Source organism: Haliotis cracherodii, unplaced genomic scaffold (assembly GCF_022045235.1).
Source record: "Haliotis cracherodii isolate W230 unplaced genomic scaffold, xgHalCrac1.p SCAF_11, whole genome shotgun sequence".
NCBI lineage: Eukaryota > Metazoa > Mollusca > Gastropoda > Lepetellida > Haliotidae > Haliotis > Haliotis cracherodii.
This window is the reverse complement of record NW_027266266.1, coordinates 14,378,784-14,450,872: the sequence shown is the minus strand read 5'-3', so window position 1 is coordinate 14,450,872 and position 72,089 is coordinate 14,378,784. Positions and strand designations below refer to the sequence as shown.

Below are 72,089 nucleotides of genomic sequence, written 5' to 3'. Positions count from 1 at the left end.
AATCATGGTGGGGTTCGAGTTTCTACTGATGTTATTCAATCACATCCTGAAGTAAGGTCTCTGGATTGTCACATGCTGATTGTGCTTTCTGCAAATGCTTATTCCAATGCAGATCAAGGGATGTACACGTTATTGTTCCGAAAATGCTGCCATTGTTAGTTGAAGGTCCCTATGAAATTATTTCGAATAAAATGGTAAAAACACAAAATCAATGAGAAGCCTTATTTGAGGGCACACCCTCTAGATTTTTAAATGCTGATTTCACTTTCTGCAATTGCTTATACCAATTCAGATCAAGGGGTGTACACATTGTTGTTCTCGAGAAGATACTGGGCGTTGAGAGTCCTCATGGAATTGTTCTGAAGAAAATGGTTACACAACAAGATGAAGGAGAACACCTTACTAAGAATACCAAACAACTCTGATTCACCACGTTAGCCTCTTTTTGGAAATGCAAGTAGTTTAGTATGCAGCAACGTTCCAGAAAACATCGGATTGTTCTTCACATTGATATCACATCCTTCACCATTGATGTGTTCATCACAGGAGAATCCAGTACAGTTGACCCGTTGACACTCGAGTGCACACTCCAGACATGGCATACGCATCGCCTTCGCTGTTCGCCCAGTGTGTCTGGTGTAGTAAGACCAACGGAAGATGCCTTTTGTGAAGAAAAATTAATCAAGTCATTATCAATGAAGCATTATGTGAGCTCTTTACTATCCTGTCCACCTTTGGAGGGAGGGGTGACTTAGAATGAACTACAGTGAGCAATAACCCAGCTGTATCATGGATGTCTGCACATAACCTGCCCGGGTCAAGCAAACCAGTGACATTAAGCATGGGCAACGGTTTTGGTTTGGTTTGGTTTGTTGTTTAACGCCGCACTCAGCAATATTCCAGTTATATGACGGCGGTCTGTAAATAATCGAGTCTGGACCAGACAATCCAGTGATTAATATCATGAGCATCGATCAACGCAATTGGGATCGATGACATGCATCAACCAAGTCAGCGAGACTGACCACCCGATCCCGTTCGTCGCCTTTTACGACAAGCATATAGTCACCTTTTACGGCACGCATTGGTTGCTGAAGACCTATTCTACCCCGGATCTTCACGGGTCAGACATATACATAGTTCCGCTATATCATGGCCGTTTTTGAAAATGCAGCCTGGGTCACAAAGGGTAAGCACCTGATTGCCATTCAAACCATTCACCTGATTGCCATTCCCGGGTAAAACATGTTCAAAGTACCAAGAGCTAAGCGCCTTTTTAATGGTTTGTTGGTTTGTTGTTTTACGCCACACTCAGCAATATTCCAGCAATATGACGACAGGGGGCACGGGTGGCCCAGTCGTCTAAGGCGCCGCGATTCGCTGTGCAGAGTTGCGTCCCCTGGACACGCCAGAAACCTATGATTGTGGGTTCGAATCCCGGTTCGCCCCGATTATGTTTCTAGGTTTATCAGCACCATAACCGTGCTCGTGGGTTTCACCGAAGTGGTAAACGTCTGAGACCTGCATCACTTCGGGCTTTCCTCCCACATTAAGCTGACATGCCCCGATATAACTGGAATACTGTTAAAAGCGGCGTTAAACCCAACTCACTCACTCACTCACTCAATCCTATGTTGTCAGTTGTCTGGTCCAGAAGCGATTATTTACAGATCGCTCCACCAACAATGACTGTATCATCGAATGACGGATCATTCCATTGCCATGTTGTGTAAGGAAACACAAATACGCTACCGCGGAGTGCATGAACCTTCCTGCATTCCGTCTGTCATCAGCGGGCATCACAGTCGTTGTCTGTGTGGTTGTCGTTGAGGTAGCCATTGACGTCGCCTCCGCTTTATTAACAATTCAAGGATTCGACGTGAAAGTGAAACTTTCGTTAAAGACATTGATATCAATTCGCACGATTTGACAGTATTTTTAGTAAAAGCTGCTTATCCTGAAAAAAATGAAATAATACACATGTTGGTAGTGTCTTCTTGATCCTCGCAGTTTGCATTGAACTGTAATTCATAACTGTGGAAATTTAAGGTTGGTTGGTTGGTTGGTTGGTTTGTTGTTTAACGCCGCACTCAGCAATATTCCAGCTATATGACGGCGGTCTTTATATAATCGAGTCTGGACCAGACAATCCAGTGATTAATATCATGAGCATCGATCCACGCAACTGGGATCGATGACATGCATCAACCAAGTCAGCGAGCCTGACCACCCGATCCCGTTAGTCGCATCTTACGACAAGCATAGTCGCCTTTTACGGCAAGCAGGGGTTGCTGTAGACCTATTCAACCCCGAATCTTCACGGGTCGTATATGAAAAAAGGGAGACAGAAAGGTCACGTGAAATAAGCACAGTTGGCCACCACATAGCAAAGGCTGACACAGTCCTCTTCGTATACGTTCTTAATTCTATAGCCACCAGCCATACCCACGTCTTTACGTTTCTTCATACACATACCTGAACAATAAAAGGTAGTTTGGATTACATTTCCCTTCATCTATTCATTCATATGATCCATAATAATGCACACAGCAATAAGAATTCCTATATATAACACAGTATGGTCAAAGCGTTGACAACACACAAAACAAAACAGCAACCCATGCTTGCCGTAAAAGGCGACTGTGCTTGTCTTAAGTGGCGACTAACGGGATCGGATGGTCAGGCTCGCTGACTTGGTTGATGCATGTCATCGTATCCCAATTGCGTTGATCGATGCTCATGATGTCAATCACTGGATTGTCTGGTCCAGACCGATTATTTACAGACTGCTGACATATTGTTGAGTGTGCCGTTAATCAACAAACAACAAAACTTACACATTGACAGGAAGCATGACGGCGATGTTTTCATCGTCGATGCAGTCGTTGAGAGGCGCCTGATTGACCATATCAGTTTGGTGTTGTAGGTAGAGGCATGACATAACCTAGGGAAAGGTCAACGCCCTATGTGCAGGTACATACATGGATGTAAGATCCAGCGACGAGTTGAGGTGTCAACTCACTCACTCACTCACTCACTATAGATAACGCTGGGGATAATGGGTCCTGCTCGGTTGGTTTGTTTGTTGTTTAACGCCGCACTCAGCAATATTCCAGCTATATGACGGCGGTCTTTATATAATCGAGTCTGGACCAGACAATCCAGTGATTAATATCATGAGCATCGATCCACGCAATTGGGATCGATGACATGCATCAACCAAGTCAGCGAGCCTGACCACGCGAGCCCATTCGTCACCTTTTACAATAAGCATAGTCGCCTTTTACGGCAAGCATGGGTTGCTGAAGACCTATTCTATCTCGGAATCTTCACGGGTCCTGCTCGGAGGGGGTCTTATGATTAGAGGAGACGCCGAGCGTTTGCTGTGTACATTGAACGAAGGGGACAGGAATTCCGTGCACGTTAGAAACATATTGAAACAATTAGGAACTTTAGATAAATGAAGTTTGAAATAAAAGTATTGAAATGGTTTGCACTATAACAATATCATCAACTTACTTCGTCTTGTCATTTTGCAATGGTTGTGTTTCAGCAGATGTAATATTTTAACGTCATTATATCTATCGGATTCGTCAAATCTACTTCTGTGAGACCAACATGAATTTTCATCAAAGTTCCAGTCCACTTTCGCCACTTGTGTTGTGTTCAGGCTTTCCTTTATACACATGCCGATGGTTCTGATGGATTCCTCCTTCTTGCCGTTGGTGGCAAAGGCAACAGCGGTCAACGTTGTGCAACGACCTTAAACGAAAATGCATACGATATAGTTTGTTTGTTGTTTAACGCCGCACTCAGCAATATTCCAGCTATATGACCGCGGTCTGTAAATAATCGAGTCTGGACCAGGCAATCCAGTGATTGACATCATGAGCACGATCCACGCACTTGGGATACGATGATGGCATTAATCAACCAAGTCAGCGAGTCTGACCACCCGATCCCGTAAGTCGCCTCTTACAACAAACATAGTCGCCTTTTATGGCAAGCATGGGTTGCTGAAGAAAAGGGCACAGCAACTTGACCGTGATGTCATGAACAATACATTAAGTTAACTTCAATGCAGCTGAAAAACATCCCCTGTGGAAAGGCCGCGTCGCGAACAATAAAACATAGAGACGAGAACAGGCCAATATAATCTGAACCATATGGAAACACATCAGTGCCAAAATATATCTTTCATATACGCATATGATATATGAAAATGTATTACTCACCTGTGAACTCGCCCGTTTCATAAAAACACACAACTTTATTATATATTGTGTAATAACATCATGTGCAGACCGGACATTTTGATCATCAGCTGGTCATTCGAATGGGGGTGTCGTTGGCATTGCACAACTGTAGTCTGCAACGTCTACTCTACCCTACTATAGACACTGCTTTTGTTTAAGCTATGCGTGTATCTCAAAACTGTATTGTTGGCATATTGTACCTCATCTTCCCGAGGCAAGAGAGTTAACTGACTTTAAAAGTCCAGTTTCCACCCTTACTGAACTAGGCTGGAATTCCTGGGCTCGATGTAAGCGCCATCAGTGGCTGTTACCAGTTATGTCCCTTCTAAACCTCTCTTATGGGCCAATCAGATTCCACCTCTCGTATCACTTGCGTTTGCTTCACACAAAATGGTGGCCCACGGTCAGGACGATCTGATCGATAATCAAGTTCTATATCGTGATAAAACGGGTCTTACATCGCGAAATGCATCAAATCGCGTGAGCACCTTGATTTAAAACATGAAAAGATTTGGAAAATACCTGCTGACAACGAGTTGGCGATGTACATGCTTTGCAAATCCTGCAATCGACCGAAATCTGCACGACAGTTTACGAACCGGATTTCGATTTCGGTGCGCGATTTTGATTGGACTATGCATAGACTCGTTAGTCCAGCCAAAATGTAACTCCATAATACCAGCTTAGTTTGGCAAGGGTGGAAACTGGACTTTTAAAGTCAGTTAACTCTCTTGCCTCGGGAAGATGATTGTACCTCAGACAAGTCAAGAGTCTGTGATCTATCGAAGAACAAATAGCCTACGTTTGAAATAGAATATATAGAGAGTACTCTCACTTTTGCATCGTGGCATTATATAAGTTCAGAGAATAACTAGTAAACACACACAAAGTATTGTGTCGAAAACATTCATCTCCGCGTCTACGTACGACCTTGAACTTCGCGTTGTAAATAGGAGTAGCGCCCCTTGGACCAAGTTGAAATGTCGTCCTCGTGTCAACCGTCAATTTGGTGTCCTAAATCGTTCTTGATCGTACGTGTAGGTTATCGGTAATTACAACAATTTCATAAATCATCTCCTGACTCGTATGAAATCACATTACGAACATGACATGACTCGACTCGCAGGCTCCACTCGTATACAGGGAACCGAGTTAGAAGCTAGAACTTCCGCTGCATGCAAATATTTCTAAGTTTGTGGTGTTTGTGTGTATATATGGGATGATGAATATGATTTTAGACCTGACATCACGCCGTTTCTTATATTAATAAACGTAGACCTACGTATCATCTACGGAGATGTGAGTTAATTGTACATAGATCAAAGTAGCATCTACCAAGATGATATGTCTATTCAAATTGTGGCACTAATATGCTTTCATAAAATCAAAATCATTTAATTTCGATAAAACTAACAAAAACAGAATATATGTTTATTCATAAGAAGACTTGGGCAGAGTAAGACAAGGTATTGAGTATGGAGACTGAACACAGTTTTAATGCATATTTCCCTTTATTAACTAAGCAATGTACATAGTTTAAGTGTAAAGTTTTAGTTTCACTTTAGTAGGCGAAACAATTTGGCTTCCCTTGGAGTAATATGTACTACTGTACTTAATTCTGTTAAAGCTGTATTTAGGACACATTCATCTTCGATTTCTTTTATATTTTGTTGCTGACAGTAATAACAATATCTACAATTTCTTTCAATTTTATTGTAACGACCTTAGTCAATTGTTAGCTTATGACAAGAAATCGTAATTATTGCTAAATATTTCTTTATATTTTGAGGTAAATTATATAAATGCCTTTCAAGGTAATTTCATATATCATTTCATGAGTGATGTATCTAAATGTAACGTACCTGTAGGGCATTCACTCAATTTCCTTGCTTGCGTGTCTCCCGTTTGAAGTGGTTGTCCAGACTGCCGTGTCGCACGGTGAATCTTGCATCTTGATGTTCTCGCAAACCATGTATAAGCCCGACATTTTTCCATAAACATACACAGTGTTTTGCATTCGTCTTCTTGGGTCAGACCAGTCACCTCGCCGTAGCCTTCAAACACATTACCATGGGTAGCTTCAAAGCACACCGAGTCTGTAAATGAAAGCCACACAACCCTTTTCATAATCACAAGAAATTTCGGCTTAAAGCAAAAGTCAATTGTACGATTCCGACCATATCACAAACGTGTGTTCATGAATCACTATCAAATAGTGATGGTACCAGATGTTTCCGCGAAGATGGCCTCAGAAGAAGGTATTCTTCACAAAAACATGCAAAGGCAAGTCAATTGTTCACTTGAACAAACACGTTGAACATGTGGTTCATTGCTTTCAAAATGTCCACCACATGCCTACCGTAAAACTGTTTGAAGCTTCTTGAATGTTGTAACCCTGATCAAACACTTCTGAACAAGACTCAAGACTCAAGACTTCAGCAGTAGATAATTTGCAGAGCAATTCTTTCATAAATCTAAAACAGCTTTAACTAATTGAAACATAACTGGTTCAGTAAATGGTGAAAGTGGGAGGAAGCTGTATTATCACCAAAACATTTAAGCACCTGTTCATCACCGTGACGCACAGTTTCCGTTGAACGTTAACCTTTACCGTTTATTAGCTTACTTGAATAGTGCATTGTTACGACGTAAATTGTAATAAAAAGGTAAATTGTAATACTTGCAGCAAATTGTAATAATTTTGACGTAAATTGTAATAACAACGTAAATTGTAATAATATTTGACGTAAATTGTAATACGCAAATTGAAATAAAAACGGACGTAAATTGTAATAATCTCTACTTGCGGTAAAATGTAATAAATTCTGACGTAAATTGTAATAACCTTACTACCGTAGTGTCCAAGACGCCAATTGACTAGAAATGATCTTTGTCAGTTGAGCTTGCGTTTCACATGTACAATTCGAGAAATGATGACAAACGTACAAAACTGTTAAGTTAGGGATGGTTGGTGTAGGCTTTATCGTACAATCGTTATTAAAGGGTGGTGTCAACATCGATAAATTTAAATGACTGAAAGATCCATCCTCGGGTTCAAAATGATGGGTTACACAACCGTATATTCGACAAATAACTTAATTGTGACATATTGTTCAATACTCTTATTAGTGAGTGAGTGAGTATGGTTTTACGCCGCTTTTAGCGATATTCCAGCAATATCACGGCGGGGGACACCAGAAATGGGCTTCACACATTTTACCCATGTCGGGAATCGAACCCGGGTCTTCGGCGTGACGAGCGAACGCTTTAACCACTCGGCTACCCGACCGCCCCTACTCTTATAAGGCTATTCAAGATGTTTTTGCATGACTTGCTTCAACAGTACTTTGACCAGTCCGACACGACTGAACGAGTGATGACGAAGGGTACAAACACAGGCTGGTCAACCAGTGTGTCGATTTGCAGTGGAAACGCTATACGAGTTGATGAGGAGTGCATGATCCTTTTCTTGAAACAAACGAGGCAACTTAATCATATATATATACAATTCATTTTATTTTGACGAAGAATTCAAATACAACAAATGAGTTGACAGATCCAGTACATTCAAAAATAACATCGGTATCTTCGGATATCTCTTGTACAGTTTCAAAGAGTAAACGAATTATCAAAAATTTCTTGCTATCAACTGCTGAAATATATCCGCTTGTATCCAAATAGAAAGGAATTGAAAATTTATAATAAAAATATGTTTGTCACTAAAGTAAATTTTTTCTTTGACCTTGAAACGTACTTGAAGATCATTAAACTCGACAATCGTTATGCTTTCAGGGGATCATTGTCCGTCTCAAATTAGTGATAAAAAATTAAAAACGTATTATCTACGAAGAATTTATTTATGTCTTCGCTGGACATACTTTTATCTAAGTAGAAGATACGTTTATCTAATGTATTTGCTACATTCTAATTCGTATATCTACAGGTTTGTGTTTTTATTTTATCATTTAAAATAGCTTACTTTGTTCATTTATTACATTTTGTATAACCTTTAATTGCTCATATATAGAGGTCGTATTTACTGGCATGCATACATACATACATACATACATACATACATACATACATACATACATACATACATACATACATACATGCATTAACACACACATACATACATACCTATGTGTGTATGTGTTTGTATGTATGTGTGTGTGTTTGTGTGTATATGTGTGTTTGTGTGTATGTACATGTACATGTATGTGTGTGTATACTGACGAGGGCATAGTATCGGAGATAAATACAATTTGGTTTCTTAGTTTGTCACTATTAGTGATAACTTATGAAAAACGTAATTAACTGTTTCGAAAATTATGTACCGCATTATACGTGAGGTACCAAATTTGGTATCAAGGTTGCTTGGCGCAATCCACCAACGATTGCCGAGTTTAATGATCTTAGAATACTCTTCGTACAAGGTCAAAGAGAATATTTATGGTAGTTACAAAATCCTTTCAATTTTGATCAAAACAGATATATTTCAGCAATAATTGATTGCAACAAATTTATTATACATTCTGATGCTCTTTGAAACTGAACAAGACATGCCCGAAGATACCGGATATAATTTGTGTATACTTTGAATTATGATTTTGTACCGTTATCATGAAGAATTCTGTTTTTGTTGTTGGGGCAAGGAGTTATTATCCAAGCAAAAGTTGTCAGTAAGTTGTTGTTAGTACTTCATGACATATGAGTGAGTGAGTATGGTTTTACGCCGCTTTTAGCAATATCCCAGCAATATCACGGCGGGGGACACCAGAAATGGGCTTCACACATTGTACCCATGTCGGGAATCGAACCCGGGTCTTTGGCGTGACGAGCGAACGCTTTAACCACTAGGCTACCCGACCGTCCCTTCATGACATACAGACAGACAGTTACATTTATTAATTTATTTCATTTAATATACTTCTTCCTATGAAAGGAAATAGTTTATGTTATATTAATTATCCATATGTTAATCATACATTTCTACAAATATTGCATACGTTAACATGGTTTGCATTTATTATTATTATTTCTTTTTCTGTGAGGGGGCACGGGTGGCCCAGTCGTATAAGGCGCCGCGATTCTCTGTGCAGAGTTGCGTCCCCTGGACACGCCAGAAACCTATGATTGTGGGTTCGAATCCCGGTTCGGCCCGATTATGTTTCTAGGTTTGTCAGCACCATACCTGTGCTCGTGGGTTTCACCGAAGTGGTAAACGTCTGAGACCTGCATAACTTCGGGCTTTCCTCACACATTAAGCTGACACGCCGTGATATACCTGGAATACTGTTAAAAGCGGCGTTAAACCCAACTGACTCACTCACTCTTTATCTGTGAGATAAATAAATAAGAAAACTAAGTTCATTCTAGTATTTAATCCTCTTCTGGACAACCATAGAAATGAAATTCCAATGCGTTTATATATACATACAATTATACACCAATATACGATAACGACCTCAATCCTTCCCCCACACCCATACTTTAATGACGATTGTACGATAAACCCTGTACCAACCCTGACAAGGATAGGTTCTAGTCATTTAACGCCTTAGACACTAAACTTATAAGGTTATTACAATTTACGTAAAAAGTTATTACATTTTACTGCAAGTAGAGATTATTACAATTTACGTCCGTTTTTATTACAATTTGCGTATTACAATTTACGTCAAATTTCATTACAATTTACGTTGTTATTACAATTTACGTCAAAATTATTACAATTTGCTGCAAGTATTACAATTTACCTTTTTATTACAATTTACGTCGTAACATGCATCATCCATTAAGGTCTAGTCAACTTCAAGTAGTCTCTTTTAGTGTTCAGTATTTTAAAGATTCAAAGCGCTTTGTATGTCGTTTACCCACAGCCATTTTTCATCTGGCCAAATCGAGTAAGAAGTCCTAATCCAAAATATCCCTGATCATGTTTCGAGGTTTGACAGCTCCCCAACACCACACCCCTCCACTGCACCAGAAGTGTAGACTATCCGAAATTGCCACTTGTAAAACAGATCCGTGACGATCCGGGCTAGAAATAAGTCTTCAGCAACCTATGCTTGCTGTTAATGGCGACTGTGCTTGTCGCAAGAGGCGACTAACGGCATCGGGTGGTCAGGCTGTCTGACTTTATTCATGCATGTCATCGTATCCCAATTGCGTGGCTCGATGCGCATGATGGAAATCACTGGATTGTCTGATCCAGACTCGATTATTTACACCGCCGTCATATAGCTGGAATATTGCCGAATGTGGCGTTAAACAACAAACAAACTTGTAAACCAATACTATATCTGTCATAAGTATGCTCAAACGGTCATAGATTTACCGTAGATTTGGTTGCACGGCATTTTCCTTATTGTGATACAGTCTCCGATCCTGGAGAGAGGTCGAGAGCTAGTGTCCAAAATACAATCTTTTGTTTTAACATTCCACTGTAAGTACGAGCATATGTTGGAGTTGTGAGCCAAGCATTGATCCATGCATCCCAGAACTGACTCGGTAGTGGCTAAGGCTGCTACATATGGCGTGCACTGTTTGGCATCGTGTAATACCTCCATGCACTGACAAGCTGGAACAAAGTTTGTCATGCAGTCAGTGGGTAAATATGTTTTAAACAAGAACAGAAAATCATCAGTCAAGGTGTACAACGTGAGATGAGGTAAAAAGGGCTTTAACGTCATGTTCAACATTATTGCCACCATACAGTGACGTACATATGCATGTGTGTGTCCGCTTGTACTAGTCCAGAATAATGTCGGTTTAATAATGCTAACCCATTGCATACCATGCCGCAGTTCAACATGGATAACCCTCTCATACAAAATATGCTGACTCCCAGTCGACCATTTTTGTGTTTTATCCCCTTCATGCCGAAACCCAGGCTGGACAACAACAAGTACCATCTTTTAAGGTATTTTGGTATGACGCGACAAGGACATCAAACCAACAACATCTGTCCTCTACACCACGTAGGCGGTACAGTCAAACTATCTCAAGTGCCACTGATGGTTATTTACATTTCCTGTCGTTATGCGCATGCGTAAAACAGAAACTTCTAGTTCCAGAAGAGTGATCTCACAAAAGATATCGATCAAAACACCGAGCAGGAGAAAGCGATCCGAAGAATGTCATCGGACATCACCTTCTGAAAGAGACCATTTCATATTCAGTGTGTTTTTTATCTTAAATTTGTTCCCCTCTGAAACCCCTCTGTTGCATACAACACGAAAAACTAGAAGGTAAATAGAAGCTACAAAAAACATGCCCATAATCATAAGAAATATCTACTGAAGCTGAGTCCATTGCAGGATTCCGACTGTATCATGAGAATGTGTTTCTGTATCAAACAGTGGCGACTTTTCGCGAAAAGGTGAGCGTATCCAGACCCACAAGTGGCAACCGTAGCAAACACATGTTTTTTCCCTTTCACTTACACATGATCCCACACAGAACAAAAATATTCTGAGGCGTAATAACCTGACATGCGCACTATTTTAGTCAGTGTTAACCAAAATGTGATTTTTTCGAGGATTTGTTTGTTTGTTTGGTTGTTGTTTAAATATTGAATTTCGTTTCTACGATTTCCCATTCAGCTTTATTCTTTTAAATTGTATTTTTAGTTGTAGCATTTTATATTGTTTTTACAAAACAGAAGACAGTGACTTTCCTGTTACAAAAAAATGTGGATGGCATGATGACCAATATTTATGGAATCTGTCTAAATTCACATTCATAAGAGCTTCAGTTCATTCTGGAAGATCTGGAACGATGGAATATGCTTTGTGGAATTTACTTGAGAAAATCATGATTTTGCTAAGAAAAATTATAAGATTTAATGGGTCATTACTTCTGAATTGGTATCCAAGAAAAACATGTCATTGGTGATATTAGATTTGATTGGAGCGCTGGTATTGAGCCAAAGTTCCAGTGCTGTACATGTCCAGGGGTAGCCTTATGGTTAAAGCTCTAGCTCGTCACGCTTAAAGACCGGTTTCGATTCCCAACATGGGTACCATGTGCGAATCCCACTTCTGGTGTCCCCATCATGATCTTGCTGGAATAGTGCTAAAAGCGGCGTATAGAACATATCGATGTCAATATGGGACAAGTATCAAAGAATCAAAATAACTTACCTGTGAGGGGCGGTCGGGTAACCTAGTGGTTAAAGCGTTCGCTCGTCACGCCGAAGACCCGGGTTCGATTCCCGACATGGGTACAATGTGTGAAGCCCATTTCTGGTGTCCCCCACCGTGATATTGCTGGAATATTGCTAAAAGCGGCGTGAAACCATATTCACTCACTCACTCACTCACTCACTCTTACCTGTGACGGGGAAACAGAGAATGACAATGGCTTGGTTTTGGTTGGTTTGTTGTTTAACGCCGCAATCAGCAATAGTCCAGCTATATGACGGCAGTCTGAAAGTAATCGAGTCTGGATCAGACAATCCAGTGATTGATATCATGAGCATCGACCCACGCAATTGGGATTGATGACATGCTTCAACCAAGTCAGCGAGACTGACCACCCGATCCCGTTAGTCGCCTTTTAGGGCACGCATGGGTTGCTGAAGACCTATTCTACCCCGGATCTTCTCGGGTCGATGGCAACTGTGATACTTTATATGAAAAAATATCACACATCTTACCTGTGACAGGCACGTAGAACACGACGATGCCAATAAGTATAAGCATTGCTTTATGCTGTTGTTCTAACTACTTCGGAACAGAGAGTGTGCTTCTCATTTAGTTAATTTCAGATGATGAATGTTTTCCATCAAGATCAAATCTTGACATGTTCGAAACAACTGCTATTCACTTGGGGCGTTCTGTCGGTGACGATCATGATAAACAATATAAATCTTTGGCAAACCTACCCAGGGGAATTAATATCCCGAGACGGCAGATTCGAAAATTATATTTGGAAAAAAGCATATTTCATGATCTGTAGAGCAATCACTTTGACAGAAATAACAAATGATATGTAACTGACATCATTATATTTCAGATGACGAAAATGATAGAAATCCCACAGCCAATTATGAAGAGGTTATCGCCTCAATGTCATATTGACTTGAAATATCATATTCTGTGCAAGGTTATCATCTGATGATAGACGTGCCCTCCACAATGCGGACCGACTTATACCCATGACATACATGCAAGTGAGTGAGTGTGTGTGTGTGTGTGTGTGTGAGGGGGGGGGGGGGGGGGGGTCAATGGGGTTATTGCACTTATGGAGCGTGTGTTGGTGTGGCTGTTTGTACCAGTCCAGACTAGTGCCGATTTTATATTGCTGGCACGTGAACACCCCACTCGGACACAGTATCCTGACTCTGGGCCGAGCGACAGACAGCAACAACAAGTACCATCTTTTGTTTTGTTGCGGACGCTCTACCACTGGACCACGGAGGCGGTCGAACAGTGTACCAATTATAACTCGGCGTGTCAGCTTTGGTCAAAGAATGTGTGTTTTAATTTTGTTATATGCACTAAATCTCATACATTATTCCAAATACAACGTTTGGTTATCATGATTCATGTGTTTTGCTACCTTTCAAGTATACGGTAGTTTAACAACATTAGCCTCTTGAGATTTGAAAGAGTTTCAAATAAAGCTGAATCTATCTTTTGGGATATAGTGTATAAACGACCCGAAGCATCCCTTTTCATCCTCTCAAACAGGAGACCCAGAGGAATATCTTAACTGATACATCATCTAACCTGATGACATTTTCAGAGGAAGTGATATACCACTGTCAAAACAAGTAATTGATTGTAAAAAAATGCCAATTCAAAACCCAAACCGCCACAGGTTAAATAAACTGCCGGGCAAAATATAGTCTACGCTTAAAAATTGGATTTGTCCAAAATATGATGTGCTACGAAGTCCTCCATGGTCGTATTCCCAGAGACAAGGAACACGAGATGTATACTGTAACACTTCTGTCAATGTTTAAATGTCATATTTATATTTGATATCACCGTAAGACGTATAACTTTTAGAATAACGTTTTACGAAACTTAAGACATTTATTCCAAAAGGACAGACTACAGAGTCGATGGATTGTACGTACGATTCAGACTATATCATGAGCATGTGTTTGAAGCGACTAACGGTATCGTGTGGTCAGGCTCGTTGACTTGGTAGATGCATGTCATCAATCCCAATTGCGTGGATCGATGCTCACGATATTAATCTCTGGATTGTCTGGTCCAGACTCGATTATTTACAGACCGCCGTCATATAGCTGGAATATTGCTGAGTGCGCCGTTAAACAACAACCCACCAAATCCTGTCTGAGAGAAATAATTCAAGGAATACAGCAACAACAAATTGATGAACACACAAAAATTATACCTCGGTGGAAAACGAACCTGCAACCTCTCGATTTGTAGTACGTCACGCTACGACCTGTTCTGAGGGCACTGTTACAAGGGTCAATTTTCCAAGTCACTATTAGCTTGGTTTATTTAAACATTTAAGTGTTATTATTGTACCAAGTTCGTTGTAAGTGATATATATGTTATGTAAGTGCCTCTGAATCTGGTTTTGACATCTAGTTTCAATATATATATTTTACATCTCATCCCTATTTGACTTATAGCCTGATAAAATGCACTTTATTATCCCCCGCCACGAAGTGCAAGGGGGATATAGGAATGGGTGCTGTCCGTCCGTCCTTCCGTCTGTCCGTCCTTCCGTCCGTCCGTCACATTTCGTTTCCGGAGCAGATCTTGAAAACCGTACCATATTTCTTCACCAAACTTGGCACATAGATAACATAGATACATCTAGTGGTGAACTGGTGCCTTTTGATAGTTTGGGATTTTTAAAAAAGTTATTTTTTGAGTTTCCACGGCAACGACTTTGATTTAGACTGAAAATGGAGGTAGTCCTCGTTTCCGGAGCAGATCTTGAAAACCGTACCATATTTCTTCACCAAACTTGGCACATAGATAGATCTAGTGGTAAACTGGTGCCTTTTGATAGTTTGGGATTTAAAAAAATTAATATTTTTCGAGTTTCCATGGCAACGATTTTGATTTTGACTGAAAATGGCAGTAGTCCTCGTTTCCGGAGCAGATCTTGAAAACCGTACCATATTTCTTCGTCATACTTGGCACATAGATAGGTCTAGTGGTGAACTGGTGCCTTTTGATAGTTTGGCATGTTTAAAAACAATATGTTTTGAGTTTCCATGGCACCGACTTTGATTTAGACTGAAAATGGCGGTAGTCCTCGTTTAAGGTTTAAGTTGTGTTTTATACTAATCATTAGGTGATATTCTAACCCAAATTCTTCGCACATATACATGTTAACACAATGAGTGTAACACGCCATCAATTTAACACGGAAGTTGGTCACACAGTCATGTTAACTCAATGGGTGTAACACGGCCATTTTAACACAGGGGTGTGACTCACAGACATGTTAACACAAGGAGTGTGACAAACATTCTGTCAACATGTATCCATTTCATTGTGTTAACATGTCCCCGTGAGTCACACATTATATGTGTTTACATATGTCTGTGTGTCACACTCATTCTGTTAACATGTTCTCGTGTCTCACACACATTGTGTTAACATGTGTCTGTGTGTCACACTCAGTATGTTAACATGTCTATGTGTGCCATACCCATTGTGTTAACACGACTGTGTATCACACTCATTCAAATAACATGTATATGTGTGTCCCACTCATTCATTTAACGTGTATCCATTTGTCACACTTATTCCGTTAACATGTCTATGTGTGTCCCACTCATTCCGTTTACGTGTATCTATGTGTCACACTTCGTGTGTCAAGAAGTATCCTTGTATCGCACTCAGTGTGTAACATGTCTCCATGTGTTGCAGTCAGAGTGTTAACATGCCTCTGTGTGTCGCACTCAGTGTGTAACATGTCTCCATGTGTCGCACTCAGTGTGTAACATGTCTCCATGTGTCGCAGTCAGAGTGTTAACATGTCTCCGTGTGTCGCACTCAGTGTGTAGCATGTCTCCATTTGTCGCACTCAGTGTGTAACATGTCTCCATGTGTCGCACCCATTGTGTAACATGTCTCCGTGTGTCGCACTCAGTGTGTAACATGTCTCCATGTGTCGCACCCATTGTGTAACATGTCTCCGTGTGTCGCACTCAGTGTGTAACATGTCTCCATGTGTCGCACCCATTGTGTAACATGTCTCCGTGTGTCGCACTCAGTGTGTAACATGTCTCCATGTGTCGCAGTCAGTGTGTTAACATGTCTCTGTGTGTCGCACTCAGTGTGTAACATGTCTCCATGTGTCGCAGTCAGAATGTTAACATGTCTCTGTGTGTCGCACTCAGTGTGTAACATGTCTCCATGTGTCGCAGTCAGAGTGTTAACATGAATCTGTACGTGTCGCACTCAGTGTGTAACATGTCTCCATGTGTCGCAGTCAGAGTGTTAACATGCCTCCATGTGTCGCATTCAGTGTGTAACATGTCTCTGTGTGTCGCTCTCAGTGTGTAACATGTCTCTATGTGTCGCAGTCAGAGTGTTAACATGTCTCTGTGTGTCGCACTCAATGTGTAACATGTCTCCATGTGTCGCACTCAGTGTGTAACATGTCTCCATGTGTCGCAGTCAGAGTGTCTACATGTCTCTGTTTGTCGCACTCAGTGTGTAACATGTCTCCATGTGTCGCAGTCAGAGTGTTATCATGAATCTGTGTGTCGCACTCAGTGTGTAACATGTCTCCATGTGTCGCAGTCAGAGTGTTAACATGCTTCCATGTGTCGCATTCAGTGTGTAACATGTCTCTGTGTGTCGCTCTCAGTGTGTAACATGTCTCCATGTGTCGCAGTCAGAGTGCTAACATGTCTCTGTGTGTCGCACTCAGTGTGTAACATGTTTCCATGTGTCGCACTCAGTGTGTAACATGTCTCCATGTGTTGCAGTCACAGTATTAACACGCTCCGTGTGTTACAGTCGGAGTGTTAACATGTCTCCGTCTGCGCAGTCAGAGTGTTAACATGTCTCCATGTGTCGCAGTCAGAGTGTTAACATGTCTCTGTGTGTCGCACCTAGTGTGTAACATGTCTCCATGTGTCGCAGTCAGAGTGTTAACATGTCTCCATGTGTCGCTGTCAGAGTGTTAACATGTCTCCGTGTGTCGCACTCAGTGTGTAACATGTCTCCATGTGTCGCAGTCAGAGTGTTAACATGTCTCCATGTGTCGCTGTCAGAGTGTTAACATGTCTCTGTGTGTCGCACTCAGTGTGTAACATGTCTCTGTGTGTCGCACTCAGTGTGTAACATGTCTCTGTGTGTCGCACTCAGTGTGTAACATGTCTCCATGTGTCGCAGTCAGAGTGTTAACATGTCACTGTGTGTCACACTCAGTGTGTAACATGTCTCCATGTGTCGCACTCAATGTGTAACATGTCTCCATGTGTCGCACTCAGTGTGTAACATGTCTCTGTGTGTAGCACTCAGTGTGTAACATGTCTCCATGTGTCGCACTCAGTGTGTAACATGTCTCCATGTGTCGCAGTCAGAGTGTTAACATGAATCTGTGTGTCGCACTCAATGTGTAACATGTCTCCATGTGTCGCACTCAGTGTGTAACATGTCTCCATGTGACGCAGTCAGAGCGTTAACATGTCTCTGTGTGTCACACTCAGTGTGTAACATGCCCCGATGTGTCGCAGTCAGAGTGTTTACATGCCTCTGTGTGTAACATGTCTCCGTATGTCGCACTCAGTGTGTAACATGTCTCCATGTTTCGCAGTCAGAGTGTTAACATGTCTCCATGTGTCGCACTCAGTGTGTAACATGTCTCTGTGTGTTGCACTCAGTGTGTTACATGTCTCCATGTGTCACAGTCGGAGTGTTAACATGTCTCCGTGTGTCGCACTCAGTGTGTAACATGTCTCCATGTGTTGCAGTCAGAGTGTTAACATGTCTCTGTGTGTCACAGTCAGAGTGTTAACATCTCTCCATTTGTCACACCCATTGTGTAACATGTCTCTCTGTTATCCCACTCAGTGTGTAACATGTCTCTGTGTGTCGCACTCAAAGTGTTAGCATGTCTTCATGTGTCGCATTCAGTGTGATAACATGTCACCGTATGTCACACTCTTTGGCTTAATAACATGTCTCTGTGAGTGTCACACTCATTGTGTTTACGTTTCTTTGTCTTTGGCACTCAGTGTGTTAACATCTTTCCGTGTGTCTGATTCATTTTGTCAACATGTCTCCGAGTGTCACTCCGAGTTCTGTTACATTGTCTCAGTATTGCGCACACCGTGTGTTGCACTCAGTGTGTTAACATGTCTGTGCGTATCGCACGCATTCTGTTAACATGTCTCCGTGTGTCGGACTGATTGTGTTAACATATCTCCGTGTGTCACACTCATTGTGTTAACATGTCTCCGTGTGTCACACTCATTGTGTTAACATGTTTCCGTGTGTCACACTCATTCTGTTAACGTGTTTCTATGTGTCGGACTCATTGTGTTAATGTTCACAGTCGCACACAGAACATTTCCTCATAACACAATCTACTACTGACAACCTTCTCCGGAACAACGATGACTCATTGTTAACCAATTGTGTGACCCTAAAATTTAATATAATTAAACAATTCATTAGAGAAATGTAAAGTACATATAAATCCTTAATACGGTCATTCCGTAAATGTAACATATCTTTGCACAATTTAAAAATAAACTTTCTGATAAAAGGATCCGATGTACAAGAGTCTGGTTGTGTACAGAATGTGATTGTGGTTAAATGTAAGATTCGTATCATATGATATTGAAGTGTAAAACAAATACCTGTTGTTACGAAATAAGTATTTACCCAATACTGTTCGTCCTTATAATGTAAATAAGACCTTGTAAGTATTTTGCAGTCATAGCAGCAAAGTACAATCACAGCTGTTGCTACTTACTAAAACCATGTATTTAACATGTAAATTTGCGGTTGTGTTGAGTTATGTCCCTTGTAAATACTTTTATGTACGCTTCATAAATTTATGTTTACTGTTCAGAACTGGAAGCTAAAGTTATTGCACTGTGTTTGTACTTTTAGCTATTGTGCCCTACAACTGAAAAAAACATGCCTGTGTGTTTGTCTGTTTGTCTATCTGACTGTCTTTACGTCGTTTGTACAAACAGGAAATATTTCTTCTTGAGATTAGCACATGAACAATCACATTGTCCGAGTATGACTTTGAGAGTAAACTTGCCCCTTGGTGTAGGTCACAGGTACGAGCGCGTTTTTATTATCAGCTAGCTCCCTTGACAAGCATGTGATACTGGGGGCATTTAGTTGAAGTAGAGATCATAGATATAAGTACTCCCTTAGGCCAAGAATTATTCGTCAGTCTTGCAAAGTGAGAAGTGAGAAAAAACGGAAGAATTGCAGAAATGAGAACTAAAAAATTCAAATGATATTTGGCAATACAGTTTGATTAGAAAACGTGATGAAAATGCATATTTTAAATTTTAGGAGCAAGAGAGAATGTGCAGTAATCTTTTGCGTCACAATGGGGAGGAGACGTCGATATCATGGATTGCTGTGATGAACTAAACCATGCGTTATTTTAATAAGGGCGACCACTGTTTACATCTAATATATGTGAATAAAGTCCATGTAAAGTGCAGTGTTTAAGTATATGCTGCTACATACTTCGATCACCAATGACAGGACTATATGCCACATCAGGTAAGTTGAGATAACCTAGTGTTCTTTGCACCCGGGACACGGTGACACTGACTGCGTAATGATAACCCAATATGTGTATACATGTACTTGTACCTCACGCCAGCCACTCAGTAGTAGAAAACGTCGTGTTATACCAAGAGGTACACGCAAACATCACGCTAACAGACAAGGACATCTCAGGGGATGGTGTACATTCTGAGAATGGCCGAGTTTAAATGTCTTTCCTGGCTGCTGACATGTACCTACCTGATCTGTGTTTGTAACTGCCAGGACAGTATTGTGTCTGTCATACAAAAAATGGACCAGTTTGAGGAAGATCTGTTTCGTAACAAGGAGGACATGATCCGTATGGAGAAAAGGATACGAAATATCATAGATGTCGCTGAGACATCATTGAGGGCTGAATTAAAGGAAAACATACGGGATCAGGTGAGAGAAGCCATGGCGGAGATTCTACAAGGGGAGTCTCTTCAGGACATGGTGAAAAGTCAGGTCGTCTCTGAAGTGCGGCATCTGAAACAGGGCTACCATCAGATGAAGAGGCAGTTGCTTCATGTCTCAAGATCACTCAAAGACTTTCAGGACAAGACGGGTGAATTTCATGAATCTGTGCTAAAGAAAGCAGATGTGTGGAATCGAGAAAACTCATGTGATACCTGTGTCAGAGATAAACACAGACTGGAAATAGAACTACGGAAGAAGGATATTTTTGCTGCTGATCTCCAGAAAAATATTGAACGATTCATGGTATTGAACGAGACATGCCAGTCCCAAATATCACAACTTAAAACAGCTCTTGCTGTGCCTGCTTCAACCCCCGCCCCTGTAAATGTCACCTCAATCCCCAAATCACCAGTGTCAACCACGTCAGTGACGACACCCAGGCCAGAGGGGACGAAAAGTAGGATCCTGATTGCTCCAGGCTGGTCAGGCACCCAGCACCAGTTCCGTCAACTCAACATTCACAGTAACTCACTTAGTGTCTATCAGTATCACACCATGAAGCTGGTGACATGTGTTGCATTCGTAGCAAAGACAAAGAAACTTCTGATAGGACTAGCCAACCCTGATAAAATAGTGTCATCTCCACTGGATACAAGTCACGTGAGGGTGCTAAGAGAAGGTGTAGAGACATATGGCATGGCAGTGGATGAAGATCGGGACATTGTATTCATAGCCACGTATCAACCACGATACTCAATCAGCCGCATGTCTACACAGGGGAAAGACTTTACAGCCACCATTGACTTATCCACGTACGGAAGCTTTCCAAGGGAAATAACTCTTGACACAAGGAGAAAGACGATATATGGGTGTAATAGCGGGAAACTGTTCACAGTGACATATGATGGTCAAGGTCTGGCAACATTAGCCACAGGAAGTAACATGTATGCTGTAACCCTAGACCAAGCAGCTGGTGTGTTGTATTATAGCATTGAGAAGAAACTGATGAAGATGCCAGTGTCCACTAATGTGAGTACAGAGGTGACCACACTGACCGCCGTCCCCTGGAACATGAGACTGTATAGAGGCACCATCTACTTCAGTTGCTATAATTCTCCTATTGTAGGTGCAGTGGATGTGACATACAACACTGTTGCATACACTCTCCAGTCAATATCCATGAAGGGGGATGTTGCTTTACTTATGTGTTTGATTCCCTGAATTCTAAAATGGATATTCTACTATGAATTTGGAAAATACTCAACTCTGTAGTTTCGAATCACAAAAAAACAACTCTGATTAAAACAGCTGATTTGGCGGCCACATCACCACGGAAACTGATATTTATAGAATAACTTTTTTTCTCAGCCATTGTTGGTAGACATTTTGAAATAATGATATGAACAAATATACTTTACAATGTGCAGAGGTGCGGTCATTCAAAGCACGAGTGGCAAATATTTTGAAGGACAACACGATGGAAACTGACTGAGTGAGTGTATTTCAAGTTTTGGGGACAACAGTGAACTTGAAATTAGACGCCTTTCTATGTCCGACTGTGACGTAACATCATTTGCGATCAATGAGCGTTGTGACGTCATAATAGTGATGTGCTGTGTAGATTAACACACATTATAGCTAAAATTGATAGAATTATAATTAAACCGCCCGCATGTTATTGGAAATGAGCGGGCCACTGTAACTTGATAATGCCCTCATATTGCTTGACGACGGGCCATTATCACGCCCTTTGCTAGGTGACGTTATAGGATGGGGATAGGTGACGTCACGTTCAATCTGGTTTGTTCTATGACGTTTCCATATTTGTAAAAGTGGGTCAGTGACATTCGTGTTGATTGCAGTAAATGTTTCAAAACCGATATTGTTGTTTCTATTTATTTGATAACAAATTCCATCCATTTTAGCTATAATAACGGTAATGCTATTTTTCAGGGCATTATCATTTGCAGAAGCCCTTGGTCTTTTCAACTGCCCTCCTTCGTCGGGCAGAAAGAACTCGGGCTTCTGCAAACGATAATGCCCTGAAAAGTAGCGTTACCCTTATAGTACGTTTAACAAGCTCCTTCTAAGCGCGTGATACCTTCGTTACACTCTCGGTAACATCGCGATAGTTTAGAGAGCTCCTCGAATGGGCTATCGCTAACCCAGCTCTACAGTTTGTTTATCTTCTACATTTTCCAACACACGAATATTTGAACCTCCATGTATGTCCATCATATATCAGTAGACTGATTTCGTTTATTTGAAGTCGGCAAAAGAGTTGAAATAACTGTACAGCATCGTGTTCCTGATATAGTGATTTGGGGATTATAGGTTCGATATAAAATTCAGTTTAGGTTGTAAAGTCATTGATATGTACTGTAAGATTTTATCAATAAATACATTTTCATAGTTCCATTGCTATTATCCGTTTTTCCAACTTACACAAAACAATGCAACCTTCTGTACGAATTACCTCTGCTGACACTAAGGCACCGCCGTCTTTATATTCTGGGAGGGGACTTGGGTTGTTTTTGAACTAATAATCCCAAAAAACAATTGTCTGTGGAGCGTGCTGGGTTTCTTTAAGATACTCTAATGTGAAAAACTTTCATTGTTCGGCTCTTCATTTCACAAAAATACATTGTATGGTTTAAAGCATAATCCATCATAAAAAAAGGTAGGAATAAAGTGGTCACGGATCCCAGGGATATGACTCTACTTAAAGCAGCTGATGTTTATGCCTAGGCCCTTTAGGTCTGGTTAGACATCACCGCCATTCAGATGAAACATACAGTTAGTAGGCGTAGGTCTTCATGGTGTTAACAGCAGGTTATTGTTGTTGTTTAACGCCGCACTCCAATATTCCAGCTATATGACGGCGGTATGTCAGTAATCGAGTCTTGACAAGACAATCCAGTGATTGACATCATGAGCATCGATCCACGCAATTAGGATACGATGACATGCATCAACAAAGTCAGGGAGCCTGAACAGCCGATCCCGTTAGTCGCCTCTTACAAGCGTAGTCGCCTTTTACGACAAGCGTGGGTTGCTGAAGACCTATTCTATCTGGTCTTTGTACCCTCCTTTGCTTGCTCCGTAGGGTGCCAGTCTTTGTCACAACGTAGAAATCTTTAGCCGATTGTTTTCGTATCTTAAATGTCAAGTCACATGTTCGGAATAAATATTGTATATGCGAGTCTTTTGCAGTGTATGAAATCCCCGCAAATCTTCAACCAGACCACAAGGCAGGCAACTCCTGAAACTCGCTACTTGAAATAGAATCATAAAATATGTCGACTATTAATTATCGAAGAGGATAGCTGGTCATAACGTGAAAACAATACAATTGAACGATAAGGAATATTACTTACAGTAATGATAAAAAAGCAAAGTGCGCTTTATAAGAACTATCCCTCTTGCTAGCAATAAACATCATTGAGTTGATCAAGATTATGACACAGATTTGTTTTGTTTTCAAACAAAAAATGTTCATTTTTTAACATTATCCGGGGACCGGTAATTTATGATAGGGAAGTGTGTGTGTGTGTGTGTGTGTGTGTGTGTGTGTGTGTGTGTGTGTGTGTGTGTGTGTGTTTGTGTGTGTGTGGGGGCGGGGGGGGGGGGGGGGGGGGGGGGGGGCGTGTTCAGCAAGATATGATACAGTCCTAAGACCAATCTTAACCAACGCCTAAATTGTGCATCGCGATAATCTGTACATTTATATTGTTAATAATGGTGAATCACTGCCAACGCCAAATTGACGCTGGGGAGTCGTCATACATAATTATATGTATTAAGTGTCAGTGTGAAGAGAGCCTTTATTCTAAGGCCAATAGCTAGAGGGCAAAGCTATATCAGCACTAAGGCGATCGTAAGGCCCATACTTTAACATAGGCTTACGATCATCGTAGCGCTAAGATCGCTTTGAGGAACGGGGCCCAGGGCCGTGTGTCCCGAGTCCCGTGAGTCGATTGCCTCTCCGGTCGTGTCTCTTTGTACATGACTTTCACACATGGTAATTAAGTGAAATAACAGCAGTACGATACCATTGGTTATCGTAGGAATGTAAAATGTAACATTCTGATAGGACAAAATATGCAATTAACATTTAATTGGCATGAACATGAATTCATTGATTTTATGTAGAAGTTATACTTATTTAAGGCAGGTGGTATGTCGCTTTGGGCGTCATTCAGCAATCTTTACTGACAAATGACGGATACCGTCACAATGGACGGAGGGGTCAAGCAAGCTGTGACACTAAAGTCTGTAATAGTACTTTTAGTGTCTGATGTCAGTGCTAGACGATAAGGTCTCGCTTTGATGATTATAATGTTAGCTTTTATTTCTTTATGTGAGTCTGTGGGTCTACATTACACTTATATTTTTAACAAGAATTTGTTACGAAATAGGTACAGTAAACTACGGTTATAACGAACACGCTTATAACAAACTGACCGATATTAAGTTATTTTTTAGTCCAGGACATTTGTTGTATGTATGCTGTATATATGCTTATAACGAACTACGGTTATAACGAACTAAAATTAGTGATCCCTTTGAGTTCGTTGTAACCGTAGTTTACTGTAATATTACTCTGTGGTCTACTGACACTTGTCCAGTCCATTTGGATAAAGAGAAATGTTGTACTTGATTGGGATGTTGTTCCAACAAGCACAAGTAGCGTCATTGCTCCCTCTAGTAGACGTAAATAAGTTACTCTAATATATAAATATCATGAGCACTATCAAATAGTGATGGTACCAGGTGCTCGCGAAAAGTTGAGAGCACGTGCCCCAAAGGTGGCACCCGTCACAAATACATGTACTTTAAAAGGCAAGGCAATTGTTCACCTGAAAAAAACACGGGAACATAATTATTGTACAAGTCAAAAATAGGGAATTGCGTCGGACATCATTTGTGTCACTGATGCGTTAAATTTGGAAACTTCCTCCACGTGGCGCCAAAGTCGAGTGTGCAAATATTAACACATGGGTTAATATATTCCTGCCAATACAATAATATCATGTATTCAACAGAGGTATTTATCAACGAGATTGTTTACTGTGTGTATCACACATGTATTCGTAACCCCATCGAACAATGTTAGGTACATGCACGTCGCTATATAAGTGCAATAATCTTGGACGCGACGTTAAACCCCATTTCACCTCACCTCACCTTGGCACCTCTGTTGAACTATGGTTAGCTCCGCAACAGAACTATCGCTGCGAGGAGCTTAGGCGCCCCGGCTTAACAGACAAATCGGACCAGTACCAAAACTCACAAAGGGATATGGTCAAAACGGTAAAACTAAATTTATCTCGCGTGGCACAGACCGAAAAAACCAATATGTGTAAACGGACATTTTTATCAATAATGATTTTTATAGCATCATAAATTAAGAGAATGCTGAAGGGCTTATGTTAAGTCGTCTTTAAAAATAAAACATGTATTTTAACCAAATTTAACTTCATTGATCTGCGAGAGCAAAGTGTGAACATATATGGTCATTTTATTATATGAACAATGGTAACCAATACCAGCCCTGCATACTTATGTCAATTCAAAGGAGGACATTATAGCTTATGAAACCACTTCATCAATTCAATGGATGTTTTAGGGGCTAAAATATCATAATGGACAAGAGAGGATAACTCAGTGAGTATGTGAGTGGGTTGGGTTTGACGCCGCTTTGAACAGTGTGACAGTTATATCACGTCGTGTCAGCCTGATGTGGGAGGAAAGCCCAAAGTGATGCAGATAGCCCAAGTGGGCTTACATCATTTATGTAAGAGGCGAAGATAATCGGTAAGTCGTGGTCACTAGTGGCTTGTTCTCTTCGTAATTAATGGATATTATACTCGCCGACTTGGATGATGCAAGTTATCGTATCACAATTGCGTGGATTGATGCTCATGATGTAAGTCACTGGATTGTCTGGTCCACACTCGATTATTTACAGACCACAGTTATATGCTGAAATATTGCTGAGTGCACAACATACAAACAAAAACAAACAAACTGACATTTTTGAAAATCACATCATATCTCACACGACGCCAACAGCCAATGATTATTCATGGACTGAGATCAGATAAAAGCGAACGTAAATTTGGAGTGCTACGGGGTTCTGTTCTTGACCCAATACTGCTCACTACATACACCCAATATCCCACCAGTGCTGATCCAGCATTTTTAAAAGGGGGAGGTCCAAAATATTAAAATCCTCTCTCAGATAATTATACCGCCTACAGTATACTACATTTGGTTTTCAAAAGGCTGGACCTCTGGATCCTCAAATGTACCAGTTGGAAGAAGTGCAACATCTCATGATCTCAGTTTTCATCCCAATTCACTCTAGAATGATCTCATCCTAGACCCAAGTGACTCTAGAGTGATCTCATCCTAGACCCAATTCACTCTAGAATGATCTCATCCTAGACCCAATTCACTCTAGAGTGATCTCATCCTAGACCCAAGTCACTGAAGAGTGATCTCATCCTAGACCCAAGCCACTCTAGAGTGATCTCATCCTAGACCCAAGTCATTCTAGAGTGATCTCATCCTAGACCCAAGTCACTCTAGAGTGATCTCAGCCGAGACCAAAGTTACTCTAGAGTGATGTCAGCCCAGACCCAAGCCACTTTTGAGTGATCTCAACCTAGGCCCAAGTCACTCTAAAGTGATCTCAGTCGAGACCATAGTCACTCTAGAGTGATCTCAGCCTAAGCCCAAGTCACTCCAGACGAATCTCATCCTAGACCCAAGCCACTCAAGATTGGACCCGTGAAGATTCCGGGGTAGAATAGGTCTTCAGCAACCCATACTTGCCGTAAAAGGCGACTATGCTTGTCGTAAAAGGCGACTAACGGGATAGGGTGGTCAGGCTCGCTGACTTGGTTGAGGTGCGTGGATCGATGCTCATGCTGTCAATCACTGGATTGTCTGGTCCAGACCCGATTATTTTACAGACCGTCGTCATATAGCCGGAATATTGCTGAGTGTTGCGTTAAACGACAAACAAACAAACAAAATCACTCAAGATTGAGGTTGAGCCTCATACACCGGCCGGTCCTCAAAGAACTGCATTGTCTACCAGTAGGACAGAGAATCATGTTCAAGCCGCTGCTATATGTCAACAAATCACTCCATGGTCTCCGTTGGCACCAGCCCATACTACAACGTATGGAAAAAGAACCTTTAGGAGAGCTGACACTGCTCTATGTAATAAGACAAAATACCATGTGAATAAATTACATATATATTACTACATAAATCATTCTTATCGTTAATAAAAATAGAGGTGCTGTTTTCGTCCGACACATAGTAGCCGTTTTCGCCAAAAGTGGTGCCGTTTTCGCCAGAGAAATCGGTGACGTTTTGCTGAGATGCCGTTTTAACTTGCACCCATCTAAAAGAAATATTTGGTCAGCATAAGTGTGTGTGTGTGTGTGGTTTTACGCCGCTTTTAGCAATATTCCAGCAATATCACGGGGATACCAGAAATGGTCTTCACACATTGTACTCATGTCAGGAATCGAACCCGGGTCTTCGGCGTGACGAGCGAACGCTTTAACCACTAGGCTACCCGACCGCCCCAAAGACGTATATGAATATGTATATACGTCTTTTAGTTAACTGACAGCAGTATTGATTATATCATTAGAAAGTACGGTATATAAATAGAGGTTATCACGCGAGTGTGTTTGGGGATGGTAAATATCCTGCATAAGGAATAAACATTGTATTTAGCGAGCCTTGGCGAGCTAAATACATTGTGTTTATTCCTAACACAGGATATTTACCATCCCCAAACACACAAGCGTGATAACCTCTTTATCATATAATGTCATTCTTTAATTCCGTGCTTCAAAATCGCGTTCCCTCTCTCACAAGCATTACCGAAACATTGCGAGTTTTCCTGGAATGCGCGCATTAATATTTATTACGTCACAGGGTAAGTGATGTGTCAGTCGGACAGTGACAGTAGCCAATATAGTTCCAACTGAAATCTCTTTCTTATACATAGGCGAAGCAACATATACGCAAAACAACAATCGCTTTTAATTGCCTTTCGCGGCAATCCATCGGTCTGTCCGTTAGAGTAACTGCCCTTTGTCAAAGGGAAGCTACTCTAACCCTAGTCTTTGAGACGTCACGGCCACGGTCAGACGTTGTTGACAGTCGGTCTGTCCTGTCATAACGATAAGAAGTGTAGTCAGATGTTCACACAGCGACAAAACGAAACAAGGTAACAATTCCAACATATTTCCGCCAAATCCAACTATTTTAATTTGTTGAGGAGGTTTCAAGGCGCAGAGGTCTACAAGCTACAAGTCTACAAGCGAGGTCGTGCCCTCGCCAAATTGTTTCGAAATTTATATCTCCAAAGTTGCCAAAACTTATAAAATGCCTTAGCTACGTCACAGATTTCCAGTATATTAGACTGTTCTTTTGATAATGATAGCAATTATCCCTGTAGTTTATCCAGATTCCCGATGGTTAATTCTGACTCGATCGCCGAATGACAAGGGCGACGCCATGTTTGTTTATAAACAGTGAAAGTAGTCCCTACTGGACTTTTGATATTTGCCTCTCTATCCGCATATGACACCAACGGAAATCGTTTTTATCCGTTGGCTTTATCCTGCCGAGAAACCTACCCATTATATGATAAAACACTTTATCATCCCAAAATGGCTCCCACTGGAGATATCGCTTGGGTGAGATCGAGCAATATCTACAATGCTTTACAGACCATTGTGATGTCATTGGTTACCATGACGTCACAATCAAATGACATCACTAATGACTCTGCTACTGAAGGTGTTAGCTGTACTTTTTATACTTAAGACACTGCTTATTACTGTCTACAAACTGATTGGAAGAATGATGTTGGATAATAAATAAAATCTCAGCCGAGTGTCTTTTGATATCAAATATATCAACACTCGTTGATTAAAGTAGAAAAACTCCTCGGCAAATCTCGGAGTTTTGTCATTTTTATCAACTCGTGTTGATATAATGAATATCAAAAGACACTCGGGTTAGATTCTCTATATAGTTAAAAACATCTATAATTATTCACTCCTCCGCTTTAAAGACTGCTAATTTTGACAAGAAAATTGGTCCGTTTTCACCTATAATCCATATGTCCGTTTTGACTAAAATACCCCGGTCCGTTTTAACCTATTATCAACGGGTCCGTTTTGACCTACAGCACTTAGACGTCAGTCGCACTCCATCGACCAGTGTGACCACAAAGACGAAGAAGATGCATGCAGTGTTGTCGTTGGCCTTTGTTATGATTAATGAAATGAGGCTTTGTTGACTAAAATGTCGACTGGACATTTAAAAGCCTTTGGGGCCGTTCAGAGATCAAGTGCTATTTGTAACTGTGGAGGATTTTATAAGGACAGAAAACGCCTTGTGCTTTTCACAATATTCACTGAAACCAGCTGATGTGAGTATAAATAGTGTCTTTGGTTATGTTTGGGGCTAGTTCCATCAAGTGCGGGAGGGATAGCACCTCGGGGTATGATTAACCATGAAACTGTTGAACAGTTGGAGTGGTGTATCACCCGCTTGGTGGGACGGGACCATATGGTCCCTTACTTTTCGCATCTTCTTAGTGCCACGGGACCATATATGGTTAGTTAGTGTTAGTGTTGAGCTCGTGTAGGCCTTTAATACAGTCAACACGTGAAGATTCCGGGGTTGAATAGGTCTTCAGCAACCCATGCTTGCCGAAAAAAGGTGACTATGCTTGTCGTAAAAGGCGACTAACGGGATCGGGTGGTCAGGCTCGCTGACTTGGTTGATGCATGTCATCGATCCCAATTGCATGGATCGATGCTCATGATATTAATCACTGGATTGTCTGGTCCAGACTCGATTATTTACAGACCGCCGTCATATAGCTGGAATATTGCTAAGTGCAGCGTTAAACAACAACCAACCAACGCAAAGAGCAAAGACACTGTGTTGGGTGGCGTCAGGTGTGATCAGTGATGACGTGAGTGATTAGAACGCTTGTCTTGACCCTAGCAGTGACAATTCACAGGATGTAATTAGTGTTGGAATGACATTGTTTATATACTTCTAACAAGTGCTGCTCAATAAACAGTGATGTGGAATACATAGTTGTTTGTTATCAGCGTATGTCTAAGTTGGTATAAATTTCTGCTATCCAAAATGTCTTATTGTTGATATAAATGCGATATTTATTAATGCAAGCAAAGACCACTCGCATTTTTCGTATTTAATTCATTCTCGCGTTAATTTTAAGATTTTACAGTATATATGTTGTTGTTTGTTTGTTGATTACTACCACATTTAGCAATATTTGAGCTCTATGACGGTGGTTTGTAAATAATCGAGTCTGGACCAGACAATCCAGTGATTAGCATGAGCATCGCAATTGGGATATGATGACATGTATCACACGCGAAAATCAACCAAGTCAGCAAGTCTGACCGCCCGATCCTGTAGCTGCCTCTAAGACAAGCATGGGTTGTTGAAGACCTATTCTAATCCTGATTTTCAGGTGTGATTTACATATTCATTTGTCCAGTGTTTCAGCAACAGGGGTCACTCTAGGAATCTTCTGACATGGGCCCTTTATGTGAAAATTTAAATATTCCAGAGGTACACACATACACACAATGTTAAAATGCCCTATTGTATTTGACAATATAATTTTTAAAATTTAGGGGCTAAAACTAAAAGCACAAGGACCCACCCTAGAATAATCCCTGCAGTAATATCACTATCAGAATTTTAATCCTGCTTCATGGGCCTGTGTTCAAGATATATGATAAAAGCGATTCAAGGATAATAATCTTTTTTATCATGTTATGTCATTCTCAAAATAATCGAAGATTAAAATATTCCAAGCTGGGGCTGGGACGAGTGACTCGGGTACTCAGGTTGGGTGGTACCCACACGACTACCTGGACCCGTGGTAAGTCACGTGATATACTGTTTAATGACATCAACAATAAAATTCTATGGTTACGCTACAAGTATAGCTAATGGCAACATTTCTTTTGGAATATGCAAGTATTCGATCCGACTTTTATATGTTCGAGTAAGGATAAGGCGGCTATCAACTTTATTGTTTGCATGATCAGATCGTTTTATACATGTATCTAAATGTTTTTTGCCAGGACTGCGGTAAAACAATTCCCATTCCGACATTGTGTACCAAACTCTTGAGACCTATAGCAGGTGTCCGGGTAGGGCCGGGTAATGGGGTGTCGGGTACCTGGGTAGTAAATTTTGACTTGTCCCAACCCTATTCTATGCTATTCACTAAAGTCACCTTGGAAACTGTCTATGAATACAAAGACTGAGTGATCCGCCTCATGATCATGATGATAGTGTGCCAAATTATTTGCAGCCATATTTGTTAACATTAGCACTGGGGCAGTCGGGTAGCCTAGTGGTTAAAGCATTCGCTTGTCATGACGAAGACCCAGGTTCGATTCCCGACATGGGTACAATGTGTGAAGCCCATTTCTGATGTCCCCCGCCTAGATATTGCTGGAATAGTGCTGAAAGCGGCGTAAAACCATACTCACTCACTCACTAACATAAGCCTCACACATTGCAAGACAGCTAAGCCTATCTAATCATTACTGGTACATTATAGAATAGTTTTTGAGCAAGTATAGGAATCACATCAATATACAGAGCTTACTAGAAGTAGTTACTGCTAGGTAACCTCATTTGTATATTTACCAGATGGCGATATAAGTTTTTGGGATTGTTTATCACAGTGTTTGAAACTATTTTAAACCCAACAAGACAGTCGGGCAGGTGATCCATAAGTGTTGCCTGCCCATCTTCAAAGTTACCTGCCCTCATTCAGACATTATAAATATTGAAAAATCACAAAAAACTAAGAGACAAATCAGGTTTTGATTCGGTTGAAATTATGCAAACAATTACTTGAGATTGGATCTTAGAATCTACAAGGAGTTATAACAAAACTGAATGCATATGTTGTCGTAAAATTATCTCTGCCTGACAGTCGGGAAGGTGGAAGAAAAAATTCATGCAGCCCAGCAGAAAAGTTACCAGTCACAGGCAGGCAGGCAGTTATTTCGGACACTTGTTTATCATGTCAATGACCCCATCCATTATGATAAATAATAATATGTAGTTTGAGCAAAACTTAGTCTTTGTCTATCTAGCTAAAGGATTATCCTTAGATTAATATATAAAGGGCTGTATGATAAGATATGCATTTGCAGACAAACAATATAGGCTGATTTGAGTCAAACTAAATTGGTGGGACTGCCAGTTAACTTGAGCCTAGTCTCCCTTTAACAAAGGATAGATATGGAAGCTCTGAGGCACCACCTCTCACCACGCTCACTGTGAAGAGTCATGTAGGCCTTTAACCAGAGTATTTCGGAATATGATTTAAGCACAAATGTGACCGAAATTCTATGAATTTTTTGGTTAAGATATGAAAAAACAAAGGGTAACTGTATTTTGATGAGGTGAATACTTGTGAGATTAAAACTAATGATTAATCATTTAAGGATTGACTGTGTATTTTTTTCGGTTCATTGAGGTATGAATCGAAAAACCGATATGCAAACTGTAATTGCCTGACAATGGTGCTTAGTGTTGGACTCCAGATGGCACCGTTAGTTTCTTCTGGCGCCTACCAGTCCAGGATCGTATTGATTTTCTTTGTATTTACAATTGACCAATGAATATGGGAGCTTTGTCATGAAGGAAGATTTTGGTAACCATGGTAACGTTAATTGATTCTAGAAATTTGGGGCGGGGAAATAAGTTATTTGTCAGAATGATATGGGCCTGCAAGGATTTGGACACTCTGCTGACCAGGAAGGTTCTCTCCTTGTTTTGGGTGTTGGGATCAGGGGAAGTTGATAAGAAGTACTACCAGACTTTTCAACCCATCATCTAGATATGCATGTTTCATTGAAATGTCAGGCAACAGAAACACATTTGAGGACCTAGTGGGTGTAAGTCAACTAATGGGCTTGATCAACAAAATCTGACTTAGTATTTGAACAATCTACGTCATCCCCGTAACCAAGTTTAAGTATGGTGGAGATATGGGGTATACCGTATTTGACGTAATAAGCGCCCCACTCTAATAAGCGCCCACGGCAATATTTGCTAATATATTGGCTTGTGAACTATCCCAATTAGCACCCCTTCAGATCGATCAATGTACACAAGACTTATTTATTCATGTATAATACACCCTCGTGTGTTATATACACCTTTAATTATGGGCAATTAAATTCTGGAAAAATATATGTGTTGTATATAAACACTTCAGGCTGTCAGCATAAACCACAAAATTTATCTTTCAACTCTGTTTTTTTTCACCAAAATAATATTCTAACAACAATATTCTAACCCCCTATTTCTAATTTTGAGAGCGCCCTGGGCGCTTATTACGTTGAATACGGTATATAATATTCCTGATGAATGTTTATGAATAACTGGAATCAGTAGGGGATACTCTATGATTGTCAGGAACTTCTTCGTATTCATGTATGATTTAGGGATGGTTCTTTGGATTCATCATTTTAACTATCTACATGGGTATTCTGTCAAGAAGGCTGGAACTTGTGGCTAATCATCTTGAGAAAATATCATTGCAAGTTTTAAGCAATTGCTTGGCAGAGAATCTGGAATGCTTTTGAGATGGCTTCGACCAAAAAGGGAACATGGTAATTGCTGAGTGAGTTTGATTTTACGCCGCTTTTTATCAATATTCCAGAAATATCACGGCGGGGGACACCAGAAATGGGCTTCACACATTGTACCCATGTCTGGAATCGAACCCGGGTCTTCGGCGTGATGAGCGAATTTTTAACCACTAGGCTACCCGACTGACCAGAGAGGTTCGCTCTCTGTATTTTTGGAGTTGGACTACTAAACCATAGAAGTTAAAAGCTGATATGAACTATTACTTGGCTCTTCAGGGGGAACGGGTGGCCCAGTCGTCTAAGGCATCGTGATTGGCTGTGCAGAGTTAGGTCCCTTGGGCACGCCAGAAACTGATGATTGTGGGTTCGGATCCTGGTTCGCCCCGATTATGTTTCTAGGTTTGTCAGCACCATACCCATGCTTGTGGGTTTCATCGAATTGGTAAACGTCTGAGACCTGCATCACTTGGGGCTTTCCTCCCATATTAAGCTGACATGCCAAGATATAACTGAAATAATGTTACAATTGGCGTTAAACCCCAACTCACTCACTTGGCTCTTCAGTGTATTATAACCAGGGTATTTTAGAAAAAGGGTTTTTAATGTTTACTTAAAATGTAGTTTACTAAATCAAGCCTTCGGTTACAATATTGATGGATATGAGCATGATGAGCATGATGATTGAAGTGACTGTACAGGGTGAGGGCATTACCCCCAGGGCAGATGATTATTGATTTTGCTTCTCTTTGTGAAAGAGATAACTTTTCATTAGTACAATGTAAATAGTAGAATCGGGTCTTGCAATATCAGTGTCAGAAGGGAAATGAATGGACTGAACAAAATATTTCTGGGTACTACTGCTTAATTGGAATGTCTGACTAACATGATTAAGTATCTTTTTGGTGCCTTCCAGTCTATTCGGTTGACCAATAACTTAATTGCGTGGGTTAATTAGGAAGAGCTTGATAGAAAAACTGACTGGAATGGAAATTGGGGTTCATAAGGAGGTGAGCGATGGGACTCATTTCACATGATGTCCAAACATAATTTCGGTGGGAGGAGCTAAAATTATCATCGGTAGTATTTTGTTAGTTGTCCAGGAGTGGTGCAGGGATTCGGAAAGTCACGGCTGAACAGAGTGGTTTTGCTCTGTAGATTGGAATTCCGGGTCAGAAAAGACGGAGAGCTATCAGGCTTCAACGCATCATGTACTTAAGTAATACAGGCAACAGGAACTTATCTGAGGACCTTGTGTGTATATTAACAACTACCATCACCAATAAATGGACTTGAGCAAATCAGCTGACTTGTGATTTTGAGAGCTACATCATCCCCAGAACCAAGGAGTGGTTGATAAGTACAAGTGACCAAAGGTAGAAAGGTAAAGTACCCGACACCTAAGGTTACAGTATAATTTAGATATGTGTTCTGGCAGCTCCCAGTCCAATATCGTATTGATTCTTTGTATTTACAATTGACCAATGATTATGGGAGCTTTGTCAGGAAGGAAGATTGTGGTAACCATGGTAACGCGACTTGGTTGATGCATGTCATCGTATCCCAATTGTGAAGATCAATGCTCATGATGTTAATCACTGGATTGTCTGGTCCAGACTCAATTAATTACAGACCGCCATCATATAACTGGAATATTGCTGAGTGCGGCATTAAACAAAACAAACAAACAAATGTGAATAGTTCAGTCAGGCAACAGAAATACATCTGAGGACCTATTGTATGTGGAGCTCATCCCTTATCCTACAATAAATGGAATTGAACAACCACCCTGACTTCAGATTTGAACGAGCTACCCTGGACCAAGGTGTAGAGTGAGTGAGTTGGGTTTAGCGCCGCTCTTAACAGTATTCCAGTTATATTGCGGCCTGTCAGCTTAATGTGGGAGGAAAGCCCCAAGTGATGCAGGTCTCAGACGTTTACCACTTCGGTAAACCCACGAGCACGGGTATGGTGCTGACAAACCTAGAAACATAATTGGGGCAAACCGGGATTCGAACCCACAATCATAGGTTTCTGGTGTGCCCAAGGGACGCAACTCTGCACAGCGAATCACGGCTCCTTAGGCGACTGGGCCACCCGTGTCCCTGAACCAAGATGTAAGAATCAGTTGCCGTGATGGAAGGGTAACACAACATGGTAACATAACACTGGCCTGATTCCTGTTAGTCCAATGTATAGGTTACAAGTATATCACGGCGGAGGACACCAGAAATTGGCTTCACACATTATACCCATGTCGGAAATCGGACCCGGTCTTCAGCGTGACGAACTGTCCAACCGTTGACATTTTATGTTTAATAATATCATCAAATATGTAATATTGATTTGTTTTGTGTCTACAGGGATGTAAATTGTGTATGTCTGTATATATGTATATATGACTAATAATGTTTCATCTTACAAATTGCATCTGTCCCGTAATGGAATGTTTTTGCAATAAATATTATCTTATCTATCTTATCTTATCTCTGTTCTGCAGATTAAAAAGATACTGGTCCACTTATAGCTGAACCATTTGGATTTTCATTCATTGGGTGTAACACAATTGCCCTTTAAATGCTTTTCAAAGCAGGAAACACATATTACAAAGTATAACTCTTTTATCGTAAAACGTTTATCAAGTCAATTTTGTACGAAAATATCAAAGGTACCACAGTAGACATTGATGAATAAGATAAACAAATGTTTTTAATTAACGAATCAAATAGGCTACTGTTGAAGCTCGTGGTCTTCTGGTGATATTTATGTAAAGGCGAGAAGTTCAGTTAAAACACACTATCAATTCGACGTAATAAGCGCCCAGAGCGCTCTCAAAATTAGAAATAGTGGGCTCTTATAAGAATATTATTTTGGTGAAAAAAACAGAGTTAAAGGATAAATTTGGTGGTTTATGCTGACAGCCTGAAATGTTTATATATACAGATATATTTTTCCAGAATTTAATTGCCCATAATTAAGGGTGCATATAACACAAGAGTGCGTATTATACGCGAATAAATAAGTTTTGTGTACATTGATCAAATGGAAGGGGTACTAATTGGGATTGTTCTCTAGCCAATATGTTAGCAAATATCGCCGTGGGCGCTTATTAGAGCGGGGCGCTTATTACGTTGAATATTGTATATAGGAATATTTTTATTTTGGTTTTCCTTACATGTAAATACCATGATGCTTCTAAATTACTAGTCTTTCTCACAGAACCTGAACCTTATTTTTCTTCTGCCTAGCTCTTACTGTAACGATATAGCCCTAAAAATGAAGCAAGTCTACAATTTTTCAAAGCTGAATCTCTCATCTCAGTTTGGATCTTTTTCAATGAATTGTAGTTATTGATTTCTATCAAAATTATATTGGTTTCTTTTTTTTCTTTTTTTGGACTAAGGGTTTCTTGTTCTAATGTAACCTTAGGTTCCGGGTACTTTACCCTTCTACCTTTGGTCACTTGTACTTATCAACCACTCCTTGGTTCTAGGGATGATGTAGCTATCTCTCAAAATCACAAGTCAGATGGTTTGCTCCAGTCCTTTTTTTTTTATGATAGAATTAATCATAAATAAACACACATGGTCCTCAGATAAGTTCTTATTGTTGCCTGAATTACCTCAGTACAACACATACCTAGATGATGCGTTGAAGAGCCTGATGTTTTTTCTGATGAACGTTGAACTCTACTTCTTTTCTGAATCGGGATCCCAAAACCACAGTGAATCTTTCTGTTCAGCTGTATGCTCCCGACTCCCCGCACCACTCTCGGACAACTAACAAAATACTATCGATGATAATTTTAGCTCCTCCCTCCAAAATCACATTTGACATCATGATAAATGAGTCATAATGGTCATTCCCCAATTTCCATAGTAATTAGCTTTACCATAAAGCCTTTCTTCACTAACCACTTTGATTACCTCTTTAGGGTCATTGGTCAACTTGGACATACTCATATAACCAAATCAAATACCCTCAACTACCTCTGCCAGACTGGAAGGCACCGGAGAGATACCCAATCCTGTTATTTAGACATTCCAATCAAGCAGTAGTATTCAGAAATACTTGATCACCACTAATCTAACAATCCTGTTCCATCCATCTGTCTCTCTTCTGACATCTTTATTGCAGGACCGTATTCTACTAATTTCCTCAGACCAACAAAAAGTTATCTCTATCACTCAAGAGAAGCAAAATCCAGAATCATTTGCCCTGGGGGTTATGCCCTCACCCTGTACAGTCACTTCTCTCATATGCATCCATATTTCTACCCAAAAGCTTAATTTACTAAACTACATTTTAAGTAAATATTAAAAAACCCTTTTTCCAAAATACCCTGGTTATACTAACATACCTCAGTGTGCGCCTACCTCATAACTGCCATCATTAATGAATTGCCTAAATGGGCTGAAGCCCGATATGTATATAGATCGTTACCATACTGAACATAATTCAAGGGATAACTGTTTTTAATGAATAGACACTGGCCCACACCATCAGTGCCATACTGTAAACAACTCAGACCAGCTCCCCCTGCCTGTTTGACTGGGGCAAGTGCACAGCTGATAAGATCATGGTTCAAGAGTATCAGGTTCAGTGAGAAAATGGGGGGTGGGGGATTGCTGCTGGCCGGGAGAGGTTAGGCTTGTGCCACAAAGTGTGCTGTGAGTAACCCTGGCATTGGAGTGTAGTATACCACCTCCCTTCTTACACGTGTATGGTCGCCCGTTCTGTATGGAGTTTGTTGTTTTTGTTTGTTGGTTGTTGTTTTTGGGAGGGACTTTCTGCTCTATTTGTAAAATTTCCCTGTTGGGTGAAACGGCCACCACTGGCATTGTGGTTTTCCCTGTATTATGACTGTTATTCTGAGGACAGTAAGCGTTGGCTGTGTATGTGTGTCTCTAGAGATCAAGGTAGGTGTGTGTGTCTTGTGGTGTATGGGCACGAAGGTACTGGCTCAAATTAACAACATTTACTGGTTGGAGTGAAGATTGTCGCGAATTAGTGGGCTAGTCCACCTGTTCACTCAGTAAGGGGGGCACAGGTGGCCCAGTCATCTAAGGCGCCGCGATTCGCTGTGCAGTGTTGCGTCCCTTGGGTACGCCAGAAACCTATGATTGTGGGTTCGAATCCCGGTTTGCCCCAATTATGTTTCTAGGTTTGTCAGCACCATACCCGTGCTCGTGGCACTATTTAGCGCAATGATTGAGTTCAGGGAATTTCATTGGGAAGTCTTTTCTTCAAGATTTGCTAGGAGCAATTATCTCTCAATTACCTCGCTAAGCCTGCGAGGCTGGTGATGCTCCCATTCACCAAGGCTGGTGATGCTCCCATTCACTGAGGGCCTGAAATGTGTACTGGCACCATGAGACTGGTATGCTACTGGTGTGCTTATCATTGGTGCTGGGCTCACTAGGTCAGATGGAACGACCTTACTACTTGTGAGGGGAAATGATAATAAAGCCAACTCACGCCTACACTGTTGAACGACAGCGGTACCGTTATTGTTTGAGTCTGGTGTTGATTATATTCAACATGTTCAAGGATCTCATTCTTTTACAATACAATGCATCAAACCTAATGCATCCTAACCAGGCCCGGTCCAATGAAACTTGGCACCACACAAAATGTTAAAATGTCACGATTGTTAGTTCTGTCCATCACTTCCTGGCATGTCACTCCACCATTGGGTCCAGGTGTATACGTCTCTCCCAACGCCCCTTCATAGCAAGCCCGGAGTGGTCAGTGGATGTGCAAACGTCTGCACCGTTCCTCCCAACGACTGTAATCTCCCTCACAGTGGACGTTCTCGTGCAACCGCTGCACAGCCAACTCTCACCAGTTTGCTCTGACTTGGCCTGGCGTATTCTCCGTGTTGGCACTGACCATGTTCCACTTAGGAGGGATTCTGTGCAACCGCTGCACACCGCCACTTCTCTTGTGCAACCGCTGCACACCACCACTTCGCTTGTGCAACCGCTGCACAACGTCACTTCACTTGTGCAACCTCTGCACAACGTCACTTCACTTGTGCAACTGCTGCACAACGTCACTTCACTTGTGCAACCGCTGCACACCGCCACTTCGCTTGTGCAACCGCTGCACACCACCACTTCGCTTGTGCAACTGCTGCACAACGTCACTTCACTTGTGCAACCGCTGCACACCGCCACTTCGCTTGTGCAACCGCTGCACACCACCACTTCGCTTGTGCAACCGCTGCACAACATCACTTCACTTGTGCAACCTCTGCACAACGTCACTTCACTTGTGCAACCGCTGCACACTGTCACCTGAGAATGCCTTTTGGCAGTCGTCAGGGAAGATCGTACCCCGCATCAGTCCACCACGTGTCCTAGGTAATTTTAGCTCCTTAATGACCGGCGGTAATTGTTGTTAATTACCAGGGTATAGCCAGTCGCGTACCTTTTCTTCTGAACTACGGTAATCCCCTCGTTCTTGGTGCTGTCAGTCAGGGATGCGCGAGAGGTACAATGTCAGTACCTGAGGGCCTTGGACCTTTTACCGTAGTTCCTCCAACAAGCACAAAGCGTGATCTTCGTTTAACAGCTTTTATTCCCACTTTGTGTTGCCGGTCAACCCACTCTATTTGTCACTTAAATACGAGACTTCGGCCGCAAAGCTTCAGTCTCAGTCGAAATGCTGGTGCTTAAGTTTGGTTTCTGGTTCGAAAGATCTTGACAACAAGCCGAGAACGGAGCACCGGTCCAGATGTCGTCTCCCCAGCCACTCTCCCGATCTGGAGGCTTTTTGGCCAAGAGCGGAGTACCAGTCCAGATGTAGTCTCCCCAGCTGCTCTCTAGCCATCCTCTAGCCATTTTCTAGCCGTTGTCTCGATTTGGGGCTTTTGCCCCTTTTTAAACCGGTACCTATGTCACATCTCGACTCATTTTTCCATCTATCATTGGTCAACCACCTTTCCCCCCTACACTAGATCATTCTTACCCACTCTTATCTAATAACCAGCACCTTATTCGGACTTGTTATGATGTAGCTTCTCACCCTTTTGGAATTCGAAATATTTTCCCCCCCAATACCATATATGTCTCAGGTCCCTAACGTTTCCGTCCCTCTCACCTCCGTTCCACTTTTATCTACTTCCCATCTGGTTAATCGTTTTTCATTAATGTATAACCCTCGACCTACTACCCTCACCCCTGGTTATTCGTGGCCAAGTATGTTCCCCGTAGTCTTCAACTATCAGAGTTGCCCGTCTCCTATATATATATATATCAATGTGCTCTGTTCATATCTTACTGGTTTCAACTCCTCTTCTTGACCTTTATATACAATCACATAGGTGTCTTAATGAATTGTTAATTACTTTAATTAGTTGTTAATTACTGTACTTTCTATGCCTATAATACAAGTACTACACCAGCACAAAGCACAACGATCTCCCTTAATTTCGAACACTGGTTGCATGTCCCATTCATAAATGCCACTTTGGAATTTCAGTGGTTTGATCCACTGGCCGATCACTGTTTGATTCCAAATATTACAGCATTAGAAATTGGCACTTGTCCTGTAGACCTTGGTATCTAGAAGAAATTTGCCATTTTTAAGGGTTTTGCTATATGCTATCATGATAAGGACTTGCATCTTCCTGAGGCAAGTGAGTTAACTGACTATAAAAGTCCAGTTTCCACCCTTGCCGAACAAGGCTGGTATTGTGGAGTTACATTTTGGCTGGACTAACGAATCTTTGAATAGTCCAATCAAAATTGTGCACCGAAATCCAAATCCGGTTCGTAAACTGTCAAGCAGATTTCGATCGATTGCAGGATTTGCAAAGCATGTGCACATGGTGCACTGCCAGCTTGCGTGTCAGCAGATATTTTCCTAATCTTTTGATGTTTTTAATCAAAGTGCCTATGTGATTTGATGCATTTCGCGATGTAAGACCTGTTTTATCACAATAAAGATCTTGATTATCAATCAGATCATCCTGACTTGGGCGCCACCATTTTGTGTGAAGCAAACGCAAGTGATACGAGAGGTGGAATCTAATTGGTCCATAGGAGAAGCTTAGAAGGGACATAACTGGTAATAGCCACTTGTGGCGCTACGATCAAGCCCAGTAATTCCAAGGGTTCAGCAAGGGTTTAAACTGGACTTTTAAAGTCAGTTAACTCTCTTGCCTGGGGAAGATGGACAGAAAATGTTTTAGTTTCTACCGTTGCATTAAAGATGGTACTTGGTCACCTGCCTGGCGCTCGGCATTAAGGGGCTAAAACAAGGAATGGTCAACTCAGAGTCATTTTTGTCAGTCTGAGTGGGGTATCCATGTTAAACTGCAGCATGGTATCTCAGTGGGCTTGCGCAATAAAATCAACAAGTCCAGACAGGTACACAGTTGGATAAAGATCGCTATTCATGTGAAATCATGCTTGTCGTAAAAGGCGACTAACGGGATCGGGTGGTCAGGCTCGCTGACGTGGTTGATGCATGTCATCGATCCCAATTGCGTGGATTGATGCTCATGATATTAATCACTGGATTGTCTGGTCCAGACTCGATTATTTACAGACCGCCGTCATATAGCTGGAATATTGCTGAGTGCTGCGTTTAACAACAAACCAACCAATCAACCAACCATGTGAAATAATCTTACATGCAACGTAAAATTCCATTTCACCTGTAAATGTTGATCAACATCTTAAACATATGTTACCTTGTTATGTTTCAGACTGCTTGGACAGACAGTGTGTAGCATTATGCCAGGTCGAGGTAGAAGATTGCTACTGCCTGGTCAGGGTATGCCACAGGATATGCCGCTGGGTGTACCACCAGGTTGGCCACTGGGTATACCACAGGATATTCAACAGGGTATACCACAGGATATTCAACAGGGTATGCCACAGGATATTCAACAGGGTATGCCACAGAATATTCAACCGGGTAGGCCACAGGGTATGCCACGAGGTATGCCACCCGGTGGGCCACAGAATATTCAACAGGGTATGCCACGAGGCGTACCACCAGCTAGGCCACAAGGTATACCACCCGGTGGGCCACTGGGTATGCCACAGAATATTCAACAGGGTATGCCACGAGGCGTACCACCAGCTAGGCCACAAGGTATACCGCCTGGTAGGCCACAGGGTATGCCACAGAATATTCAACAGGGTATGCCACAGAATATTCAACAGGGTATGCCACAGAATATTCAACAGGGTATGCCACCGGGTAGGCCACCGGCACTTCAGGGTATGAGACCGCTGGGCTTTGGAAGAGGTCGTGCTGGCCGTGGTGTACGAGTGCTGGATAACTTGCCGGCAAGAAGACCTGGGCAGCGAGCTCGCGCTCGACCACCACGCCAGGTAAATGACAGTTTTCAGTTAACAATTGAACCAGGACCTGAAACAACCTGTTTTGTTGTGCTATGAATGCATGTGTGCTTATATGCATGCACAGGTGCACAACAAGGTCATCAGTAGGTCAAACTATGTCTATGCATGCACAGGTGCACAACAAGGTCATCACTAGGTCAAACTATGTCTATGCATGCACAGGCGCACAACAAGGTCATCACTAGGTCAAACTATGTCTATGCATGCACAGGGGCACAACAAGGTCATCACTAGGTCAAACTACATGTATGCATGCACAGGGGCACATCAAGGTCACCATTAGGTCAAACCAAGTGCATGCATGCACAGCCGCACAACAAGGTCATCAATAGGTCAAACTATGTCTATGAATGCACAGGGGCACAACAAGTTCATCACTAGGTCAAACTGTGTATGCATGGACAGGGGCACATCAAGGTCATCACTTGGTCAGACTACGTGTATGCATGCACAGGGGCACAACAAGGTTATCACTATAGGCACAAGGTCACAATTTGTGATGCCTTCACATTCGAAACATAGTAGTGACAAAAATTAGAGCTAGTCAGTAGTCTGCTAGCCAAACAAATTTTCAATTTTTAAAGTTCCAGACAATTAAGTACAAAAGTAATGGGCAATCCTGAGGACCTATGCTAAACGATTAGATACCTTTATGTAATACATTGATGTTGTCAGGTGTTTTTCATTGATTTTCCATTGTCTATCTGTCATCTCAACAAATCCTCTTAATGATTACTGCTACAGATTAGTTTTAGCCACCATTCCTCTCAAGACCTAACCCTCTTCACAACTGCTGAACATCTCAATACCACATCTTTAGCAACACAAAAAAGTGGTACTTGTTATCTTCTTTTTGATCTCATCCAATCCACTGGCATTTAACCCCTGAAGACCAGGGGTAGAATTGGTCTACAGCATCTTCAGCAACCCACGCTTGCCATAAAAGGTGATTATGCGATTGGTCAGACTCACTGACTTGGTTGATGCATGTCATCCTATCCCAATTGCATAGAACCATGCTCATGATATCAATCACTTGATTGTCTGGGCAAGACTCGATTATTTATCGGCCATCATGTGGCTGGAATATTAATGAGTGCGGCATTAAACAACAAAGAAATAAAGACATAGGCATGACAGGTTTCTGAACTGAAGAACATCATGCAGGGAAATGTCCTGAAATACTTGCAACAGTGTTTTATACGAGTCCTAACTTCAGATTGAGTAATTGGAATATTTTTGTTTAAGATACTGACTGCTAGCCTGCTAGTTTTAAATAAAACAAACAATCGTAAATAATTTTCATAAAATGGAAACCTGGAATTTCCACTGTCTCGTGATAGATCGCTATCGTAATGCATTACTGGCATTACTTCACACCAGCCAATCAGCTGTGAGTATTTCTGTCTGGTACTTACATTCGTCACCACTCGCCCCTTTCCATAACCTGCAAGAAGACTCGTCCCCCTATCGATGAATGTCGTGCGAAAATACGACAAACCAATCAGAATGCGCGAATGATTTCAAGTTCTTCGTCAAAGAATCCCTCAGAAATATTTTTTGATTTTACATATGTCTTGTATCTAAAAATATACCCAAAACGCAGTTAAATGTGTTCAGTCATACAGTATGGATCCGCATGTCCAGATGTGCTTAAAATTGCATCTGAAATATATATAACATAGGGGAAATATATGTGAACCATTATGCAACGAGTTGACAATTGTTCTAGGTATGCCCGTTTGCGCTAAAAGTGGCCATGAGAGGGGCACGAGTCGCTATTTGGCTTGTCCCGGAATAACACGAGTTGGTCACGAATGTGGTACTTGCTGCTGACACGGTGTATTTGACAGCAAACAAGCATGATTGGCCGGGGTTGTCAAAAAACAGAGGGGTCTCGATTAGTTATAAATCACGGCTTCCAAATTTAGAAAACGACTCCCTGGTCCCCCCAAATATGTGTTAAGTCATCATGACTCCCATTTTTAGCAAACCCTGATCATGTCATACAATAGAGAGATTTGCACAACCCTGTAATCACGGTAATACTTGATTTATTTCAGGTGCACAATGTTCCTCCTGTTCAGGAGATGGCAGCTGTGGAATTAGGACCCGAGGGAGGGGAGGATGTTGTTTATATGCGTGAAGAGCCAAATGGGGCAGGGGTGGAGCCAAGTGGGGCAAGTGTGGAGCCAAGTGGGGCGGGGGGTGGAGCCAAGTGGGGCGGGGGTGGAGCCAAATGGGGCACCATTACAAGGTGGGGCTTGGGCACTGCCTCTTGGTGGATGTCAGGAAGGGGCCCAGTCTCAAGGAGGACCTAGGGTGGGCATCTGTGAAGGTCCTCTTCAACCCCTGGCAGTTGGAGGAGAAGATGGCCCAGGTCCACCCTCCGGGACGGGACAGGATGGCGCTGGTCAGGGTGGAGGAGAGGGCGGGGCTGAGGGCGGGGCTGTGGGTGGGGCTGTGGGTGGACAGAGAGGGGATCAGGAACAAGAGCAAAGACCAAGAAGAAATCGCTACTTTGAACCCTTTACAAGACCTGACAACATTATTGACACGAAGGGTAAGTCACAACAGAATATATCGTCCTGTTTGTAACTAAACTTAGTGAGACACATTTGCAATATAAGATTCCGTCCATTGATACAATACTGGGTGGGGTTTTACAGTACTATCTCACCCGAGCACCTGTCATATTCACTCTCAATATCGCCAGAGCTCGCATTTCACTAAACCTACACGAACCCCTGGATCCATTCCCGGGGTTCTCGTGATCTTAAATTACCCGCCCCTGATTCCCATAAGCCAATTGATTTGCTATGCTACCCAGTGTAATGGACCAATCACTGTGTGAGTAACAAGCCAGCCTGAATGTTGGATTGAGGATTTCAACAACATGACGACCAATACCATTGATTTTGTTTTGCAAGATATTCACAACTAACTGACGTGAAAGAAAGCCCTAAAAAATCTTTTCGATGTAAGAGGATGTCTTCATGTCCATTAAAACTGCCGGTGGCAAGTCCTCGCTTAACCATTTCCTTTTTCCTTGTCTCAACGTTTGGACCCGTGAAGATTCCGGGGTAGAATAGGTCTTCAGCAACCCATGCTTGCCGTAAAAGGCGACTATGCTTGTCGTAAAAGGCGACTAATGGGATCAGGTGGTCAGACTCGCTGACTTGGTTGATGCATGTTAGTGATCCCAATTGCGTGGATCGATGCTCATAGAATTAATCACTGGATTGTCTGGTCCAGACTCGATTATTTACAGACCGCCTTCATATAGCTGGAATATTGCTGAGTGCGGCGTTCAACAACCAACCAACCAACCAACCAACCAACCAATCTCAACGTTTGATTGGCAGGTGTTGGATTCTGAGAGCAAAGTGTTAGTGATTTCACCATTGATTTATAGGCTATTCAAGTTACCTCCCTTACCCATTTCCTTTTCCCCTGTCTCCACATTTGATTGGTTGGTTAAATGTTAATGAAAATCAAGGGCGGATAATCTTAGATTGCAAGAACCGCAGGTTTTCTGAATGCAAGCCCAGGAAATATGAGAATGCTGTTACATGATGCAGATAAATACTGTCTAGGAAATGACAAAGAAGTCTGTTATCTATACCAGCATTAGAAATTGGCACCAGGCCTCAAGTCCTTGCCAAACTGCCCAATTGTTAAGGTATCCTATGGACTAGTAGAAATTTGCCATTTTTCAGGGTTTTCCTGTGTTTTCATTATAAGGACTAGTTCGTTAAACTGTTAGTTTCTATTGCTGTAAGTGAAAGCTCTGTGTGCAATGGTATACCATATTCGACGTAATAAGCACCCCACTCTAATAAGCGCCCACAGTGATATTTGCTAATATGTTGGCTAGTGAACAATCACAATTAGCACCCCTTCCAATTGATCAATACTCGTGTATTATATGCACCCTTGATTATGGGCAATTAAATTCTGGAAAAATATATCTGTCATATATAAACATTTCAGGCTGTCAGCATAAACCACAAAATTTATTTTTCAACTTCTTTTCACTAAAATATGAAAATTGAAATATGAAATATGAAATTTCTATAAATCTTCAGGAAAACTGTGTGAACATGACAAGCGTGTGACCCTGATGACCAACTACTTCAGCTTGAATTTCCCCCGCAACCTGGTCCTGTACCAGTATCACGTCGACTACAATCCCCCCTGCGAGTCGAAGAGAATCAGAACGGCGCTGTTGTATGTTCATGAAGAGCTTATTGGTAGAGTGCATGCTTTCGATGGCGCCATGCTATTCCTACCAATTCGTTTGCCAAATGAGGTAAGGAATACATTCTGGTTTGATGGGAAACATGTCAAATACCGTTTGTTAAGGAAATTCAGACAAGTAGCTTTAATTTAGGACGATTTTGACAGTTTATCAGTCTGGGATAAAGAACAATTTTTAGATTTTCACATCCCTCGCCAAAGATGATTTGTCATTATTTTTAATGCTTGTAAGGGTGTCACGATTGTTTTTGTTTTGTGTATTATGCAACACTAAGTAATATTAATCATGCGTTTTTCTTACCTTACATAAAATATATTTGTTAAGGAACTGGCAGGGTACAAATTTAATGTAGCCACTGAGAAACCAAGTACTCAGCTTATCCAGTACACAAACGTGTTCATCTTAATTAGGTCCATTTAAGTCCCAGGGTCGTGGTTCACAAAGCAAACATTGCGCTATGATTGTCATAAGTCTGTGGGGGGCACGGGTGGCCCAGTCGTCTAAGGCGCCGCGATTCGTTGTGCAGAGTTGCATCCCTTGAACATGCCAGCTCACTCACTCACTCACTGTATGGGTTATGATATCTATGTTAGTCTGTACCTTGGTACATCAGGGGGCTGGAAATAGAAAACTGGCATTATTTTGGACCAACGCATGCTCGCACAAGCTCACACAAGCTCACACAAGCTCACACAAGCATACGTGCCTGCACCTCAATATAAACTTTTTTTTATAACCTAGTAAATAACTTTCTGGTTGATGTAGGTGACGGAGGTATATTCAACGCGACAGTATGACTCTGCTAGGATCAGGGTAACCATCACTTTGAGGACAGAGCTGCCCCCTGATGTGCCACAGGCCATTCAAGTGTTCAATATTATCTTCAGAAGGTAAGGCACAGCTAACTTATCTTTCCAAAACATTTATAAACCAATTGCCATTTTTGCCTCTGGTATTGTAGGTATCTTGCTATCTCATAGTCACCTTGTGAGAGGGACTACTTTCAAGTGAGAACTGCTTAGAGGATTTTACAGGGGAATTGTTAGACTTAGATTTTCCAGTTGAGTTATATCAATAGCTTTTAATATGCATCTAATATTGATTTTTGACTCCAATTACTCTAGGGATTCTATTTTAATTGGGTATTTTATTCATACAGTCGTGCCTCATTTATACGGACACTTGCGTCATTTCACAATTCGTCGGTATAAACGAATTTCCGTATAACTGAAACCAGCTTCTTACTGGAAGAGTTACTTCCCTTCAGTTATGCAACTCATGACAGATGACAGAGCAAACAGATACATCCACTCAATCTTTATTCATACACGTTTCAAAAAGTCAGTCATGGAAGTTTGAACTGTCACCAATTGTCGATTTTCGCATGGTATGTCCAAATTCAGTGCCATAATGCTTACTGATGGTGTCTAAACTTGCTGACGGGTGTTTTTCTTCAAACAGACAAATTTCCCTTTATTCACATGCTGTAACTGTGTGTCGCTTATGTTTCGCTGGTTGACAGGCCATATTTACACAACTTTGACCTCTGACCTCCACAGACGCCATATTTATCGAAGGGGATTACATGTACAATAAACAAGCTCGTCTCAAACGTAACTCACTTGGTTAATTGACTTCTCACGAATCAAAGGATTACCACCAGCAGAAGCGTATTGTCCGGATTAGTGAGACAATTTTGTGTGCATTTCAGTGTTTTGTTTATGAAAATGACCGTCCGGTTCCGGAAACTGAATTTCCGGATATACGGAGATAAATTTATATAGTAATTATTTCGTTTTGAATGAAAATCGTCCGGGAACCGAGGTTTCCGGATATCTGAAGTCTGTATAAGCGGGGCATGACTGTATACACAGCTTATCTGTAGCTCTTGCAATTTCTATGACTTGAATCAAACCTGCAACCTCACATGTCATGTTTAGTATTGTTACCCACTGTGTTCCCACAGAGCCACCGAGGCAAGGGATGAAGGGTGTTCAATCTTACCTGTCATGACTTCAGTTGTCTGCATGCTGCATGTGGTCTTTCTTTCGCCTGCCGTCATCGTTTTGATTTATACCGCAACAACTGTATTGTTTGACTGTAAGGTATCCCAATGTTTTTTTTGCTTTTAGACAGTTCATAAGTTAGTTCAAACACTCCTCAGGGCCATGTTGTAAACATAATTGATTTATCTTTTGTATCCCAGGGATTTATCTGGGACTGATCAATATTTGGCCCCTTGTCTGCATAATTTTTGTTAAAATTCCCAAATGGAACTACAAATAGGTCTTCAGCAACCCATCCTTGCCGTAAAAAGCGATTGTGCTTGTAGTAAGAGGCGACTAACGGGATCAGGTGGTCAGGCTCGCTGACTTCGTTGATGCATGTCATCATATCCCCATTGCATGGATTGATGCTTATGATATCAATGACTGGATTGTCTGGTCCAGACTTGATTATTTACAGACCGCTGTCATATAGCTGGAATAATGCTGAGTGCGGCGTTAAAACAACAAACACACAAACAAACTATAAATTTACGACTTTATGTTCATATACTGAACTAAAAATGTTAGGGAAACTGTTTTGTAGTGAAGACTGATCACACAATTTCATAAAAATATCCCAAAAATATTTATGATCCCTTTTCGTGTTCAGCACAGTTACAACAAATGTTATCGCTAAGATGTTATTCACTGACAACAGGACCAATATAGAGGAAGACTGACTGATATAGGAGATTAAACAGGCGTTTTCCGACTGTAGCGTATTTCGCGCACAGATAGAGGAAGAGGATTAAACACTTTTATATACCTGATATTGTACATCAATTGGGAAATGTTAAATGCTAATGTAAGCCTTCTTACTGCCATTAGCTGCAGAATTTCAGCATATGACAACCGCTAATCAGGTCCAGCTAAATCCCTGTTGTAATATCAGGGCCAGTCATCTGTTGGCTTCCTTTGTTAGCTTCTACCCTTTGTTATCTTATTAATTTTGTTGTCCTTAGATGTCCTTAGATGTACATATATATATGCTCTCTGCCTCATGGCATTCGTTCACCTGATGAAGGAGTAAGTGTATACTCTGAAAGGTTGTGTTCCTCATAATAAAGAAGTTGACATCCCTATATTCTCTTCCTTATGTGTATCACTTCTAAATGCCTTTCAAAGACCTAATAATATTAATAATTATTTTCTCATGTCTGAACAACGAGCTACACATCTGTTCTCTCTGTTGCAGGTTGTTGGCACAGCTAGGCATGAAACAGGTTCAGAGACACTACTATGACTTTGATAGCAGAATCAACATCCCTAGGCATAGGTGAGTCCGGGGCATGCTTAGTGAATGAGTGAGTGAGTATGGTTTTATGCCGCTTCTAGCAATATTTCAGCAATATCATGGCGGGGGACACCAGAAAAGGGCTTCACACATTGTACCCATGTCGGGAATCGAACTCGAGTCTTCGGCGTGATGAGTGAACGCTTTAACCACTAGGCTACCCGACTGCCCCTTATTGAATGCTAATGATATCAATGACTGGATTGTCTGGTCCAGACTCGATTATTTACAGACCATCATCATATATCTGTGATATTTTGCTGAGTGCGGTGTTAAAGAACAAACAAACAAAACAAATTTTGCAGACCACAGGAATATTGCTGAGTGCGGTATTTTAAAACATACAAACAAATATCATAGCCTTTCGACTGTCATGGGCTGGCCTGTTATCAGGTGTCCTCTGTTTGTGGTGACTTGTTGTCCGATTGGTTCAACATGTTGAATTGGTTTGTTTGTTGTTTAACACCACCCTCCGCAATATTCCAGCTATATGATGGCGGTCTGTAAATAATGGTGTCTGGACCAGACAATCCTGTCATTGATATCATGAGCATAGATCCACGCAATTGGGATACAATGACATGCATCAACCAAGTCAGCGAGCCTGACCGTCCGATCCCGATAGTTGCCTCTTACGACAAGCATAGTCGCCTTTTACGGCAAGCATGGGTTGCTGAAGACCAATTCTACCCCACATGTTTAATTGGATATGGGCTTACCATACCGGTGCCATTGGTTCCACGTAAAACTTTGGGACATTGAGGACTTAATAACTTTATCAAAGGAAAGGCAGTGTAGCAGTGTGATTGGTACAAAATGTTAATCAGCATTACTCCATTGGTTCCAAATAAAATCTTTATCATCGATTGCTGAATAAAAAACCCATGGGGATTCTGTGGTGTGGATCGTTGCTCATGCTCAGTCACTGGATTATCTGGTCTAGACATGATTATTTATAGGCCACCGCCATAAGGTTGGAATATATTGCTGAGTGTGCCATTAAACAACAAAAATATAAACATAATAACACCAGTAAGTCTGAAAACATATAATGTTTATCCAAGAATTTATCTAGGGTTCTGAAGTAAAGGCCCCTGGCTGTCAAATTGAGAGAGAAAAAAAAGTTATTTTTTTTATAATAGGTTTTTTTAAATTTATATTTTCTTAAATTTAGAGATATTATTACTTTGTATTTGGAGATTGTATTCAATGCAATGATATGAAACTAAGCATTAAAACCTCCTATCTATTAGTCTGTTTATCAGTGGGGGCGGTAGGGTAGCCTAGTGGTTAAAGCGTTCGCTCGTCACGCCGAAGACCCGGGTTCGATTCCCGACATGGGTACAATGTGTGAAGCCCATTTGTGGTTTCCCCCGCAGTGATATTGCTGGAATATTGCTAAAAGCGGCGTAAAACCATACTCACTCACTCACTCACTCACTGTTTATCAGTGATATACAACTTACCTTTACATCTACTTAGTCATTAAATTAATAATTAGTATTACAGTAGACAATGGTTATAACGAACTCGAGGGGACCACTAATTTTAGTTTGTAATAACCGTAGTTCGTTATAAGCATACATACAGCATATATACAACAAATGGCCGGGAGTAAAAATAAGTTTGTTATATCCGTCAGTTCATTATAAGCTTGTTCGTTAAAAACGTAGTTTACTGTATATTAACATGAATTGGGAAATATTTGCTGCATATTTGGCACCAAATATCAGCCTCTGAGGAGCCTTAGATGAATTCGTCTTTTCATATTAATATTATCATGATTATATACAATAATAATGTTAATGATGTTTATCTCATAATTTACTTCCTGCTTGCAGCCTGCAGGTAATCCCTGGTGTGGCAGCGTCTATCCTGCCATACGAGGACCAGGTGCTGCTGAACGTGGATGTGGCACACAAGATGATACGGATGGACACATGTCTGGATGTCATGTCCCTGGAATACGGGAGGCGAGAGAACATGGATGATGTCCGTCGGAGAGTAATAGGCTGCATCATCCTCACCAGGTAGACTGCATCCTTTATATCTATAGGCTGCATCCTTTATATCTATAGGCTGCATCCTTTATATCTATAGACTGCATCCTTTATATCTATAGGCAGCATCATTTATGTCTAAAGACTGCATCCTTTATATCTATAGGCTGCATTGTCCTCACCAGGTAGACTGCATCCTTTATATCTATAGGCTGCATCCTTTATATCTATAGGCAGCATCCTTTATGTCTAAAGACTGCATCCTTTATATCTATAGGCTGCATCCTTTATATCTATAGGCTGCATCCTTTATATCTATAGGCTTCATTGTCCTCACCAGGTAGACTTAATCCTTTATGTCTATAAGCTGCATCCTTTATGTCTATAGACTGCATCCTTTATGTCTATAGACTGCATCCTCTATATCTATAGGCTGCATCTTTTATATCTATAGGCTGCATCCTTTATATCTATAGGCTGCATCCTTTATATCTATAGGCTGCATTCTTTATATCTATAGGCTGCATTGTCCTCACCAGGTAGACTGCATCCTTTATATCTATAGGCTGCATCCTTCATGTCTATAAGCTGCATTCTTTATATCTATAGGCAGCATCCTTTATGTCTATAGACTGCATCCTTTATATCTATAGGCTGCATCCTTTATATCTATAGGCTGCATTGTCCTCACCAGGTAGACTTCATCCTTTATATCTATAGACTGCATCCTTTATATCTATAGGCAGCATCCTTTATGTCTAAAGACTGCATCCTTTATATCTATAGACAGCATTGTCCTCACCAGGTAGACTTCATCCTTTATGTCTATAGGCTGCATCCTTTATATCTATAGGCAGCATCCTTTATGTCTATGAACACAGCTCTACTTCTTACCTTCTTCAACAGGTACAACAATCGAACCTACCGAGTGGATGACATAGATTTCGACCTCACCCCGAAAGACACCTTCAAGCTCTCCAATGGTACCGACATCACCTATCAGGAGTACTTCCAGCAGGTATGCTGTTGCCATGTCACCCAAGCCATCCTTTTAGAACTTCAAAGTAGACTTATACAATAAGAAGAAGCACTGTGTTTTTCAATTTGTTGGTGTTATTGTTATATCTGATGCCTGGAAACGTTTCCATGACAACTGAACCTGCCTGTGTAGCAGACTAGTTCAATCTTAAGTTAAAATTAATGTGGTTTCAATATTCCAAGTCAATGAATAGTTCAATTCAAATTCTTTATCCATATATTTCAAATTTGTGATTGATAAAGAATGGAGTGCTTATCAAGAAAAGTATTTATGCTCAACTAAGAGTAAAGCGACCCGTGAAGATTCCGGGGTAGAATAGGTCTTCAGCAACCCATGCTTGCCGTAAAAGGTGACTATGCTTGTGAGGCGACTAACGGGATCGGGTGGTTGGAACTGTTTTTCTGTTCCCTGGGAACACAGTTTAGGAAGTTTCCACTTCCAGTGAGATGAGATAAGATATAAGTATGATTCAGGATAAGTATAAATGTCATCTTAACCATAAAAAATACATTTAAGGCTTAAAAAAATAAAAGAATTAGTTCCCAGGCAATGTTTTTTAAAATAAATTGCGGGCGGACATTGTCTTTTTTTTTTGTCTCTTTTTTTGTCTCTTTTTTTTTCAAACTAGTATGAAACTAATAAACAGTTGTGTAGTTAATAAACAATTGTGTACTATCAACCTGGAAAAAGGGCCTCTCTACCTAAACATATTCCTTGATGAGTAAAATACTGGAATACAGTCTTTGACACTTGTTGGACTTGGAATATTTAAGGATTTTTTATTTATTTTTTTTAAATGGAAATAAAAACAAAATGTGCGTTGAACGTTACAATGATGCAAATTGTTTTATTCATTGCAAAATAGCTAGTTAGAAGAAACACCTATACCTTGTAAATACATTGAACTATGGGCCTATGGCCTTTCAGTTTGCAATTTGAGACTATTGTTTTAGCCAAATAAAGCATGGCATTTAGTTCCTATTCCTAGTTAAAATCGAGAAAATCTGAAAAAAAATCAGTGTGACCTGTCTGTCAACTAGCAAATGAAGATGGCTATTTCACTCTTGGTTATTCTGTTGTTGATCCAGCACTACCAAGTAAACATAAGAGATCTCGACCAACCACTCCTGGTATCCAGGCCAACTGTCCGGGACCGGAACCGTGGACAGACTGCACCCATCTACCTGGTGCCAGAGCTCTGCGTCATCACAGGTATGGGACTGACCATTGATATTCTTGGCGGTGGTGGTGTTAGGATTGTATAAAAAAAAACAACAATAGTCCCAGAAGTTTCAAGAACAAATTATTTATGCTTTAGACTGTTGAAAAAAATGAAGCTAGTGTGCCACAAATGTTTAGTAAGCGCATTTATGATTTATCTTTTATTAAAATATATATGTTTTTGTACTTGTAGCTGAGAAATCTCGGCCCACCAACCCGCACCCTAATCATGTCTGCAGCCAAGAATATTATTTGATAGTTTATATTATTTTCATTTCCGCCTACCTTTCCTAGTATGTGTATCAAGACTTTGTCCGTACTTATCATGACTTATTGTTGGCTAAGACTGATTTGGCCAATGTTGGGCGGCTTGAATGTTGTTTTTGATGACAATTCCTAAATAAAGAAAATGTGTTGTATTTGCAAAATTTGTTTGTGTGTTATATTTTACTGAATAAAATAAGTTAGGGATCATGGAGATTTTGGAGGGTACTTTTTGGCAAATGCAACTTAAATCTATGATTGGCAACCTAAATTGTATCTACTACTTGCCAGTTGGCTACCTGGAAGTAAACATAACTGTCTGTTGGCTCCTAAACACTTTGGTTTGGCTCCCAAAATACTCATGTTAGAAGCGTCTTGGCTCCCAAACAAAATACTAACTGTAGTGAAGACTGAGCTCACAATTTGCGTGCAAAAAGAAAACATGAATGAAGAAAGGGTTGGCGTATTAGTGATCCAGCAAATACAAATATAATGGTACAACTTGTAATTACATTTCCAATAAAGCCCTGTTATTTCGCATCTTCCGAGAGTTAACTGACTTATAAAGTCCAGTTTCCACCCTTGCCAAACTAGGCTTGTATTATGGAGTTACATTTTGGCTGGACTAACGAGTCTATGCATAGTCCAATCAAAATCATCACCGAAATCGAAATGGGGTTCGTAAACTGTCGTGCAGATTTCGGTCGATTGCAGGATTTGCAAAGCATGTGCACTGCCAACTCGTTGTCAGCAGATATTTTCCAAATCTTTTCATGTTTTTAATCAAGGTGCTCAAGTGATTTGATGCATTTCACGATGAAAGACCCGTTTTATCACAATACAGATCTTGATTATCGATAAGATTTTCCTGATTGGGCGCCACCATTTGGTTTGAAGCAAATGCAAGTGATACGAGAGGTGGAATCTGATTGGTCCATAGGAGAGGCTTAGAAGGGACATAACGTAATAGCCACTGGTGGCACTACGATCGAGCCCAGTAATTCCAGCCTAGCTAGCTCGGCAAGGGTGAAGACTGGACTTATAAAGTCAGTTAACTCTCTTGCCTGGTGAAGATGGTTATTTTGGTACCATGTGTATAAGGGCAGTGGTATAAAGGAGCATATGGTTTGCTCCAGGGCTCCCTGATGAGATGCGTGCAGACTTCCAAGTGATGAAAGATGTGGCAGTTCACACCAGGATTCCCCCGGATGACCGTGTTGCCAGACTGCTGAGTTTCAGGAACAGGCTTGAGAGGTGAGTTCTGTGACGCCTTGACAGTGGAGCTTCCAGTGAAGATCCGGGGTAGAATAGGTCTACAATGCTTGTCGTAAAAGGCGACTAACAGGATCGGGTGGTCAGGCTCGTTGACTTGGTTGATGCATGTCATCCTGTCCCAATTGCGTGGATCGATGCTCGTGATGTGAATCACTGGATTGTCTGGTCCAGACTCGATTATTTAGAGACCGCTGTCATATAGCTGGAATATTGATGAGTGCGAGTGTCATGAGTATCAAGTATCGATCTGTGCAATTGGGATACGATGACATGCATTAGTCTGTCAGTGGGTCCAACCATCTGTCACTTCTTATGACAAACATAGTCATCATCTATTACGACAAGAGGGGCAGTCAGGAAGCCTAGTGGTTAAAGCGTTTGCTCGTCATGCTGAAGGCAGGGGTTTGATTCCTGACATTGGTCGTTGTATGAAGCTCATTTCCGGTGTCCCCTGCGGGGATAAAAATACACTCACTCACTCACTCACTCACTCACTCACTCACTCACTCACTCACTCACTCACTCACTCACTCACTTGCATCATGAACTGCATTCAACTTCAGCTATTGTAGATGTCAATTCTTCTGTTTTGTCGTCCCTACAGAATTGTTTCTGTTTTGTTTGTTGTTTAACTCTCCACTCAGCAATATGACAGCTATATGAAAGTAAATAACCAAGTCTGGACCTGACAAACCAGTGATTGATATTGTCATGCGATTATGTTTACAAATCAATGTCTTCTGCTTTTCAGAAATGAACAAGCTCGACAAGAAGTTGAAAACTGGGACTTTCAGTTCTCGGAAGCACTGGTGGAAGTGTCTGGGCGTCTCCTTCGTCCTGAACCCATCATCCATGGTGGAAACACCAGGGTGAGTGGATATTTGTTTGGAAGAAAATTGTTTTTACAGAATATGTAGTTCCTTACATCTAGTTTGCATGACCTGACTGTCTGAGGTCATCGTACCCCACTGATGTGGTTTGTTGTGTTGGCAGGGTTTCACCTTACCTTTCAGCACTGGGCGTCCATGTGACTTCTGATGACTCTTGTTTACTGTATTGATATAAGACGATACACTTGCTGTGATAAATTATTATACCCCCGACATTTTCGTATATAGTTATACCAAGGTTCCGTCCATGGTCTGAAAACTTTGTCCGCACGATTTCTCTTAAACTATTCAGTGGATTCATCTCAAACTTAGTACATATAATCTGTGTCATATGAAGGGGTGCAGTCAAAAGAAATAAATTGTTTTTATTAATTTTCCATTTTTTTATGAATTTTTCAAACCCTAACGTCCGTCTGAAAACTTTGTCCGCGTGAATTCTCTTAAACTATTCAGTGGATTCATCTCAAACTTAGTACATATAATCTGTGTTATATGGAGTGGTGCAGTCAAAAGAAAAAAATGTTTTTATTAATTTTCCATTTTTTAATGATTTTTTCAAACCCTAACCCTATCCTAGCTATTCAATTTGAAACTACTGACTCACTAGGCGGGTCGGGGGTATTAGTGAGCCACGCTCATGCACTTGTTTACTACTCTTCCCCCCCACCCCACCCACCCACCCCCCCACCCATTTTACAAGCAAATTTACTTTCCAATTCAAGCCAATATTTATATACATCCAAAACATTATTTCTTATTTTCTTAAACGTCAAATGTTCACTCATTTTGGGAAAACACCAATAGAGTGATGAATAGGTGAGTGTGAACAAATATTGGTGAAAAATGTAAAAACCAAATTAAAATAGAAACCTTCAAGTAAAAACTCAGTTGCTTAAAAAGTTATGTGAAGCCCTTCGTCCATTACCCCGGGTACAATATACAGCTTGAGTATTTTTTAATTCTATGTGCTTGTAACATGTACATGTTGGTTCAGTTCATGTTTTTCACATCCATGCAATGCCTTGCAGTTCTTTTACAACCCTCAACATGCGGAGTGGTCCAGTAGCGTGCGGGGCAAGAAACTCCTGGTGACTGTTGCCCTCAGCAACTGGGTCGTCCTCTCTCCCAGCAGATACAAACATTTGGCCGTCGACTTTGTGCAGACTCTCAAAATGGTGGGGCCACCGATGGACATGAGGTTCTCACCGCCAGAATAGTAAGCGGAACATGCCTCAACAGTATGGGGCTTAGAATTTGTCTTGAACAACCCATGCATTCATAACATACCTGTCAACTCTCACTCATCTCGCGTGAGTCTCACACATTTATCACCTATGTCACACTCGCACAAGGTTGGGAAATTCTCACGCATTCATATAAAATGTAGATAAAAATACATGCTCTCCAAGGCCATTAAAATGGCCTTAAAATCATTCATTTGCTGGGTGGGGGGTGGGGGGGTGGATGGACCCTATATCATGGTCAGGGGCGGTTGGGTAGCCTACTGGTTAAAGCGTTCGCTTGTCACGCCAAAGACCCGGGTTCAATTCCCAACATGGGCACAATGTGTGAAGCCAGTTTCTGGTGTCCCCCGCCTTGATATTGCCAGAATATTGCTAAAAGCGGTGTAAAACCATACTCACTCACTCACTATATCATAGTATTGTTACATATAGTGATATCTTTTTATGGTTGTATGCTAGTTTTAAATATTTTCTAGTTATTTTAATGTCCATCGATGACAGGTTTTTATTTAATCTAAATATATGTATTCTTAATGTATAACTTCTCGTCACGATATGGCTGAAATATTGCGGATGTGACGTTAAATATTAAGTCACTCATCCTTGTTGCCTTGTCGAATGCCTTGCTTAACACATATGCTGACTCCCAATGTGGTGTGTGTTTTGTTCAGTATTTTCATTGATGATGACCGGAATGAAACGTATGTGAGGGCTCTAAGGAACTGTGTGACCCCTGACATCCAGCTGGTGGTGTGCATCGCCAGCAACAACAGGAAGGACCGATACGATGCCATCAAGAAGTTCTGTACATGCGAGAGGCCAGGTCTGTTGGATAGCATTGCAGAATTCTTGGAAACAATAGAGGGGGAAGTTAAACGTTTTTAAAAACATTATACACATGTAGTAAAATAGTGAAGAAATATATGATTATGAAACTGTTTAAAGACATTCTTTACAGGAACCACCGAACCAACGTTGGTGGAGTATTTTTTCCCATTTGTCTGGGGCCCTGTTCCACAAAGATATCTTAAGTCTACGATGATCGTTAACCTGTCATAGTATGGGACTTACAATCATTTTAGCTCTAAGATCGCTTTGTGGATTGTACAAAGGGATTGTAGCGTTAAGACGATAATAACTCCCATACTGTAATACTATACACAACATCCCCATATTTTTGACTGACATGAATGGTCCACATTGAATCCAACCATGACCTTTAAAATATGATTACCGTATTCGACGTAATAAGCATCCACGTCGAGATTTGCTAATATATTGGCTTGTGAACAATCCCAATTAGCACCCCTTCGGACCCCTATTCGCATATAATACGCACTGCTTCCTTCCCCTATTCGCGTATAATACGCACCCGTGTGTTATATGCACCCTTTATTATTGGCAATTAAATTCTGGAAAAATATATCTGTCATACATAAGCATTTCAGGCTGTCAGCATAAACCACAAAATTTATCTTTCACTCTGATTTTTTTCACCAAAGTAATATTCTAATAAGAGCCCCCTATTTCTAATTTTGAGAGCGCGCATGCGCCCTGCGCGTTTATTTGGTTGAATAAGGTACTGTCTTTTTTTTAACTCAAATGGCCCAGCTATGTGGATAGCATCACCCTGGGGAGTGGAAGTTTGGTGGTTTCATCCCCCGGCCGCATCATACGATAAAACGTTAAAAGATGATACTTGATATTACCCTGCCTGGTGCTTGGCATAAAGGGGCTAAAACAAGGACTGGTTGGCTCGGAGTCAGTATTCTGTGTCTGAGTGGGGTATTCATGTTAACTGCGGCATGGTATCTCATTGGGCTAGCACTATCAAAGTGGCATAAGTCAGGACTAGTGGAAGCGCGTGCTCGCACGCCCCATTTCATCCACTTCACACTGACTGGTGCTGGGTAATATTGGGATAAAACAAGGACTAGTAGGCTCAGAGTCATAATGAATAGGTAAACTGTATGTGACATCAAGATGGGTCACTTATGAGAAGTAGATTTGATGGAATACATGAATTGGAATATGCCTATATCATATGTTACTTGCAGGAAAACCCCGTAAAGATCCGGGGTAGAATAGGTCTTCAGCAACCCACGTTTGCCGTAAATGGCGACTATGCTTGTCGTAAAAGGCGACTAACGGGATCGGGTGGTCAGACTCGCTGACTTGGTTGATGCATGTCATCAATCTCAACTGCGTGGATCGATGCTCATGATGTCAATCACTGGATTGTCTGGTCCAGACTCGATTATTTACAGACGGCCGTCATATAGCTGGAATATTGCTGAGTGGGGCGTTAAACAACAAACCAACCAACTTGCAGGAAATGTTCTTAAGTAAAGTGCCATGTGTCTGGGAGCTGAGTGGAGATATTAGCCATGTCAGTTGTGGTCTTTCCTCTTGCAGTTCCAAGTCAAGTCGTGTTACAGAGGACGCTGTGTAAGAGGCAGATGATGATGTCGGTGGCTACGAAGATAGCGATACAGCTCAACTGTAAACTGGGAGGAGAAGCATGGGCGGTGGAGATTCCTGTAAGTGCAGACACTAGTTTTACAACCCATGAAGATCCGGGTTAGAATTGGTCTTCAGCAGCCCATGCTTGTAAGAAGCGACTTATGGGATAAGGAGTTCAGGCTCGCTGACATGTTGGCTGAATGTTATCGTGTCCAATTGTGTAGGTTGATGCTCATGATGTTAATCACTGGATTGTCTGGTCCAGACTTGATTATTTACAGACCACCGGACCGCCTCCGTGGTCTAGTGGTAGAGTGTCCACCCGGAGAGCGGAAGGTCAGGGGTTCGATCCCTGGCCACGTCATACCAAAAGACGTTAAAAGATGGTACTTGTTGTTACCCTGTCTGGCTCTCGGCATTAAAGGGCTAAAACAAGGCTCGGCGTCAGTATACTGTGTCTGAGTGGGGTATTCATGTTAAACTGCGACATGGTATCTTAGTGTGCTAGCACTATAAATTGCATCAGTCCAGACTAGTACAAGCAGCCACACACATACATACACGTGCATGCACGTCGCTATATAGGTGCAATAATCTTGGATGCGACGTTAAACCCAATTTCACCTCACCTACAGACTGGAATATTGCTGAGTGTGGTGTACAGTAAACAATAAACAAACAAACAAACATGAGAGGTGGAGATAGCTGTGAGAACTGCATGCTGTCAGGGGGGCCTGGGATTATGTTGAGTGAGTGAGTGAGTTGAGCAATATTCCAGCTATAACACATTGATGGACTCCAGGGCTTTACACATTGTGCCTGAGTGGGGAATCGAACCTGGGTATTCGGAGTGACAAGCAAACGGTTTAACCACTAGGCTACGCCACTGCCTCTAATTATGATACAGAGTGAGTGAGTGGGGTTTTACTGTGCTGTAAGCAATATTCCAGCAATATCAGGACGAGGGACACCAATATGGGGAATCAAACCTTGGTCTGGCAGTACAAGTGAACACTTTAACCACAAGGCTACCCCTCTGCTCATAAGATGATAAACTATCGAAGGAGTATAGAGTGTCCAACAGTACAGGTCTACTCCTTAGAAGAGGAGACGTTGGCAGCAGGCAAGAGAATTTTCTGAGGGATTGTTATCTATTATTGTACTTAATGGTAGGGCAAGGACGGGTAATATGGGTACTCGGGTTGGGTGGGTACTGAGTAGGACCTGGCTACCCACAGGACTACCCGGACCCATGGTGAGTTACATGATATATTGTAAATGACATGTATATTATCTTGAACTCCATTGTAAAACTTCAAGTCACTAATGTTCACTTTCTTTCTGACAATGAACGCATACCTTCAGACTTTAATATGTTTGAGTAAAGATAAGGCTTCAGTCAACCTCAGTGTATGCATGACCAGATCTGTGTATCTAAATACATTGTGCCAGGGCTATGGTCAAACTATTCATAATCAGACATTTTGTACCCATCTCTTGAGACCTACATCAGGTACCCGAGTAGGGTAGGGTAATAGGGGGATGGGATTCTTGCTTTATTCAATTATTATTACAGTATCTGAACTTGTGGTTTTCACTGAAGTCATAAATGTTCAGGACATACCTCGGGAAATATTCTGAAAGTAATTTCATGAAATCTGTGTGACACCCACTCTGATTTGATATCAGGACGAGGGACACCTATATGGGGAATGATTGAGTGAGAACTGGTTGTGGGGCGCCGTAATTTGCTGTGCAGAGTTGCTCGTGGGTTTCATTGAAGTTGTAAACAGCTAAGACCTGCATCACTTCGACCTGCTCCCACATTGAGCTGACACACCGTGGTATAACTGGAATACTGTTAAAACGGCGTTAAACCAAACTCACTCACTCACTCACTCACTCACTCAAATGGTTGTAGACCTTGTCACAGAAAGCTTGTATAACAACAACACCCTCATGTCTTCAGTTCACTACACCTTTCATGGTGATTGGTATCGACACATACCACGACTCGTCTGTGAGGAACCGGTCCGTGGGGGGCGTTGTGTGCAGCATCAACCAGACCTGCACCCGCTACTACAGCAGAGTCTGTTTCCAGGACACTCACGTCGAGCTGGTCAACGGGCTGACCACGATCTGTACAGGTAACGCGTTGTCCATTTGGAATGATTGCGTGTATGGATATGTAACTCCCAGGCAGTGTCTGGTAGATATGATTGAATGTATGGACAGGTAACACCCTGGCAGTGTCGGGTAGATATGATTGAGTGTATGGACAGGTAACAACCTTGCAGTGTCTGGTAGATATGATTGAGTGTATGGACAGGTAACAACCTCGCAGTGTCAGGTAGATATGATTGAGTGTATGGACAGGTAACAACCTTGCAGTGTCTGGTAGATATGACTGAGTGTATGGACAGGTAACACCCTGGCAGTGTCTGGTAGATATGATTGAGTGTATGGACAGGTAACACCCTGGCAGTATCTGGTAGATATGATTGAGTGTATGGACAGGTAACACCCTGGCATTGTCTGGTAGATATGAATGTATGGACATGTTACTCCCTGGCATTGTCTGGTAGATATGATTGAGTGTATTGGCGGGTAACATCCTGACAGTGTCAGGTAGATATGAATGTATGGACAAGTAACACCCTTGCAGTGTCTGGTAGATATGAATGTATTGACAGGTAACACCCTGGCAGTGGCTGGTAGATATGAATGAATGGACAGGTAACACCCTGGCAGTGTCTGGTAGAATAGATTGAGTGTATGGACAGGTAACACCCTGGCATTGTCTGGTAGATATGAGATTATTGATAAATAACCGTCTAGTAATGTTCAATAGATTGTTGTGACATTAAAAAGTAGCACAGTGTTACACTGTATGTCTAACAGTGTCTCAATCTATTTCAGCTGCTCTGAGAAAGTACCAAGAAGTAAATGGCGTTCTCCCTCAGAGGATCATCATCTATCGTGATGGTGTTGGAGACGGCCAGCTGGAGGCCGTCGTCAGTCATGAGCTGCCCCAGGTCATGGAGAGCTTTCAACGCAGCGGACAGGAATGGTAAAGCTGTGGTAAAGCTATAACACTTGCATCTCCCCGTTGGATGCCACACAAACCCGAATATGTTGTCAGGGGAGTACTACATGTAGAGCTGCAACACTTGCATCTCCCTGTTGGATGCCACACAAACCCGAATATGTTGTCAGGGGAGTACTACATGTAGAGCTACAACACTTGCATCTCCCTGTTGGATGCCACACAAACCCGAATATGTTGTCAGGGGAGTACTACATGTAGAGCTACAACACTTGCATCTCCCTGTTGGATGCCACACAAACCCAGGGAGTACTACATCATGTAGATCATCATGTCTAGTTATGTTTCATATCAAATTTCATACTTTTATTGACCAAGTTTGTTATGCCTGTTTATTCACCTGAATTCGCTGAAGGGATGCGATAATGCTCATCAATTATTTGGACCCCGTTTGTTTTTTAAAATGTCAAGACAGAAAAATTTAAATGTCCGGTAAGCAATATTTTAAACCGATTCCCAATCTGACATGTCTGCAGCATATGATTGTTTCCGGACCCCTGCTTGTATATCTGTTAAATGCTCACATTGACCCAGTCCTTCGAGGAGTGAGTCAGGGACTTGGGTTTAATGCCGCTGTGAACAGTATTTCACTTATATAACTGAGCTTAATGTGGGAGGAAAGCCCGAAGTGATGCAGATCTCAGACGTTTACCACTTCGGTGAAACCCACGAGAACGGGTATGGTGCTGACAAACCTAGAAACATTATCAGGGCGGATCAGGATTCAAACCCACAATCACAGGTTTCGGGCGTGTCCAAGGGACACAACACTGCATAGCGACTTTCACAACTGTGTCTCCCATTGAGAAATGACAAGGGAAAAAGAAGTATGATTTTGAATTTTTTTTTTAAATTGCAAATCTTTACTTCAAAGGTTATTTTGAGTTTTTCATTTCAGTCCTCGTGTGTCTTTCATTGTGGTGAAGAAGCGAATTGGCACAAGACTGTTCTCCAAGACCAACCGTGTGAGCAACCCCCCTCCTGGCACGCTAGTGGACTCAGTCATCACCAAGAAGGAATGGTGAGCTCAGAGCTGGGAGATCTAGTATCTAGTACTCATTCCCCACCTTTAATTTTTAAGCTGCTGACAATGAAAAAAATATGTTTAGGCTTAAAAAAATAAAAGAATTGGTCCTCAGGCAATGAATTTTGAAACTATAGAGCGGGCAGGCGGTGTTTTTTGGGTTAGTTTTGGTTTGTTGAAACTAATATGTAACCAAGTAACAGTTGTGTACATCATCCTGGGAAAGGGCCGCCCTGCATCAACAAGCATACAAACTCCTATTGCCACCATGACCATAATATGAGGTGCGTGCACACTGCTTTTTTGTGCATTTAAGGGGATGTAAGCACATGCTATATTGGATCGTATTCTTCTTAAGTGTTAGGTTTTTTATATATTTTTTTAAAATGGAAATAAAAATGAAACATGCGGGAGTCTTTATGATGTTGCAGTGGTGCTTGAGAACCAGGACCATTATTTTTTTTACCCTTACAAAACTCATTTTTCCCATTACAAAACTTTGGAGCCACTCATTGATATTGGTTGTGATCGCATCACAGGTATTGTCACCACTTCTGATATTAAGAGAATGACTTAAGAAATTGAGGGATATGGATTTTCTTTTCAGAGTAAATGAACGATGCGAGTTGCATGGCTTTTTGTTGGTGACTTCATTCGATCACAGAATGTTATTACACTCAATGTTTCAACCCTGACAGTAATGTTCTGCGTTGTTTCAAAGTACCAAAAGACCTAAAAGATTGCACTTGTTGTTACCCTTCCTGGTGATCGTCATTTAGGTGATTAACAAGGACTGGTTGGCTATAAAACTGGAATTAGTCCAGAATAGTAAAGGCAACCACACACATATGTGTATTCATTGTGCTGTATAAGTGCAGTAACCTTGAACAAGATGTTAAATTCCATTTCACCTCACCTTACCCATCTCACCTCAACTCTCCCCATATCTCCTCACCCCACCTCACCTCATCCCACTTCACCTCACCCATCTCACCCCAACTCACCCCATATCTCCTCACCTTACCCATCTCTCCTCACCCCATCTCAACTCACCACATCTCAACTCGACCCATATCTCCTCACCCTACCCCATCTCACCTCACCTGATCTCACCCTATCTGCCATCACCTTACTCATCTCACCTTACCCCATCTCTCCTCACCCCATCACAACTCACCACATCTCAACTCGACCCATATCTCCTCACCCTACCCCATCTCACCTCACCTGATCTCACCCTATCTGCCATCACCTTACTCATCTCACCTTACCCCATCTCTCCTCACCCCATCACAACTCACCACATCTCAACTCGACCCATATCTCCTCACCCTACCCCATCTCACCTCACCTGATCTCACCCTATCTGCCATCACCTTACTCATCTCACCTTACCCCATCTCTCCTCACCCCATCACAACTCACCACATCTCAACTCGACCCATATCTCCTCACCCTACCCCATCTCACCTCACCTGATCTCACCCTATCTGTCATCACCTTACTCATCTCACCTTACCCCATCTCACCTCACCCCATCTCAACTCACCACATCTCACCTAATCCCATATCCCCTCACCCTACCCCATCTCACCTCACTTGATCTCACCCTATCTGTCATCACCTAACACCATCTCACCTCATCTCACCACATTTCAGCACACCACATCTCACCTCACCCAATATCTCCTCATCCCCACCCAATATCTCCTTACCTCACCTCACCTCACCTCACCCCACCCCATCTCACCTCACCTTACTTTGTTCCATCATAGGTACGACTTCTTCCTGGTGAGCCAGTCAGTGAGACAGGGCACGGTGTCCCCCACCCACTACAACGTCATCTGGGACGACTCCAATCTTCTTCCCGACCGCATGCAGAGACTGGCCTACAAGATGACCCACCTGTACTACAACTGGCCGGTCAGTGTCACAGCTAGAACTATCTCGTGTCTCACTCTGGCAGTGTGGGTTGGGATGGGACTCGACCCCAAAAAGTACTAGAATCTGTACTGTACTAAGAAAGTGTTATCCCAAATATAACAATTGTTACATATGACCACTTTCTAAATGGCATTGTGCATTCATAGCTTTCCGCCATGTGAGCCATGCCAATTTACACTTGCCAGAGGGGTACACAAAGTATGTGATCTAGAATACCAGTTGTTGGACTTCTATTTTGGCGGAAGCCTCAGTGGCTGGGGGTTAGATCACTGACTTTGTGTGCTGGTGATTAGGTACCCCACACTGGGAGTGTGGGCTCCAATCCCAGATGGGACTTAACCCCCAAAAGTAATAGAATCTGCACTTTACCAAGAATGTGTTATCTCAAATATTGCATTTGTTATACCTAATGTACTACCAATTCCCACTGATCCATGAATATCCGGGGTAGAATACGTCTTCAGCAACCCATTCTTGCTGTAAAAGGTGACTAGGCTTGTCGTAAGGGGCAACTAACGGGATCAGGTGGTCAGGCTTGCTGACTTGGTTGATGCAAGTCATCGTATCCCAATTGCGTGGATCGATGCTCATGATATCAATCACAGGATTGTCTGGTCCAGACTCGATTTATTTTACAGACTGCCATCATATAGCTGAAATATTGCTGTGTGCAGCGTTAAACAACAAACAAACAAAATAAACCAGTTGCACTCCATAGGCATTCAGGCTTAGAATAAGCTGGTAGTCTGGTCTTCAGCAACATATGTTTGTCATAAGAGATCAAAACTGATTGCATCGTACCCAGATGGCGTTGGATATTGCTCACAGTATCAGTCACTGGATTATGATAACATAAACAATTATGGACAACAACTTCTGGTCTATTGCATGTAGGGGCATTTCGAGGTAGATTCTAATACCGTTATGACTAGTCACTGGATTGTCTGGTTCTGACTTGATCATTTACAGGCCAGTGTCATATAGCTGAAACTTTGTGGAGTGCAGGGTTAAGCAACAGAAACTGCTAATTATGATTTGATTCCATCACAGTAGCAAGGAATAGATCCCCAATGTTCTAAGAAGGCTAAAGAGGAGCATCTTCCTGAGGCAAGGGAGTTAACTGACTTTAAAAGTCCAATTTCCACCCTTGCCGAACTAGGCTGGAATTTTGGAGTTAAATTTTGTCTGGACTAACGAGTCGATGCATATAAGGAAATTGATAAACTCATTGTTGTTGATTAATAATTAATCATATGGAACTGCATTCAAGTTATGTGTACAATTTGATCCATCTTCTTTGTCTATCAATGAGTTATCCTCTCTGTTTTAGGGGACCATTCGGGTACCTGCCCCATGTCAGTATGCTCACAAACTGGCGTTCCTCGTCGGTCAGAGCCTACACCGGGAGCCATCTCCACACCTGGCTGACAGACTCTACTACCTGTAGACAAGCCGTCTCCAAGTGTGTTGGATTCTAGTTGATGTTAGCTGATGCATCTTTCAGATGTTTGAAGGTGCCCTTGTATTGATTTGGCCTCTCTGATTGGCCTGGCCTCTTGTATTGGCCTGGCCCCTTGTATTGGTGTGGTCTGGCCCCTCGTATTGGCCTTGCATCTTGTATTAATGTGGCCCCTCGTATTGGCCTGGCCCCTTGTATTGATGTGGCCCTCGTATTGGCCTGGCCCCTTGTATTGATGTGGCCCCTCGTATTGCCCTGGCCCCTTGTATTGATGTGGCCCCTCCTATTGCCCTGGCCCCTTGTGTTGGCCCAGCCCCTTGTATTGATGTGGCCCTTGTATTGGCCTGGCCCCTTGTATTGATGTGGCCCTTGTATTGGTCTGGCCCCTCGTATTGGCCTGGCCCCTTGTATTGATGTGGCCCTTGTATTGGCCTGGCCCCTTGCATTGATGTGGCTCTCGTATTGGCCTGGCCCCTTGTATTGATGTGGCCCCTCGTATTGCCCTTGCCCCTTGTATTGATGTGGCCCATGTATTGGCCTAGCCCCTTGTATTGATGTGGCCCCTCGTATTGACCTGGCCCCTTGTTTGATGTGGCCCCTCGTATTGGCCTGGCCCCTTGTATTGGGGTGGCCCCCTTGTACTGGTGTTGACCCTTGTAGTACCTGGCCCCTTGTACTGGTGTTGCCCCTTGTAGTACCTGGCCCCTTGTAATGGGGTTGCCCCTTGTAGTACCTGTCCCCTTGTAATGGTGTTGCCCCATGTAATGGCCTGGCCCCTTGTATTGGTGTTGCCCCTTGTAGTACCTGGCCCCTTGTAATGGTGTTGCCCCTTGTAATGGCCTGGCCCCTTGTATTGGTGTTGCCCCTTGTAGTACCTGGCCCCTTGTAATGGTGTTGCCCCATGTAGTACCTGGCCCCTTGTAATGGTGTTGCCCCATATAGTATCTGGCCCCCTGTACTGGTGTTGCCCCTTGTAGTACCTGGCCCCTTGTAATGGTGTTGCCCCTTGTAGTACCTGGCCCCCTGTACTGGTGTTGCCCCATGTAGTACCTGGCCCCTTGTAATGGTGTTGCCCCTTGTAGTACCTGGCCCCTTGTATTGGTGTTGCCCCATGTAGTACCTGGCCCCCTGTACTGGTGTTGCCCCATGTAGTACCTGGCCCCTTGTAATGGTGTTGCCCCATGTAGTACCTGGCCCCCTGTACTGGTGTTGCCCCATGTAGTACCTGGCCCCTTGTAATGGTGTTGCCCCATGTAGTACCTGGCCCCCTGTACTGGTGTTGCCCCATGTAGTACCTGGCCCCTTGTAATGGTGTTGCCCCTTGTATTTGCTGAACCACAGCACAGGAACAGTTGAACTTCTATTAACCCTTGTACTATTATACTTCACAATGTGTTATACAATGTACCATGTCATATGTTAGTCCTAGCTGTGCATGGTTTATATGGTGTGCTTTAAATAAATTAATTGGACTGTCAATGACCTAATGTCTCTGTTTATTGTAGCTTATATATTTGTCATTCATAGACTAATAAATGACATACTTAATAATAATGGTATTGTGCATATTTACAATGAGCCAAATCCACAACCTAAAGCATGTTCAAAGCAAACCATGATTACCAGTCAATGGATCAGTGCTCTGTCCCAAGGGAGTATATACCCCAAGCAGCCTGTGAGGAAATAGAAGGTTGAGGGGTTACAGATTCCCCTTCAGAAAATCCAACCTCTGGCAGGAGGAGCGAAGGGTGGAGGCCGTCATTTGGGCACTGGAGTTTACTTGCTGCTGAACCTAAGGGTGTTACCTGGGGACTCCAAGGGACAATTCACCCCAGAAATAGTCACCTGAAATCGTGGCATGTACTCCATACAAAAGATATATATCATTTAGGGGTGTAAACATCAGCTGTACTTTGCTAAATGACTTAAATCGTTTGCCAATTCACGTGCAGCATAACATCACGTGGGTACATGACTATTTTTATCATCACCTGATCATTCGGATGCAGGCGTGGGTAGAACACAACAACATGTACTCTGCTTATGGACAGATAATCGAATTCAGATAGAATATCAATTTTCACGAAACTCCAGAGATTTATATGCATGCATCTGAAAACTCTTTGTCTTATTGACATATTTTATTTGAATTTGTGATTCTTTTGCAGTTTACAAGGATCTATTGCACACTTTGTAAACAAATACGTTTGAAATCAAGTAGAAGGACATCCATTTTTGTATGCAGTATTGGAAGCATTGTGGCATAATTGGTTCAGAACATCCCCAATAAACAAAACATGACGTTGAAACATCACATCATTCATCCCCGTAACTACTTACGACCTTAGACTTTATTTTGCTAATGAGTAGCTAAGTTCAAGTGTTTCATACAAGAAAGAACGACAGTCGTCCTTGAGATACTGTTTTAGTACAGTTCGTGTATTTTAAAACATGTTTCAAATGCGCTGTAATAAAAACGTTTTCTAACTGGACTCCTTTAGTAATCTACGTTTCCTTCTATTTTGGAACATGATTAAGCACCATATTCTCATATGTAAAAAAGCTGAAATGAAGAGGTGAAATTTGCAGCAACGCAATTGTGTTGCCGTTAAATCATGCCATGCATATTAAGAAGGTTTTTGTGATAATATTACATTGAGCCCCTGAAATATTGTGTTTATAGCGATGTATACGTTTCTTTTGACCACCATGTCAAGCATCTGGGAATTGTTGACGTTGAAGCGAAAATGCAGCAGAAAAGGTACTGATACATTTGTGCTTCACATAAATGCGTGTTAGTGTTACGCTCATCTTATAGTTTTACAGAATGTGTCTTTGAGATCAAATTTCCTCCTACGTCAAGCTGACACGCTTATTACTAGAATACTGTTCAAAGCGAAATTGAACCCAAACACGGGATCTGGTGGTCAGGCTGGCTGACTTGGTTCATTCAAGTCAACATATCCCAAATTGGGTGAATCGAGGCTCATGATAACAATCATTGGATTATCTGGTCCAGACTCGATTATTTACAGACCGCCGTAATATACCT

General features: G+C 41.7%; 3 protein-coding genes and 1 long non-coding RNA gene across 5 annotated transcripts; 3 read left to right on the top strand and 1 right to left on the bottom strand.

The window, feature by feature from the left end:
- Positions 1 to 20,109: 20,109 nt before the first annotated feature.
- LOC139455429 (uncharacterized) lies at positions 20,110 to 21,637 on the top strand. Its single transcript, XM_071236983.1, has one exon. The coding sequence runs from the start codon at positions 20,156 to 20,158 to the stop codon at positions 21,635 to 21,637; it is 1,482 nt and encodes a 493-aa protein (XP_071093084.1). The 5' UTR covers positions 20,110 to 20,155.
- An 8,042-nt stretch (positions 21,638 to 29,679) lies between these two features.
- LOC139455428 (uncharacterized) lies at positions 29,680 to 45,664 on the top strand. The gene is made up of 3 exons (XR_011652480.1): positions 29,680 to 29,888; positions 42,842 to 43,475; positions 45,569 to 45,664. It is a non-coding gene; the product is annotated as an uncharacterized lncRNA (long non-coding RNA).
- A 322-nt stretch (positions 45,665 to 45,986) lies between these two features.
- Positions 45,987 to 70,524, top strand: LOC139456244 (piwi-like protein 1). 2 transcript variants are annotated; one of them, XM_071237856.1, is made up of 17 exons: positions 45,987 to 46,068; positions 47,594 to 47,817; positions 48,532 to 48,656; positions 51,010 to 51,090; positions 52,950 to 53,138; positions 54,015 to 54,126; positions 55,236 to 55,359; positions 56,769 to 56,886; positions 57,659 to 57,776; positions 58,826 to 59,013; positions 59,713 to 59,864; positions 61,457 to 61,581; positions 63,474 to 63,651; positions 64,424 to 64,574; positions 65,509 to 65,631; positions 67,410 to 67,557; positions 68,909 to 70,524. In XM_071237856.1, the coding sequence occupies exons 2-17, from the start codon at positions 47,629 to 47,631 to the stop codon at positions 69,023 to 69,025; spliced, it is 2,238 nt and encodes a 745-aa protein (XP_071093957.1). In that variant the 5' UTR covers positions 45,987 to 46,068; positions 47,594 to 47,628; the 3' UTR covers positions 69,026 to 70,524. The 2 variants fall into 2 exon arrangements, with proteins under 2 accessions (XP_071093957.1, XP_071093958.1); XM_071237857.1 differs by lacking the exons at positions 45,987 to 46,068; positions 47,594 to 47,817 and adding an exon at positions 49,733 to 49,866 and having other exon boundaries at positions 48,574 to 48,656.
- On the bottom strand, positions 69,053 to 70,799 carry LOC139454866 (fibril-forming collagen alpha chain-like). The gene is made up of 2 exons (XM_071236484.1): positions 70,765 to 70,799; positions 69,053 to 70,367 (listed from the first exon to the last, which is right to left on the bottom strand). The coding sequence occupies exons 1-2, from the start codon at positions 70,797 to 70,799 to the stop codon at positions 69,053 to 69,055; spliced, it is 1,350 nt and encodes a 449-aa protein (XP_071092585.1).
- Positions 70,800 to 72,089: the final 1,290 nt, after the last annotated feature.

Coding starts and splice junctions, on each gene's coding strand:
- LOC139455429 (XM_071236983.1), top strand. CDS start 20,156: ATGGTGTACATTCTGAGAATGGCCGAGTTTAAATGTCTTTCCTGGCTG.
- LOC139456244 (XM_071237856.1), top strand. CDS start 47,629: ATGACCAACTACTTCAGCTTGAATTTCCCCCGCAACCTGGTCCTGTAC. Junction 54,127..55,235: donor ATCAGGAGTACTTCCAGCAG/GTATGCTGTTGC, acceptor TTGTTGATCCAG/CACTACCAAGTAAACATAAG. Junction 57,777..58,825: donor TCCATGGTGGAAACACCAGG/GTGAGTGGATAT, acceptor AATGCCTTGCAG/TTCTTTTACAACCCTCAACA.
- LOC139454866 (XM_071236484.1), bottom strand. CDS start 70,799: ATGACGGCCTCCACCCTTCGCTCCTCCTGCCAGAG. Junction 70,368..70,764: donor CTTCGCTCCTCCTGCCAGAG/GTTGGATTTTCT, acceptor GCTGTGGTTCAG/CAAATACAAGGGGCAACACC.